Genomic DNA, 72,089 nt, shown 5'->3' on the forward strand with positions numbered 1-72,089 from the left:
CGCCCTCACCGAACTATCCTGATATGCCAGCTGGACCTTGGACTGGGCCTCCCTGAGCAGCAAGATCGACCTCATCACCCTCCCAGGATTTTGTTTTTCACTAGGAACTCCACTTAGATCCTACAGTTGTCACTCCATCACTTTGGAGAGATTTCCTCTCACTCCTAGTTTTGTCTCTGGGACAGGAAGTAATTGCAAATCTGCCAAATGGACAGCAGAAAAAAAAATAAAATCCCCACTCTATCTAAATAGTTTTGATTGCCATAATATACTGTCCATTTAAAGGCCAACTCCATCTAAAACCGATATTTTTGTTGGATAGATTCCCAATCACTTCCTTTCCTAACAGATATCCCTGTAAAGTGAAGTGTATTGTAACTGGACAGTCTGCCGTCATGCTGTAAAGTGCTGCGCAGACTATTCGTGATATATACTACTTACCTTTTCAAAGCACCTAGGAGAGGGTGACACCATCCTCCTGGACAGGACTCGGAGAATGCGGAGGAGCCCAAATTTCAGGAATAGACGATCGTGGATCATACCACTGCAGTGTCTTCTCCAATGGGCTGCTCAGTATTCCCCGGGATCATGGCAGCAGGAGGATGACAGCGCCTGCACAATGGAAGCCAGGGAGTATGGAACTATACCCCCCCTACAGGTTCTTGTATGTAGTGCTCATGGGAGGAGGGGAGCCGTACTGAATGAGCGAACCTTACCTGGACTGCAAAGCCCATTTCATACAAACCGCTCCTCTCTGCAGGTTTAAAGCTGAAGTTTGGCATTTTTTTTTTACAGATACTTTGTCCCAGCTCAGGCCGATCGAAGCACGTATATGCCATAAATGTAGAAACTGGTAACCACTTTAGTAGGTACGTCGAGCGTGAACGCTGCAAGCTTCCGAGCCCTGTGGTGAGTGGCTACCCTCCTGCTTACTGAACACGGGGGGTCACTCTCTCCACATGGCACCACTTGGAGAACACTTTTCCTTTTCTCAATGAATGCAAAGTGTTCTCTGACTGGAGGAGGTGGGGATTGTGACATCACTGCCCCATCTTCACCTTGTCCAAACAGAAAACACTTTGTACTCATTGAGACATTGCAAAAGCTTCCCTGAATGGCACCCAATGGCCAAGAGAGCGACCCCGTGTCCACAAAGCAGCAGGGCAGCCATGGAGCTCAGGACCCAGAAGCGAGAGGAGAGCACTAGAATAGCATCGTCTATTAGATCGATTTCCATATTCCACAGGGACCCCCCCCCACCCATGGCACATACATACTTCCATCAGTCCAGGCTGGACCAGTATTGTGATGTAAAAACGACTAAACTTCAGCATTCATAATTGTGGAATCCATCACAAAGCATTTCTCTGACTGGTTCGCTTTTTGCTATTTACATGTACTTTTGAATGTGTTTTGCCATGTTAAGTCCAAAAAATACGGTTGATCCTGTCAGAAATCCAGTGCTGCCCTGTGCAGTATTGTTCGATGGATCAGTATTGTTCGATGGATCAGTATTGTTCGATGGATCAGTATTGTTCGATGGATCTGTCCTGCCCAGGTGACCTCTGAACTACACGAGGCAACAAAAGAGGTGAAGGGCTCTGTAATCACTTCCCTCCTCTGAATTCATCTGCACCAGAATCTGCGCTCTTTTCCTACACCAACGATCGGCGGGCCGCGTCTTTCCTGCCTCTCGGTGTATATGAGCGGCAGGGAAGGAACGCCCGCCTATGCGCACCTCGGGATGGGAAGTGACACCTCCAATCCATCGCCTTAGTACAGTATTGTCAGCTCAGGGCAAAAATACATTACTGACAGCATCAAGAGGCGAAAATAAAGGCAGAAAAAAAACAAATGCAGCCGTCACACCCCCCCCCCCCCCTAAGGACTTGAAAGCTGAGAGATGAAAATGTTGATAACCTTTAACCCTTTGCTGGAACCCAAGTGGCTGACTTGTTCTCATTCTCCGGATCATCACTTTCGGAGGAAATCTCTGGCAAAGCTGTAATAATTGTACAAATTGCACACTTGGAGGAGTTTTAGATGAAAACAGACCAAAATACCACTTTATTCATGTAGAAAATAAAATTTGCAATTTATTTCATAAGAAAGATGTTTAGATTTGATACATTTTCCTTCAGCATGTTGGATGCAGCTTATAAGGGATTTATTTTTGTACTACAGCTCAAGTGCACCTGTCATAGCGTCTGTTGAACCAGGCAGCCTATCCGTTCATTGGAAGTAATTCCTCGCATCACAGCGACCTCACCGCTTCTCACACAACTGACGAGCTGAATTCTCTCGTATGACTTCATCATTAGACGCCAAAACCTTTCTAGATCTGCTTAGTGTAGGGGACGGGTGTCAAACTGGCGACCCTCCAGCTATTGCCAAACTACAAGTCCCATGAGGCATTCCAAGATTGACAGTTCCAAGCATGACTCCCAAAGGCAGAGGCATGATGGGACTTGTAGTTTTGCAACAGCTGGAGGGGCACCAGTTTACCACCCCTGGTGTGGGGGAAGGGTAAGGTCAGGGGAAGATAACCTCAGCACTCCAGGTGTGGTGAAACTACAAATCCCATCATGCCTCTGGAAGTCATGCCTATGGCTGCCAGTGTCTTATTAGGCCTGCTGGGACTTGTAGCTCCACCATGAATGATGTGCCAAGGCAGGTTAGAGCCTCTATTAGGTTTGATGGCTTTGTCATCAGAAAGACTTATTTCAGGCACTTATATATCGCCATCAATTTACACAGCGCTTTACATATATATTGTACATTCCCATCAGTCCCCGCCCCCGAGGAGCGTACAATCTAAGGTCCCTAACTTACATTCATACATACACATACTGGGGCCAATTTAGACAGGAGCCAATTCACCTCCCAGCATGTCTTTGGAATGTGGGAGGAAACTGGAGTACCCGGAGGAAACCCACGCAAGCACAGGGAGAACATGCAAACTGCAGGAAGGTGATGCCGTGGTTGGGATTCGAACCAACAACCAGAGTACTGCCAGGCAGAAGTGCTAACCATTTAGCCACTTCTCCCACTTCCTGTCCTGGAGACAACCTCTATGGAAGCCCATAAGTGACACCAGGCCACGAAGTATTGGAAAATCTCTGCAATAGGCTTTAAAAAAAATACACTGAACAGCGAGCAGAGGGCCCATTGACACTTGTGTGTTCTGCCAATGGATTGCCGTACATTGTGAATGACACCCCACATTGTACAATGCACACCCCAGAGTGCAGACCATGCACAATGGTCCTCTGCATGGCCAAGGGCCCCGTCCCACTACCACCGCACTGGAATGCTGCGTCTTAAAGGGTCATGGATGTCTTCTTCCGTTGCGGTGCATTGATTATTAAATGTTCATAAAAGGGGGGTCACCGTAACACAACAACCACCAAAATGCACGATAAAGCACCACAAATCGATCCCAAGTGTGAAGAGCCATCAGAAGTTCCAATCCTTTCCATCCACGGAACACTGAAAGCCTAAAAGGTTAAGAGGAGTTGGACTTTAATACAGAATTCTGTTCACAGCTGAAGCAGCGCGCTGGTTGTTCTACGATCGGCTCGTACGGTCAATGCGCCAAATCTGACCAAAATTCTGTTATGTTCCTTCACAGAAAATAAGAGCTTGGGCACCGAATAGCTGAAAGGGGGTGCGTGGGGGTCTCCCCCCCCCCCACCAGGGAAGGAAGTCTACCCCCCCCCTTCCGCCCGGGAAGCAGGTCTCCCCCCCTCCACCCGGGAATCAGGTCTCTCCCTCCCCCCCCCCCCCTCTCCACCCGGGAATCAGATCCCTCTCCCCCCCCCCCCTCCACCCGGGAATCAGATCCCCCTCCCCCCCCCCCCCTCTCCACCCGGGAATCAGATCCCTCTCCCCCCCCCCCCCTCCACCCGGGAATCAGATCTCTCTCTCTCCCCCCCCCCCTCCACCCGGGAATCAGATCTCTCTCTCTCCCCCCCCCCCTCCACCCGGGAATCAGATCTCTCTCTCTCCCCCCCCCCCCTCCACCCGGGAATCAGATCTCTCTCTCTCCCCCCCCCCCCCCTCCACCCGGGAATCAGATCTCTCTCTCCTCCCCCCCCCCTCCACCCGGGAATCAGATCTCTCTCTCCTCCCCCCCCCCTCCACCCGGGAATCAGATCTCTCTCTCCCCCCCCCCCCCTCCACCCGGGAATCAGATCTCTCTCTCCCCCCCCCCCCTCCACCCGGGAAGCAGATCTCTCTCCCCCCCCCCTCCACCCGGTAATCAGATCTCTCTCCCCCCCCCCCCTCTCCACCCGGGAATCAGGTCCCTCCCCCCCCCCTCTCCACCCGGGAATCAGATCTCTCCCCCCCCCCCCCTCTCCACCCGGGAATCAGATCTCTCTCCCCCCCCCCCCCCTCCTCCACCCGGTAATCAGATCTCTCTCCCCCCTTCCCCTCTCCACCCGGTAATCAGATCTCTCTCCCCCCCCCCCCCCCTCTCCACCCGGGAATCAGGTCTCCCCCCCTTCCACCGGGGAATCAGGTCTCTCCCCCCCCTTCCACTGGGGAATCAGGTCTCCCCCCCCTTCCACCGGGGAATCAGGTCTCCCCCCCCCCTTCCACCGGGGAATCAGGTCTCCCCCCCCCCCCCCCACAGGTGCACCTAGCCCCTAGCTTCCTTCACACATTGGTGGTTGGCGGGTCGGGCATTGCAGCTGGAAAAACCATAGAAAATAAAAAGGCCAGCGACTTTCTATACAGCATCTGATTCAGCTTCCCCAAAAAAACACTGCAATGGATTAAAAATATATATATTGTCAACCCACCAACATGGCAAAAATGTTCTCTTGGTAACTGCCTTGAAATGAAGACTTTAAGTTCGTGTCTCAGCAATTGGCCGGCAGTCTCCTAGGTAACACAGATCAGTTGTCAGGGATCACATTCATGGACTAAAAGCTGCAATAGGATTCTACTTAAAATCCTCACCAAAGAACTGGACACCGGTAACAACATTCATTTACAAGCATTTCCAGGCTAGCATACAATACAGGCGACGGCGCTCGGTGTCACGCTAACGTACGAATACAGGCGACGGCGCTCAGTGTCACCCTAACGTACGAATACGGGCGACGGCGCTCAGTGTCACCCCAACGTACGAATACGGGCGACGGCGCTCAGTGTCACCCCAACGTACGAATACGGGCGACGGCGCTCAGTGTCACCCTAACGTACGAATACGGGCGACGGCGCTCAGTGTCACCCTAACGTACGAATACGGGCGACGGCGCTCAGTGTCACGCTAACGTACGAATACGGGCGACGGCGCTCAGTGTCACGCTAACGTACGAATACGGGCGACGGCGCTCAGTGTCACCCTAACGTACGAATACGGGCGACGGCGCTCAGTGTCACCCTAACGTACGAATACGGGCGACGGCGCTCAGTGTCACCCTAACGTACGAATACGGGCGACGGCGCTCAGTGTCACCCTAACGTACGAATACGGGCGACGGCGCTCAGTGTCACCCTAACGTACGAATACGGGCGACGGCGCTCAGTGTCACCCTAACGTACGAATACGGGCGACGGCGCTCAGTGTCACCCTAACGTACGAATACAGGCGACGGCGCTCAGTGTCACGCTAACGTACGAATACAGGCGACGGCGCTCAGTGTCACCCTAACGTACGAATACAGGCGACGGCGCTCAGTGTCACCCTAACGTACGAATACGGGCGACGGCGCTCAGTGTCACGCTAACGTACGAATACAGGCGACGGCGCTCAGTGTCACCCTAACGTACGAATACAGGCGACGGCGCTCAGTGTCACGCTAACGTACGAATACAGGCGACGGCGCTCAGTGTCACCCTAACGTACGAATACGGGCGACGGCGCTCAGTGTCACCCTAACGTACGAATACGGGCGACGGCGCTCAGTGTCACGCTAACGTACAAATACAGGCGACTGCCCCCTCGGTTTCCCAGTATATTCGTCCTGACCCTCTGCCCCCTTGGAGTACAATCGATCTCCTCCCTGACACATACTGTTAGGCCGGGTTCACACTCTTCCAGTGCGTTGCATAAACATGTTTTTTCACAAATTAATGTGCTTTGCTTTAAATGTCCAAGAAGACGGACATTTTATTTACATTGACAATTTCCGCAGCGCTTTACATACTGTACATTCACATCAGTCCCTGTCCCAAGGAGCTTACAATCCCACATACATACTAGGGGCAATTTAGACAGGAGGCATGTAACCTATCTTTGGAGTGAAATATTACAAGCACAGAACATGCATACTCCATGCAGATAGGCACATGGCTGGGAGTCGAACCAAGGACCATCATACTGTAAGGCAGATGTAATAGAGATGCATTGCCATGTACTGGAGTGCCATTCAAAATGACTGCATTACCCACAATGCATCACTGCAAGTAAGTGAAGCCAGCCTAAGGGCCCATTCACGCCATGTGTGGGGCTGTACTGGTCTCCAATAGGCCAGGTCACATAATAAGCTGCATTAATGTACGCCGAGAAATGCTGCAGAACGTGTCAATGTAAGAAAACCCGCTCCAGATGTAAGCCAAAAAAGAAAAAAGTACATTAAAATGTGACAATGTGTACTAAGCAGGTGGTGTAAATCCACAAAAAGTACAACTTCAGTTTTATTAAACCCGGTCTGATCCCTGCAGAAAATGAAATACAAAGTCACATGATGGCTTTTCTGTGTAAACAAGCTGGCCACCACTAGAGGGGGCCGTTCTCATTGAGTGACATAAGCAGCTCATCATCTAAGAGCCCAGCAGGCAAACAGCAGTGAGAAAGGTAAGTCGTCATTCCGGTCGCTTATTTATTTTTTTTAAACAAGCTTCAACATGAAGAGAAATGTATATATATATATATTTGGTCACAAGGCATTTATACTTTCAGATTACAGCTTCTCCATCTGTAAATTCCTAATGCAGCTCCGGCTTGTGTATTCGGTGGTAAAGCTGAAAGGATGACAGTTGGTAGGTGGGCACGACAGTAAGTGCATAGTTGTATTAGGGACCTGGCTCTGCAATAGGATTTGTGGGTGCTTACACTGCTATGGAGAAAAATTAAAAAGGATTCCACGGTTTTATAATTGCTGTTCCTCTGTCAGATGCCTACTGGATGCCCAGAGTCCTCCCTGAGGTGCCTTCACATTCCTTTCACCAGGCTGGAGAGCTTCCAAACCTTTTTTATTCAATGCCAAATGTGACTACTAGTTTATTTCTGGCCATATACAGCTTGAATGTCGGCCAATCCCACCTGAATCAGACAAAATTCAAACCAGAGATGGACAAATCCACTAGACGCAACAAACGTCTACATGAGAATCAAAGGAGTCGGGCTGAAAATCAGATGCAGACACTGTTGGGGGTATCTGACAGAATACAATCGCTGATGGGAGACTCCTCTATCCATGCCAAGGCCCTGGAATTGGATTTCTTCTATATCCTATGGAACAAATGCCTAGATATAGAATATTGTGCTGTGCTCTGGGGGGCCGCGTGAGAATCAGCAGAGCTGGAAGCTGCCACTTTCCCCCGTTCAGGATCTTGCAATGCACTCAAAGAGCTAAACAATATATACACGCACCTCGTAGTTTGCTTCAAAGTGCAAGAAATACTTTTGTATCTTTTAGCTACAGGTAAGCTTACCTGCAGGTAAGCTTAATATCTCCTAATTTGCACCATTTAGGATATATTTGCTCTATTTGACAGGCGCCGCATGTGCTCTGAAGGAATGGCATACCTGTGGCCTGAGACTACAGCACGCATGTGTGGGAGTGACGTCATCACGGCTTGGCCAGTCAGACGGCTGGAGCTCACAAACCTGGAAGGAAGACTAAGTGAAGATGGAAGCCTCTGCAGCGATGCCAGCGCTCCGCTGGGGCACTGTTACAAAGGTAAGTCATTCAGAATGTGCCGGTATGTGATGCATACTACCATATTATCACTTTACCTTGCAGGGATTTTTTTTCCCCCTCAAGGTGCGGTTTACTACCGCTGTACTGCCTTAGTTCAGCTTCAAAACTTAACGCCATTGTAAAGGATTAACCTTTGGGTTTATTTGTTAAGAACATGTCATACTTACCTGCTGTGTAATGGTTTTGCACAGAGCAGCCCCGATACTTTGCAGTCCCCCACCAGTACATCTACCTCTCCCCCCCACCAAGTGCCCCCATAGCAAGCCACTGATTATGGAGGCTCTCATGCATACTTACTCCCAAGCCAGTGAGTGTTAAACCACCAGACAGTCTCTTATATGTCTCATGGACTTGGTGAGATCTCAGCTTTGTGGCCCCAGGTCTGCACACCTACTGTGGCCATGATGTCCGCCCCCCCCCCCCGGATGTAATATTTTATATAATAGAGAATGTAACAGCAGGAAGAGGGGGAACACACAAAGGTGGACCGGAACTCTCAGGTGGACAGTCATGAATATAATAAGAATGGAGATCTTTCTGCTGGAACATCCAAGACATAGAAGAAGTCAGGGAATTCCATGGTGCTGTGTTTGTGCACAAGTACTGTACGGCAGAATTATGGAGCTTGTAGTCCTGAACATCTCAGGCCTGCTCAGGATGTCTTCTCCAACCAGAAGTTCATGGAAGTGCAGAAGAGACGGAGCTAAGAGGGCGAACAGTAAAAGCCGGGGCACAACAAAGAAAAATAATAAAAAAAATAAAAAGACTCACTAGCTGGATGTTGCCTGATGTGCAGCGCCATTATTCTACCGAAGGGTATTCACCAACAAACTTTCCAACCTTCGCAAGCCGTCAGCCAAGACCAATCTAGTGCAATTCTACTAAAAGATATCAGACAGATTACTGCATCTGAAAGTCAGGACAGCATTGGAATGTAACAATCAAACCCCATAATGGCTGCCAAGGGGGACTGGAATACAAGGGTTTCCTGACGGAACATCAAGAGAGGTGGCAGCCATATTGTGGGAAAAACACCTCATACCTATAGGATGCTAATAATTTGCATAGCTTGCAGTTCAGCCAATATGGCTGCTTGTCCCTGTCTAGGTAACAGAAACATGTTCAATTCACTGTCACAGCTATGGTTTGCAGCTACTGTATAGGAATAAATGCAAAGAGGCAGATACATAATATATGTGCAAATAACACGGCTGTATACCTTACTGAACACTGCTAGAAAAATACATGGAATATAAACCTGCTTAGAAATGGGATATATCTTCCCTTCAAATAAAAGGGTTTTCACCAGAAACCAGAACCTAAATCCCTGCAAACAATCTTCTTTGGTTAAAGCGACCTGGAGTCATGTGATGGTCCCAGTCTTAGCAATGCCGCAGTATTGTATTCGGATACTGTGCTGATATGTCTTTGTAACTCCATATATTTATATATACTTTTATATTCTATAAATATGCTTTGTGTGTACTACACATTTTTAAGGCAGCAATAACATAAAAGGCACTTTGGTCATAAGAAAACAATATGGCTTCATATTCCCAGAGGAAAAAGTGGAGTCACTGTAGTGAAAAGGACACGTGACCTTGTGTCTATCTCCGAGGCAAAATGGCCGCTCCTACGCCAACACTTACCTTGCATATGTATATCTATTTTATAAAATTAGCTTTTCACAAACCACAGTGATAAAAGCAAAATGTCAAATGTTTTTAAAGATTCAACCGTCAGTAAAGAATTGATCCCGACTGGAATTGCCTTGTGGTCAGGCCACGCTGCTGCATCCGCCTGCATGGTCCTATCAGAAGCTGTAGGACTCCTCAGATAAAAGTTGGGGTGTGAGTGGGCCTCCTGCCCTGTTCCTGATTGTCACTGGAAGGCACTGATTCCAAAGAAGAGCCTCATGCATGGAAAGCGAGCGTTTGGTGAGCGTAGGGTCAGGCCAGCAGACCCATCCGTGTGACTTTAGCAGAAAGGAATGTGTGCAACAGGAAAACAACAGGCTTCGGACTTGTGTGCAGATCCAGAGCCTGCAAAAAAGGGACACAGAGAAGGAAACACATGGAGATCCTGTAGCTCAGTAACAGATAACACCCCCGAGACATTGCCAAAATATCATTTATGTAAACCGCAGCCCTACGACCATCTCAGTCATACAATGTTCCAGCCTGAATGAATGGCTCAATATCCGTCCAACTCTGGGCAAAAAACAAATAAAAACAACTATCCTGGTGGTGCTCCCCACACATGGTCAAGATGGAGTGTTCATTTTTGCCTAGGAGGCATAAGGTGTAATATTCAACATACTCATCAACCCCCAACAGGGGCAATCGGTTCTCTCAAGGGGCCACATGAGACGAGGATTGTTGTGGAGGCTGAACGTGAAGCGGTAGTAAAGCCACTTTGTTCATTTTGACCTTCAGGCAGCTTATAAGAAAGATTATTTGTAGGTAAAATATCTCCTAAATGTGCTCTGAAGGAACGCCATCCCTGTGCCGTGTCCCAAGACTCCCGTACCCATGTGTAGGAGTGATGTCATCGCGGCTCAGCCAGTCAGATGGCCGGACCTTGGAGGGGATTTTTTTTTTGGGAGGATGCGGTTTACTACCGCTTTAATTCCTCTCAATATTAATAGCAAAGAGACATCTGGTGCTGAGAATAATAGCTACAACTGCTCCTGAAATAGGTCTCTTTCAGGTGGGATGTCAGGGGGCGGTAAGATCTGGAGTGAAGAACAGGTACATGGCTCCCGGGGTTTACAGTGCACAGGCTCTAACACAGGAAGAACCTGGCTGGGTAGCATGGCAGGAGAGCATCGGGACATCTTCAAGGTAACATTCTCTTTCCAGAACTGAGCCTCCCTGCTACACCAGTCAGCTCCCCGCTACACCAGTCCGCTCCCCGCTACACCAGTCCGCTCCCCGCTACACCAGTCCGCTCCCCGCTACACCAGTCCGCTCCCCGCTACACCAGTCCGCTCCCCGCTACACCAGTCCGCTCCCCGCTACACCAGTCCGCTCCCCGCTACACCAGTCAGCTCCCCGCTACACCAGTCAGCTCCCCGCTACACCAGTCCGCTCCCCGCTACACCAGTCAGCTCCCCGCTACACCAGTCAGCTCCCCGCTACACCAGTCAGCTCCCCGCTACACCAGTCAGCTCCCCGCTACACCAGTCAGCTCCCCGCTACACCAGTCAGCTCCCCGCTACACCAGTCAGCTCCCTGCTATACCAATCAGCTCCCTAGGTTCTCTCCTTCCAGTTCTTGCAGCCAGCCTGCCTCTCGGAGCTCCTTATAGCTTCCTCATGCAGATAGTGGAGGTATTGAGGGCTGGATATGGCTCAGAGGCTGCAATTTGCCCCAGTCTGATCAACAGGGTCCCTCCAGCAGCATGACCAGTCCTGCAAAGCCTCTTCTGTAAGGTGCTCAGGCCACAGGCGCACTCTTGCCTAATCCATATAGAATGCAGGGTAAAAAGTCCTGCATTGTACATGATGATGCAAAGGCAGAGAACAGGACTGCGCCGATGCAGGGCGTAAAGTAAGCAAAGCAGCTCTAGATGCAACAAGCTTTTTACCCCATGAGGATTTTATTTCTCTCTGTGTCCCCATATGATAGATTCCCCCTATTTGTCAAGGTGACAAGCTAGGAAGACAAAAAGTGAGGAAGAATATTTTCACTGGGAGAGAAGCAGAGAAGATCTATTCTATTGGAGACATTTCTAACTGTTCCGTCACTGCTGTGCAAAGAAAAATCCTTTTGGCTCTTAAAACCCAACTTTAGGCAAATTAAAAAAAAAAAAAAAGGTCAATAAAATGAAGAATAGTCAGAACTTATTTCAGGTTTTGTTTCTGTATCATTGTGGAAATATTCCCCAACAGTATCCTTGTATGGGGAATGGACGTCTGCGGGGGAGGAAGGCACAAGACAGCAGAGATGGGTTGAGGGTGTTCTGACCTTCTCCACTTTACCAAAGACGTTTCTGTTCTGTCTGCTTTTTGAAGACATTTTCCATCAACTTCTGTCCTGACAAGATTTCTACATTTAAACATGAGATGAAATGGGAGCAACAGAGGTAAAAGGACTTGTTCACAGGGGACTACTACAACCTACACCTGCGCCAGGCCGTATTTAGGTGCACGGGAGTGTACGGGTGTTCCATGCATACGTATGCACACAGACCCATTCATGTCAATTGGGACCCAGACGCTGCTCTGCGCAGGGTCGTGGCCCCGAACACAGACCGGTGTGCATTCGGGACTGTACACCCGCACTTGTTAGAAGCAGGCACTGTGTCCCAACTAACATGAATGGGACTGTCTGCACAAGGATGCATGGTACCTTTGTATCTGTGTGGCTAAATACGGCCCTTCCCGGGTGTACATTGTACTGATGTGAACGAGGCCAAAAAGGGTCATCATAAAACATTGTAGACCTTCCACAATAATAAACCCCCAAAAATTAAATTTGTTATGTTGCCAATATATTATATTACCAATTCTTTGATGCGGTGGCTGCATTCATTTTTGTTTTTTAGGCTATTTTTTTTTCACCTAATGAGAGTCTATTTTCAACTTCCCTTTTAAAGACCAAGTGGTCCACCAAAAGTGGCAGGTAGAGGGTAAGACAAACCATTTACCACTTACAAGGGTGCTTACAATTATCAGCTTTTATTAAATTTACATAAAACCCTTATTCCAAAAGGAGAAAAAAAAACTGTTTGAAATGTGATCGCTGGAGCTCAGCTTTAATTAACAAATCAAGTCCTTCTAAATCTAATAGTCCACCTATGTGACGGCAGTGACTTTGGGTGGGGGGCCCATGGAACACAGCCCCATTTGGAGAGGTGGGGAGACCCCTGTCTCAGCTACCCATGTTCCTATTATGTGTAAGTCACCCTGTGCCTGTTAGGGGTACAGGGTGAAATGTTCTAATATTGGTGGGGGGGGTTGTTCATTGTTCTCTGCCATGCGGTTGCATCCCATTGTTCTATTGTGTGTCTTGCTTGGGAGCAAACTATTATGGGATATAATGTTTCTGGCAGCCCTTCCCCCTGATGGGACGGCCTGTTGATGTGTTTCCTGTTACTGGGTGTATTTCCCCGCCCTGTGTATATATCTTGTATCTATGTTAAAATAAAGCAGTCTATTTCCTGTCTTTCATACAAGTCTGGTGCTGTCTCGTCCTGTTTGGTCAGCGGTGGTGTCCGTAGATCTGTGTTCGGACAGGGAAGCTGGAGTCTAATGGAAATACCCGAGTGCAGTCTGGGTCCGGTTCTATTACAACCTAACACTCCCCTCTCCCCAGACTGACAATGCTGATTTACAAAAGGTGCCCCCTGTGCTGCTTCCTCCTGACTGGAGACACACCTCACCATAATACAGGAGGTGTGTTATTGGTTGGATTAGGTCAAAACAAAAAGGGGAGAGAAAAAAAAAAAGCCTAAAAAAAAAAGAAAAAACTAATGTAGCCACTGCATCTGATAAGTAATCTGCAATATACATAATTTTAATACTGCTTCAAAAAAAACACAAAAAAAAAAACAAAAAAAAAAAAAAACAAACAAACATGGCAACTTTGGCAGAAAACTGTATAAAAGACACAGCCTCTGGTGAGCTGACCTAGTGACCTAGGCAAGGGATGTCAAGGAGCACTTTCCCGGGATACTGGAAAGTCCAAAGATCCCAAATCTCATGGGAAGATGCTGCTGCTGCACAGTGCTGGAGATTCAGGGTCCTCTGTATTCCAGGAATCCTGGGAGAAGGCCCAGTGATGTCACCATTGCCTACAGGGTGCAGCTGGGAGCCGGCTGTAAGGCGAATAACAATTTTCTTCTAATTTTGTGTTTTTCACTGAACAGTTTTACGTGAAGGAAACAAACATTTCCCTGCAAGTCCTGCGTTACCGTATATAGAAAACGGCTCTCACCAGCTCTCCTTCTGGGCCACCAAAGTCCAGGTAAAGATGTTTGCTTCCATCATCGGCCGACATTCTGAGCTTTTCAAAAGGATATCTGTGAATGACGGGCCCCGACGGGCCTCCTCGGCACAATGTGAATCCCGAATCAAAGTGGATGGAGAGTGAGACGGCTTCCCCGCGCAGAGTGCAGCCTGTGAATGGATTCGACATGCATCACACACACGGGAAATATGGACAGCGAGTCCAATCTGGGCTAATAGTTGTGAAGTACAGAACCGTCTGGTACCTGCACTGGTCTCGGTCACTCTGCAGCACCTTGGATCCCAGTCTAAGGCTGTGCTTGGGGCCTCCATTTCTACACAAAGTGACAGCATCTGTGAAAAGACTCCACTTCTGACCTGATAATCCCCTCCCTTGTTACTTCCTCCCCTGATCTGCTGCCACCAAAATCCCCAGTGCTGGAGCCTAGAGGGAACCTCACCCACTCCATCATGGGAAGGGTGCTCAGGCCTAACAATAGGCTGCAAGGCCAGACACCAACATGGGGCATGGTCATATGTTCCCCATACCTGCAAGCACTGAGTGTTTTGTTCCAGCCAGGGTAGAGGAACAAGTAGAGGGGTATTGCTAGAGGGCCATATCTCCAAACTAGAGATAAAGCATTTATGACATTAATAGGTTGATTTGTATTATTTACAGATATTTACTCAGAGTAAAGGTCATCCACATGCGGTCAGCTAACCATTATGTGCCCCGTTACCCTACAGAAGGTTGTCATCTGTAAAAGGCGAGGACACGCTAACCAGGTTGAAGTGTGGCTGTCATGTGATGTTATTTGTGGTAACAATAGTGTGTTTTTGACACATTTAGTTTACAAACAATGGGAATTTATTCTTTTTACCTAGTTGGGGTCCCTTTCTGCCTCCTTTTGTGGTTGTTCCCTTCATGCCTCCCCACAGCCTGGGAAGATCTCACCATTCCTTCCTCTGCATGTGATCGATACCTCTCTCTGTCTCTCATATCTACAGTACTTGGCACAAATATCGGGAATGAGTATCGTTACCTGTGTCAGTATATTCACTGGTGAGTGACTCCATAACATCACAGAGTCACTCTGAATGATAAAAGGGGTTTTCCAGACCTGTCCTCCTCTGAGGGGTTGCACGGGTGTCAAACCGGCGGCCCTCCAGCTGTTGCCAAACTACAAGTCCCATGAGGCATTGCAAGACTGACAGATACAAGCATGACTCCCAAAGACAGAGGCATGATGGGACTTGTAGTTTTTCAACAGCTGGAGGGGCACCAGTTTGACACCCCTGGGTTAGAGATTAAAGAGCTGAGAGTTTGATACAAAGTCAGCTGTCTTTATACTCTGATGCTTTTATTAACATACATGTGAGATTGTTGTACAATTTATTTTTGATTCTTTAATTTTTACTTTTGATTTAGGGTAATTGATCACATGGCAGACCACGGGAGCCAGGAGAAACAAAAGCCAAATCTGACACATTCCACGCAAAACCCTAAAAATAGACTGGGCAAAATTATTGGCACCTACTTAAAACTGTAACAAATATTGCATTCCAAGTTTGTGATGTTGCTGCAATTTGTAATAAACTCACCTGTAACAAATAATAGATCTTAATGTTCCTGTGTCCACTGTGCGCAACATTGTCAAGAAGTTTACAGCCCATGGCTCTGAAGCTAATCTCCCTGGACGTGGACGAAAGAGAAAAATTGATCAAAGACTGCAACAAAGGATTGTTGGAATGGTGGCTAAAGAACCTTGATCAACTTCCAGACAAATTCAAGCTGACCTTCAGGCACAGGGTACAACTGTGTCACCTTGCACTATACGTCGCCATCTGAAAACGGACGTTACGGTAGGGGACTCAGGATGACCCCACTGCAGACACAGAAAAAAAAAAAGAAAGCCAGATTGGAATTTGCCAAAACTCACCTAAGGAAGCCAAAATCTTTCTGGGAGAATGTTTTTTGGACAGACGGAACAAAATGGCAGCTTTTTGGTAAAGCCTATCATTCTACCATTTTCAGAAAAAGCAATGAGGTCTTTAAAGAAAATACAGTCCCTCCAGTCACACATGGTGGGGGGGGTCACTAATGTTTTGGGGGTGCTTTGCCGCTTTAGGCACTGGATGTCTTGACCGTGTGCATGGCATTATGAAATCTGAAGATCACCAAAGAATTCTGGGGAGCAATGTAGGCCCGGTGTCAGAAAGTTGGGTCTCCAGTGTCAGAGGTCATAGGTCTAGCCAGCAATGAGTCCAGATCTCAATCTCATAAAACTCCTGTGGAGAGATCTCCAAACAGCAGTTTGGAAAAGGAACCCTTCCAATCTGAGAGACGTGGAGCAGTTGGCGAAAGAAGAGCGCTCCAAAACTCCAGGACAGAGGTGGAAGAAACTCATTGATGGTTACAGGAAGCCATTCATTTCACTTATTTGTTCCAAGGGGTCTGCTACCAAATATTACATTAAGGGTGCCAATAATTTTGTCCAGTACATTTTTAAGTTTTGCGTGGAATGCGTCAGATTTGTCTTTTTGTTTCTCCATTTTTTTTTTTTTAAATACCAACACAAACAAAAAGAAACATGAGAATGCCGAAACATTTGTAATTGCAGCAATTTTCCGGGCGAAGTGGTTAGTGATCTGACAGAAATGCAGGGGGAGCAAGATTTTTGTTCATGACTGTATAGCATGTTAAAATGATGATGTAATAAAGTATTGAGCTTTTATTATATAGTCTTTGAAGTTGTAAATACTGGCTGGTCATCCTATAATACCCTACTGACAGAGCAATTCACATACAACTTGGCTTTGAAGGAACAAAGTGACAACTTATTGCCTTTACTCCTTTCATTCAACTGTCAAATGTCAGACCTCTACTACCCTCCAAGTTTGGCCATTTGACATTGGAGTAACGGGAAGCAGCCCACGGTGTCAAGAAATGCAAAGCTTTATTATCAATTTGGGGTCCAGGCACAGCCTAGGACACAGGCCATAGCTCCCTTTTACAGTAGTACAATGGTGGGTGCAAAATACTGTCCCACCGTGACATACAGAACAAGTGCCTTCCGTTAAATGCTAGATAATGCATCCACCATACAGCTGGGTCCCCGTGGCTTCTACTCCTAGACCTCAGAGGGTGCACTTGTAGCCGGCTTCTCCCCGCTCCCCCACACAATGCAATACGAATCAAAAACAATAAAACGTCACTTACTGATGGTGACCTCTCTTGTGAGTTCCGCTGCTGCATGGCAACCTTGCACCAGCGCTCGTGTCCATGCCGAGAGGTCCCTCTGATTCTCCACACGGAAGACACGTATGTCTATGCCCTGAGGACATCCTGTGCGGGTGGCAAAGGTCAGGTGTGGCCCCAGAGAAGGTGACGTGTGCCCAGGACCAGAGTGCACCAACCTAGAAGGAGATTGTGAAATGGTGGTTACACCTCCTAAGCAAAAATCTTGCTACACAAAGAACGCTCCAGATGTAAATCAAACAGAAGATGACCATTTGTGACCGGAGCAGAAGATACAAGTCAGAGACGTCAAGCAGCAATCACCTCCTCCTTACACTATACTGATGACCTATACAGGGATTTAAAAGTAAAATAAAGGGTACTGAAGTTTGTTGCCATTTCACGACTGCACACAAATTTAAGGTTTGACTTGTTGAATATCTATAAACATGGTGGAACCTCATCTTTTATATTTAACCCCCCCCCCCCCCAAAAAAAAATAGGGTCTTTTTTTGTGCCCTAAAATTAATTAGTGTATTTTTTTACGCAAATTTTGCATTTCCTAGACCTTTGCAGTAATATCACGTGACAAAGAATTGGAACTACTATACTATTTTATTCTCTAGGGTCTTTGCCTTCAGAAAATAAATCCTGTTTGGGGGTTTTGTGTAATCTTCAAGCCTAAAATGATTCTTAAACTTGTGCAAATAACGCAAAAAGGCTCTGGCAGCAAAAGGAATAAAGGATAAGCTGGACACGCCCCTTTCCTGAGGAGCAGCCAATCGATGCTCATTGCACTGCAGTCTCACCTCAGATTTCAATACTGTTTTGGTTAAAATTGATTTTTTTTTCCTATCTGGACAAGTAGATTGGGGCACCGATTAAGTCCATGGACAAGTAGTTTTTTCAAAAATTTCCACACCCCTGGACTGTTCTGTGCATTTATGATGGACCTTATAACTCATGATGATTTTGTGTATTATATATGAGTCCTCTGGGGTGTTATGATTTATAGTCTCTTGTATAGATGATTTGCAGCTTGTGAAGGTATTTTTGAAAGTTATATTACTTATTTATTGATTTTGCACATTGCATATAAATGGGGTATATGAGTTATATGGGGTATTAATATACATTTCTTGCAAATTGAACTCATGCCCTATATCCTATACGAGGATATTATTCGATGTCATTCGTTTCTGATTTTGCACTTTTTTTTAGCACTTTTACACTAGCAGGGACATAGGATTGGGAGCTGGTTTTGTTCTAAGTGCAGGTAGTGCTGTTCTATATTTATTATCTTGCGTTTTCTGCATCAAACGGCTATTTATTGCTACACAAGTCTATGAGACGTCAAATGCAGCCATCAATGAACTCTGAATTATGCCAATCGACACAAAGCCAAAACCTGTCAAAGCTGAACATGAATTATGCAATCTGATTGTACAATCTCCTTCAGATCTACCATCAACTACGTAGTCAAAGTTATTACATGGCTATGGGGATAAGGGGATTGGACATTTAGATGCATTTCCACAATTGCACTCAGATGGCATAAACACTGCAATCTAAAGTTCTGTACATTTTTCTTTATTATTGTCAAGCCTAAATAAGTTTTTTATCAATATGAAATTCTGCATATTAAAATCTAGCTTTTTCAGCCAGCTTATTGTTTGCATTTTCTATGCTCTTCGTTTGCTTCTTTTATTGTTTATGGAGCTCAATAGCTCAGACTTGCACACAGAAGCAGAGTAAGAGGAGCTGCTCCTCCACTAACTCTGCCCAAAGTTTCAATGAAAGGGTGTCTAAAAAGGAGCTGCTTTTCTGTGCCATCTCTTTAGCTAACCCATTGTGTTCTGGAAATTCTTTGTCAAGCAGATTTTCTTTTATAGAAATGGAGAGACTGTATAAAACAGTGAAGATATAAACCAGTTTAAAAAAAAGTTGTAAATGTTAAAATCAATTCCAAAGGCAAACATACACAGACGATGACATAATGCACAAAGGGAAGAGTGTAGGACAGTGAAAATATGGAGCAATGTTTCCTCTTCCCCTGAACAGGAAGCCAAAGAGATTATGAATGAAGACAAGAGTGGCCATGCATGAGGAACGGGAGGCCTTGTGACGGGGAGGATCCGAGAGCCTTGGACCTCATTTGTTACATGCTCTGAAATGAGAGAACTGCATGCTCCCTCACCAGCCCACCCTCAAATGAAATATTCCTTTTTAACATGATTTTAATGAAGCCTCTACATTTCATGAGTTTTATGATTAGTCCGCTGCCATGATTCTGACAGCATGCTAAAAAGACTGACCAAGAAGTTAAACCGAGCCTTGCCACTCACCAATGTGAATTCCATTACTGGGGGCCAAACCTGCAGGACTGCCAGATGATGCCATTGCTAAGCCACTTCTGTGTCTGAGCCTGAACAATGGCTAATGCCCATACTTGTTCCAGGCCAATGACAGGCTGACCACAGACGGTTCATCCATTTCGGTCAGCCAGAGGGCGAGGAGCATGGAGGATTCTGACAGAGGGTCCTCCACCATCAGAATACACTGATCAGCTGAATGGCTGCCAGATGCTTATTGACAAAAGTCTTCCAATAGTCTCATTGGGAACAGCCATAGGTGGACTGAAAATGTGATTCCTGCTGAAGCAGCCACAATTTTGATCCATCTATTGGCAGATTTAGCCTTTAAAATTTGCAGTTTCCATACAACATGAGATGGCACTGAAGTCACAGATTCAACATGACAGCCAGGAAAGTAGCATTTCCAGAAGCAGAGTCCAGCAATGACAGCTACTTTACTTCCTCAGTCTGGGTCTCATTTTGCAATTTGATGTTATTCAAACATTTTGAACAAAGCGATCTGCAACCCACGGGTTCATGTCTTAGATAATTGTGGTTGAATTTGACCTAAAACATTGCAATGCCACTCAAAAGGAGATTCCAACCATTATCTGTGTGAATTGCAACAATTTGATCACCTGAACGTGGGAATCGATTCAGCCTGTGTGTGGCAGACTGGGAATACAATGATGTTTGCCCTGTACTAAACCTGGCCGTAAGGTGCAGCAAGTCCTGGTCCTCCCAGGCCGAGTGTCCTCTGCTTATGTGTCTATATGGTCTGCCATTCACCATTCAGCCCACCCCCGTCATCCACAGAAGAACTTTGTAACCTGCTACAGAATTTCTGAAAATGCACCTCCAACTGGCTCCCGATCCCCTGGCGCCTCGGCCCACATAGGGGCCTTCTCTTATGTAGAGGTGACAAAGGTGGTTTACCTGGTGGATATAAGTGGCAGCTTCTGTTTCGGGTTTGCCCACTCCTCTCGTGTCCTTGGCATTGCAGTAAACAGCAGAAAATCCCTCTGTGAGACGACTGCCAGGGCCGGATTCCATGACGCCCTCCCATCGTCCTGAGATACCTGAGCACAGCAAGAGCCGGAAAGTCATTGCTAAGTGAGTGGCAGTTTCTGGGGTTTGGAGTTTGCATTCTTAGTCAAACCAGCGCTACATAAAACATCTGCAAGTAGATCTACATTAGAAGAAGTCTGAAAAGTAACGCTGGGCACAACCATCAGCTTGGGAGGGGAACATCCGATAGAGGGAACCCCCCCCCCCCACCAGAATACACCGGGCAGCGGTGGCAGCCATTGGCTGAGAGCGCTGATCGGACACTGGTTTTCCTGTATGCCCATTCGGCTGGCTTCTCTCAGACAGACGGGTGTACACATGGGCCGAATGTCGGACAGTTTCTACTGAATCAGCCGATATTCGGCCAGTGAGTACCGGGCTTTAGTTTCAGGAACGCTCATTTTGAAGTACTTTCAATCGAGGTTCTTCAAGTCACCGAATGTACGGATGAGACTTTTCGGATGAATGTTCACTCAAAGATCTACTAGTGCAGCGCTTGTCAACCCTGAAAATTCTGCACAATCTTGCAGCGCCTAACCCTAAACAGTTTTATATATCGCAGCAACATCTGCACATGTGGTACACCCAATGCTGGAGGGGATTTATTCTTCCACACCAATGCACTTGGCACACTGGTAATGACTAGTATGCCATTGTTTCTCTCTCTCTCACTGAGCTAGTGTGGCCCCAGTTCTGAGAGAGAGGGGCAGGGAAGGGGTAAGATAGGATGCTGTGCAGGTGCCTGATGTCCTTATCATTGGTTATGTCCTTGGCAGCTAGAAAGTTGTAAGTGCACAATGTAAATCTGTGGATTTGTGTGACCAAAAGTCTGTATACAATTGTTTAGGCATTTTGTCAAGGCACTGTGGTTGAAAAAGACTGCAATAGTGAATGTCCAGCTTAAGCTTGTGAAGACACTGGGAATTATAAATAATAGACTACAGTTTCCACTTTTTTTCCAGCTCAGTGTTGCTGATCTCCTGCAGCCTCTTTACAGCCCACTTCCTGTCTCCATACACTACAGTGATGGCTGCATGGCATTTCTCAGGGTGGATTTCCTGATGGTGACACGGAGCCATGCCTGTAAAATCTGCATTGATATGATCACTTATAGAATCCACCAAAGAGCATGTGATAGGGTGATGACAGAGGAGCAACTGGTAGATAGATGCAGAGTGTTGTCACCCTATAACAGGAAGTGCCTTTGAAGTGGAATTCTTGGCTAGCTATAACTTCTTAAAAATGTCCCCTCCCCCTTGTGCTACACTAATATATATATATATATACATACATACATACATACATACATACACACACACACACACACACAGTTGTGTTGAAAATACTAGCCGTCAGACATCACTAACCGGATCAATCCCTGTTTTTGGTGGAAATGATATTTCTACATGGCAGATAATTTCCTAGCAGGTGTAGTAGAGTCATAGAAACCCAACAGACCCAACAGTCATGACATGCATGCTGCTGATTCTGTGTCATTGAATCACTCATTGAAAGGGGCGTGTTCACAATAATAGCCGTGTGGAGTTCTATTAGTGACATCATTCATTCTTTGATAAACAGGTGGCAATTATTGCCCTTATTTAAGGAAGGAAGGCAGCAAATGTTGGACATGCTGGTTACAGTGCATTTCTCTCTGAAATTCTGAGGAAAATGGGTCGTTCCAGACATTGTTCAGAAGAACAGCGTACCTTGATTAAAAAGTTGATTGGAGGGGAAAACATATAAAGAAGTGCAGAAAATGATCGGCTGCTCAGCTAAAATGATGGCAACTGCTTTAAAATGGCAACCAAAACCTGAAAGACGTGTAAGAAAGCGAAAAACTACCATTGGAATGGATAGAAGAATAGCCAACATGGCGCGGACTCAGCCAACAATCAGCTCCAGGAAGATGAAAGAAGGTGTGACGTTCCCTGTAAGGACTCAGCCAACAATCAGCTCCAGGAAGATGAAAGAAGGTGTGACGTTCCCTGTGAGGACTCAGCCAACAATCAGCTCCAGGAAGATGAAAGAAGGTGTGACGTTCCCTGTGAGGACTGTTACAATTAGAAGACGCCGATGTGAAGCCAAGCTATCTGCAAGAAGTCCCCGCAAAGTCCCACGGTTTGGAAAAAGACGTGCTGAAGAGGTTACAATCTGCCAAAGAGCACATTGACTGGCCTAAAGAGAAATGACGCAACATTTTGTGGACTGATGGAAGTAAGATTGTTCTTTTTGGGTCTAGTGGGCGGAGACAGTTTGTCAGACGACCCCCAAACACTGAATTCAAGCCACAGTACACTGTGAAGACCGTGAAGCATGGTGGTGCAAGCATCATGATATGGAGATGTTTCTCATACTACGGTTTTGGGCCTATTTATCGCATACCAGGGATCATGGATCAGTTTGAATCCATCAGAATACTTGAAGAGGTCATGCTGCCTTATGCTGAAGAGGAAATGCCCTTGAAATGGGGGTTCCAACAAGACAACGACCCCAAACACACCAGTAAACGTGCAACATCTTGGTTCCAGACCAACAAGATGGACGTTATGGAGTGGCCCGCCCAATCCCCGGATCTTCATCCAATAGAAAACTTGTCAAAAATGCCGTTTCTGAGACCAAACCAAGAAATAGAGAAGAAGTGTGGAATGTGGTCCAATCATCCTGGGCTGGAATACCTGATCACAGGGGCCAGAAGTTGGGGGACTCCATGCAACACAGATGTACAGCAGTTCTCAGAAACAGTGCGACTACAACCAAATATTCATGAAGTCATTCAAAGGAAAGCAAAACCTTCAAACATTTCTCAGTTTATATAGTGAATGTTGGAGTTTGGAAAGAAGAATACAAACACGGCCATTTTTTTGAACCGTCTAATATTCACTTTTCTTCCATTTTTTTAGAGGAACAACACAAATTTGATGTATTTTTCTTCATGTTGTGATTTGGAATAGAATGTGTCGTGTTCCCAATGCATTTGTGTGGATGGAAATAAAAGGATTAGAAGAATTTGCAGCTTCAGTCACTTTTTTCAGCACACGGATATTATTTTCAACACAACTGCACATACACACATACACTTACCCTTTTCTCAGCCCCCTCTGGTCCCATGATCCCGTGTCAGTAAGCGACCAGCTGCAGGGGAGAGAAATGACAAGGACTAGGAATTCTGGGAGTGGTAAGGTCTCCCATAGCCCAGCCGTTGTCAGCGCTCCCTCCTCTCCTCTGCAGCCCAGCGCTTACTGACACAGGAGACCGGAGCTGCACAATCATATGACCCGAACCTGCGGGATCACATGACCACACTGGAGCAAACTGGGAAAAAAGGTAAATATAAAGATTTTGTTTTTTTAAATGGGGGGGGGGGTACATATTTCAGAATAGTTATGTTAGGAGGTGACAACATATTTAGGTTTCCATATGATTTCACTGACAGGGCTCACATCTCCCTGAAAGACTAATTCCAATGCTGAACACAGGTGGTCAGCATAACTGCCAGGCAATTCACATTTTCAGAAGGAGGTCAGGAACAGTCGCCTCCATCAGTCCCTCCTATTAGGGTTACTAATCTGATAGAATGAATGAATGAATGAACGCTGTGTGCTTGGATAAGGAGATCTACTGACCACCCGGTAACAATCAGATCTGTGGAAAATTGTCACATCTGGCCATCTGTTGGGCCAATTTCAGCAATAATAAAGGAAGGAAGTGAGGCTCACCTGTTCTGCCACCCAGCCTAAGTGCCTGAGGTCCTCGCTGGCAGCTCCCAGCATGCACTGCATCTCCGCCAGCACCTGCGGCAGCAGCGACGTGACGTTATTGTGCAGGGCCTGTGACCAGGACAACGCGGAGGCGGAGTCTCGACACCGGAGAACGATTGAGTGACACCCATCAGGAGAGCGCAGTTCCACCAGCCTGGAAGAGATCTGGCCGTAAGAAGGAGAGAGAGGAGAGGTACACATGACGTACCTCTTATGACACACAGAAACAGCTGCATCACGCACACATGGTCACTGACCGGCCCTCAGGGTCGAACATGCTCAGGTTTCTGGCCGCGTAGCACATTTTTAAGGGGATGACTTTGTAGTCCCTGGAGCCATGTTTGGGGGAGCCAGATGTATCGCTGTGTGATGGATCCGTCAGTTCAAAACCGTCCCAGGGAAGATCGCCAACTAGGGAAGCTTTCTGGATGTAGGGAGACACGTCCTGCAAGAAGCGCACTGCGGGAACAAAAACAAAACATGGTGTCACATGGAGAACCACAACACAACATGGTGTCACACAGAGAACGACCGCACAGAGCGGGAACAAAAACAAAACATGGTGTCACATGGAGAACGACCGCACAGAGCGGGAACAAAAACAAAACATGGTGTCACATGGAGAACCACACCACAACATGGTGTCACACGGAGAACGACTGCACAGAGCGGGAACAAAAACAAAACATGGTGTCACATGGAGAACCACACCACAACATGGTGTCACATGGAGAACGACCGCACAGAGCGGGAACAAAAACAAAACATGGTGTCACATGGAGAACCACACCTCAACATGGTGTCACACGGAGAATGACCGCACAGAGCGGGAACAAAAACAAAACATGGTGTCACATGGAGAACCACACCACAACATGGTGTCACATGGAGAACGACCGCACAGAGCGAGAACAAAAACAAAACATGGTGTCACATGGAGAACCACACCACAACATGGTGTCACACGGAGAACGACCGCACAGAGCGGGAACAAAAACAAAACATGGTGTCACATGGAGAACCACACCACAACATGGTGTCACACGGAGAACGACCGCACAGAGCGGGAACAAAAACAAAACATGGTGTCACACGGAGAACGACCGCACAGAGCGAGAACAAAAACAAAACATGGTGTCACATGGAGAACCACACCACAACATGGTGTCACACGGAGAACGACCGCACAGAGCGGGAACAAAAACAAAACATGGTGTCACACGGAGAACGACCGCACAGAGCGGGAACAAAAACAAAACATGGTGTCACATGGAGAACCACACCACAACATGGTGTCACACGGAGAACGACCGCACAGAGCGGGAACAAAAACAAAACATGGTGTCACACAGAGAACGACACCACAACATGGTGTCACACGGAGAATGACACCACAACATGGTGTCACACGGAGAACGACTGCACAGAGCGGGAACAAAAACAAAACATGGTGTCATATGGAGAACCACAACATGGTGTCACACGGAGAACGACCGCACAGAGCGGGAACAAAAACAAAACATGGTGTCACACGGAGAACCACACCACAACATGGTGTCACACGGAGAACGACCGCACAGAGCGGGAACAAAAACAAAACATGGTGTCACATGGAGAACCACACCACAACATGGTGTCACACAGAGAACGACTGCACAGAGCGGGAACAAAAACAAAACATGGTGTTACATGGAGAACCACACCACAACATGGTGTCACACGGAGAACGACCGCACAGAGCGGGAACAAAAACAAAACATGGTGTCACATGGAGAACCACACCACAACATGGTGTCACACAGAGAACGACTGCACAGAGCGGGAACAAAAACAAAACATGGTGTCACATGGAGAACCACACCACAACATGGTGTCACACGGAGAACGACCGCACAGAGCGGGAACAAAAACAAAACATGGTGTCACATGGAGAACCACAACACAACATGGTGTCACACAGAGAACGACGACAACACAGAGCGGGAACAAAAACAAAACATGGTGTCACATGGAGAACCACACCACAACATGGTGTCACACGGAGAACGACCGCACAGAGCGGGAACAAAAACAAAACATGGTGTCACATGGAGAACCACAACACAACATGGTGTCACACGGAGAACGACGACAACACAGAGCGGGAACAAAAACAAAACATGGTGTCACACGGAGAAGGACATTACAGATTTTTACACTTTGATGTGTTGATGAGTTTGTATGTGATATTTGCACTTTATATCTCGGGGACGGGTCTATAACTTGCACTGGACACTGGTGAGGTGTCTTTTTCTCGCTGCACTTCATGGTTTTGCGTTGTATCTGGAGAGGTTTACCGTCAGTCACTTGTAGGGGGTTCTTGTTATCGGCCTTTGCATGGACTTTGTTTGATTTTCACGAGTCCCATCAGCCACCACGGCAGACACTCTGAGACGGCACAAGTGCAGCGACAGCACTTGTAGCCCAGTTTTTACTTCCTCCAGACCCGAGACAGAAGGTCAATATCTCCATCCAGACCTGGCGCCGGATCCTGGGCACCGATGTGCGAGCCGCAACACACTGATCAGCTACAAACACAACATGTAATACATGCAATTCTCTACTGAATGCCAGTTTGTTTCATTTTTTGCAAAAGTCAGACGATACCACATCACCACGACCAACCCCCCCCCCCCCCCCTCGGTGAACGATGCTGGTGCCCTCGGTGGACAATGCCGATGCCTCCCCCCCCAGTGGACAATGCCGATGCCTCCCCCCCCAGTGGACAATGCCGATGCCTCCCCCCCCAGTGGACAATGCCGGTGCCTCCCCCCCCAGTGGACAATGCCGATGCCTCCCCCCCCAGTGGACAATGCCGGTGCCTCCCCCCCCTCAGTGGACGAAGCCGATGCCTTCCCCCCTTCCTCAGTGAACGATGCTGGTGCCCTCGGTGGACAATGACGGTGCCTTCCCCCCCCCCCCCCTCGGTGGACGATGCCGGTGCCTTCCCCCCCCCCCCCCTCGGTGGATGATGCCGGTGCCTTCCTCCCCCCTCGGTGGACGATGCCGGTGCCTTCCCCCCCCCCCTTCCTCGGTGGACGATGCCGGTGCCTTCCCCCCCCCTCGGTGGACGATGCCGGTGCCTTCCCCCCCCCCCTCGGTGGACGATGCCGGTGCCTTCCCCCCCCCCCCTCGGTGGACGATGCCGGTGCCTTCCCCCCCCCCCCTCGGTGGACGATGCCGGTGCCTTCCCCCCCCCCCCCTCGGTGGACGATGCCGGTGCCTTCCCCCCCCCCCCCTCGGTGGACGATGCCGGTGCCTTCCCCCCCCCCCCCCCTCGGTGGACGATGCCGGTGCCTTCCCCCCCCCCCCTCGGTGGACGATGCCGGTGCCTTCCCCCCCCCCCCTCGGTGGACGATGCCGGTGCCTTCCCCCCCCCCCCCCTCGGTGGACGATGCCGGTGCCTTTTTCCCCCCCCCCCTCGGTGGACGATGCCGGTTCCTTTTTCCCCCCTCGGTGGACAATGCTTTTTTTCCCCCCCTCGGACGATGATGGTGCCTTCCCCCCCCCCCTCAGTGGACGATGCCGGTGCCTTTTTCCTCCAGGCCACTAAGCCCTGAGCACCACACCCTGGAGGGCTCATGCTTTCATACCTGGAAGGACCAGGTCTCCGGCAGACTTTGGAGTCAAGAAGGGGAGTGTGCGTAATGGTCAGCGGGTTCCAATTCTTTGGTCGGCACCATTCTCTTACATACAGATTTACTGACATTTAGCTGAACCTTTCCACAGATGTGTACAAATAGGCAACGGGCCTTCCTAGAGCAGCCAAATCCTCATGAAGCACAGGAATGACAGCGCCGTGATTGGAGGAGCACAGGAATGACAGCGCCGTGATTGGAGGAGCACAGGAATGACAGCGCCGTGATTGGAGGAGCACAGGAATGACAGCGCCGTGATTGGAGGAGCACAGGAATGACAGCGCCGTGATTGGAGGAGCACAGGAATGACAGCGCCGTGATTGGAGGTCTTCCATTCCTGGCCTCCCCCCTCCTGCTGGAAGTCCGGGGGTTAATCTGCTATCTAACCAGAGATTATATTGCTTGCTGCAGAATAAGGAAAGATTACAGACAGAGTCCATATAAGGCAGAGAGGGAGAAGAACGGCATAACAAGTGGAGGGGCGCAGGAAAGGGGGACAGGCATGCGGCGAAAAGGGGCACCCAGGGGCCTCTGCAGGCTGCACACGATTATCAGGTTCAGCCATGAGAAAAGACCGCTGACGGAAGCAGACCGGAGAGCTGGGACCCCTGGGTGGGACCATGTGTGGCTTTACACATATTTACACTGTAATCCAATAATAGGTGATCACACATTAACGAGGGGCCACAACTAATCCCCTGAGCCACAGGCAGAGGACGACGTCTGCAAGGCCAGGGCTGGCTGGAAACTGAAGCAAATGGTAACAATCCAGAAATGCCCAAAACAAACAAAAGAAAAAAAAAAAAAACTACAGAAATGTTATGTTTTTATATTGACTTTTCTGTGTATAAAACCAGGAGAGCCATTTAAAAAAAGCCAAAAAATCCTCCCACACACACACTCCGTCCCCACACATCGGAAACAGTCACTTTAAGGGGGTTTCCAGGTACCATGTGACTGTACTGACACCTCCTGATTGGTGCCAGGTCCTGAATTGTGGTGGAGGGAGGGCTATCATCACATGGTGTGCCATGACCTAAAAAAAACAAAAACAAACAAAAAGGTACAAGGTTTCCTTAGAGTTGAATTCCAAAAAAAAATTTTTTTTTGATCATTGGATCAGAGTCTCCTGCAGACTATTCCTCCAGCACCACAAGTCTGTACCCAGGTAAAGACCTTCAATTACAGGGCTGGAGAAAGTCATCAATGGCACACATGCGCCGTGACGTCACCTTATTTGGACTCGGTTGATACAAGCCCCTCCATAAAGCATCTTGTAATTGGAGAACAGAAAAGAACATCAGTCTCCGTTTGATATTCCAGGTCTGCAGATTAAAAGTACCGAAGATAAAATACCCAACTTCCTGTGTCATCTGACACCGTATTGAAATCCCAACCAGTGTTGTCAGGCCTGCCGGACAGCAGGACCCCTCCCATCCCCTCCCTTCTGTCCCTCTCCATGTTCACACATTGAATTTCTATCCCAGCAAAATAGTGCTGCAGCTGTGACCCCCAAGAACCTGCCAACCTGTGTGCAAGGAAAGGGCTCTCGGAAGATGTAGTTCTGGGGGTGTACCCACCTCAGTAGGAACTAGACTCCCGTCAGCTGCCCCTGCAATAAGGAGGTCACAGAATAATAAAAGCGGTTTCTCCCTGCAGATGTTGGGATATGAGGGGACGATGGAGTTTGGGGGACACCTGGACAATGGCTGGATATACACTTCACAAGGTGCAATGATTGATGTAGTCAGCCCAAAGCACTTCACTATCTGATACCTGAACTATAAAGACTCAAAAACGTCAATTGCATTTCCACTGTGACATGTGACTGTGCTGGTGCTGCATTCACTTCTATGGCGGCCAGCACACGGCTCCGGGGGGGGGGGGGGGTGTACTCACGTGTGTCCGCGGATCTGCACTACTCTGGTGTGAATGTGCCCCAACTAACCAATCATGTACCAATGTGACAGCCATACTTTACAATAATGTCCCGCAACGTGTCGGCTCTGAAAATACAGGATACCGGCCCTTTAAATAGGTCTGTAGGTTTCTTTTTCAGTTGATGGAAAACGCATCAACTTCGCCACGTTTTCGTCTCCGTTACCTGGCACGAAGGTCCAGATGGCGCACTATGGCGTGCGTTGTGCATGCATGCCGCAATGTACGGTTACAACACATCACATCGTCCACAACACCACCATAACGTTCGCTCTGTGCTGCAGCACATTGGGACGCACCGCTCTGATACATAATGCACATGTATGGCGTGACCAAGGCATGCCGGAAGCGGTTCTCACAGTCCTTCTGTGGAGTCTCTAAGCAGCCCTCAGAGGGTTCACTTTTGTTTTTCGTTTATCCAGCAGGTTGAACTGACCCGATTCCCCCGCCCACAAATTAATGGGGGAATCCTCCCCCGTGCCTTCAACTACTCTGATCAGTGCTGCAAGCAACAGCCAGCGGTGCCAATCCAGCAGCAAAAACCAAACAGGGCAGCTGAATGGAAGTCAGAACCTTCTGTACAACCAGCCTGGCCATACATGGACCGAAATTCGTCCCGTCCCTTCTAAACTTCGATCCATGTATGGCGCCTTAATACAGATCAAAGAGGTTTAGAGCACCTGATATGAATGAGCCCTTCAGCATCATGAAGGTGGGACCTTCCTACGACAACCTACCTACCCAAATACCTTCCATTTCACAAGTGTGCAGTCTCTGCCGTCACACATTTCAGTGCCTGTACTGTGCTCTGCATGTTCCTCCAAACACGCATTACACAGCCACACGCCCTGCGCCTGGAGACCCGCCACTCCCGGCCCTCCAGATGTTTAAATGCTTCCAGCTGGGGGAGCCGAACACATTAACCCCGTCACTGCTGCAAGCACAGTCCCTAAAGCTGAACACGTTACATGTGAGAAGAGATCCGTGTGCGCAGAATCACCAGATCTACTGCACATGCCATTTACACCAGAACACGACGCATGTTCATACATCAGGCAAAGGGTGACAATACACCAATGTGATAGACTCCCTCCAGAGGTGGGTGTGGCAGCTCAGTGGATTGCTGGAGGAAAGTCCTGGATTCTTATTGGATACACAGAATATAACTGGATATATGGGCAGCACAGTGGCTATGTGGTTAGCACTTCCCCCTGGCAGTACGCGGGTCATTGATTCGAATCCCAACCACGGCACCACCTGCCTGGAGTTTGCATGTTCTCCCTGTGCCTGCGTGGGTTTCCTGCGGGTACTCCAAAGACATGCTGAGAGGTGAACTGGCTCCTGTCTACATTGGCCCTAGTATATGTATGTATGTATGTGAGTTAGGGACCTTAGATTGTATGCCCCTTGAGGGTTAGGGACCTTAGATTGTACGCCCCTTGAGGGTGAGGGACCTTAGATTGTACGCCCCTTGAGGGTTAGGGACCTTAGATTGTACGCCCCTTGAGGGTTAGGGACTGTAGATTGTACGCCCCTTGAGGGTTAGGGACTGTAGATTGTACGCCCCTTGAGGGTTAGGGACTGTAGATTGTACGCCCCTCGAGGGTTAGGGACTGTAGATTGTACGCCCCTCGAGGGTTAGGGACTGTAGATTGTACGCCCCTTGAGGGTTAGGGACTGTAGATTGTACGCCCCTTGAGGGTTAGGGACTGTAGATTGTACGCCCCTCGAGGGTTAGGGACCTTAGATTGTACGCCCCTCGAGGGTTAGGGACCTTAGATTGTACGCCCCTCGAGGGTTAGGGACCTTAGATTGTACGCCCCTCGAGGGTTAGGGACTGTAGATTGTACGCCCCTCGAGGGTTAGGGACCTTAGATTGTACGCCCCTCGAGGGTTAGGGACCGTAGATTGCACGCTCCTCGAGGGTTAGGGACCGTAGATTGCACGCTCCTCGAGGGTTAGGGACCGTAGATTGTACACCCCTCGAGGGTTAGGGACCGTAGATTGTACACCCCTCGAGGGTTAGGGACCGTAGATTGTACGCCCCTCGAGGGTTAGGGACCTTAGATTGAACGCCCCTTGAGGGTTAGGGACCGTAGATTGAACGCCCCTTGAGGGTTAGGGACCGTAGATTGAACGCCCCTTGAGGGTTAGGGACCGTAGATTGAACGCCCCTTGAGGGTTAGGGACCTTAGATTGTACGCCCCTTGAGGGTTAGGGACCTTAGATTGAACGCCCCTTGAGGGTTAGGGACCTTAGATTGAACGCCCCTTGAGGGTTAGGGACCGTAGATTGAACGCCCCTTGAGGGTTAGGGACCGTAGATTGAACGCCCCTTGAGGGTTAGGGACCGTAGATTGAATGCCCCTTGAGGGTTAGGGACCGTAGATTGAATGCCCCTCGAGGGTTAGGGACTGTAGATTGTACACTCCTCGGGGGCGGGGACTGATGGGAATGTACAATATATATGTAAAGCGCGGAGTACATTGACGGCGATATATAAGGACCTGAAATAAATAATATTTATAGGGAAAGTTGATCCAGGGAATATCCGATTGTCTCTCGGGGGATCAGGAAGGAATGGTTTCCCCTGCAGGAGGAGATTGGATCGTACTTTGCTGGGTTGTTTGCCTTCCTCTGGATCCACTGTGGATGGAGGATTAGAACTTATTTTTTTTAAATGCTTGGACTGGATGGACTTTTGTCTTTTTTTCAGCCAGACTAACTATGTAAGTGTGTCCGAGATAACACATTTAATACACAACAAAATAAAAATGTGCTCCAAAAAGATCCTTATAAAAGTATTAGCACAAAATATATATATGTAAAAAAAAAAAAAAAAAGATATTGCATATATGAAGTACTAGTATTGTGGATTCTAAACCCCCCAATAGCATTCCTGGCTCCTCCCCCGTCAAGTGCCCCCATAGCATAGCTCCTATCTTCTCAGGTCCCCTGTCAGTGCTTGTGGCCCCTCCCCCTTGATGGGTGCCCTTAGCACAAGCTGCTTGCATTGGGGGCACTCATGCATGCTCTCTCCTGAGCCAGCTGTGTGCGTCTGCGACACACAGAGCATTGTTCAATCCCGTCCCCCCTCATTGGCTGTGATTGATAGAAAATGTCTCCCACTGCTGTGTCTCGGCCAATGAGGAGAGAGAAACCCAGGAGAGGTGAGGCTCCCGTGTTTCGCTGGATTGGGATCGGGTAAGTATTAGGCTCTGGTCAGATCTGGGCATTTTGTATTGTGAGCAGAATCGCTGCAATTCTGCCCGTGACCCCAAATCACTGTGACATTTGCACCGTTTATGTTCAATGGCACCTAAAATGTGGTTCTGTTGTGAATGTCACATGATGCAATTACGGCAAACCGCATCACGCGAAGCTGGTCTCCCAAAAAAAGCGCAGGAGCTTCTTCTGGGCAATAATCATGGCAGAACCGCACTGCGTTTTAGGTGCTATTGAAAATGAATGATGAGCGCGAGGCACAAATGGGGGAGGATGAGACAGAATTGGAGTTGATTTGGAGGGGGAAGGGGGAGACAAATGGAGGAGGATTTGGAGGGGGAAGGGGGAGACAAATGGAGGAGGATTTGGGTTCCATCCGGAACGGTACAGAAGTATTCGGTTTACTTTAGGAGGCTTGTACCTCACAGATGGCCTTTAAAGTATTGGACAGACTTTGGAAGATGAAATACTTTGGTGACCCCATTGGGGAGATTTCATCTAACTTCCTGTTCCTATGACACCAATATAACATATGGCAACTGCCACCAGGACTGGAAGGCACAGGCCGCAATCAGCAGCTCTGCCCCTTACCCACTCTACCCAATGTTCTCATCTGTGCCCCACAAAGGATTTCCCCTCACTTCCTGTCCTGACCACGGGGCAAATAAATGAGGGCTTAGACCACAAGCTGACAATGGCTCTCCCCCTTCTCTGCTCAGAACTGCAACGTTTTGGTTGGAGTTCAGCTTTACACCCATTATCAATGGCAGTCCCCACATTCTCTCAGCAAAGGTTCCATCTAAATTGCCTTCTGGGTTTATTTAATTCTATTTTGTGTCATTTGTTTTTATGTCCTTTTGTGTAACGCCGCGATGAGCATTTCACCCAGAGAAAGCGTCACAAAAAGGAGGAGAAAATGTCTTCAGCATTGTACTCGCTGTTCTATGCCGTCTGTAACCAAGGCGACTGCGGGTTCAAGGCTGGTGCACAATATATATTATATATACACACACGGGACTATGGTGCGAAAACGTATCTGTCCGCCGGCCATTCCACACCCATGACCTTTAATGGCCCCCCAGTCTTAGTCCGTAGGGATCAATATTGAGTTGGCCCCGCCCTTTCCACACACATGACCTTTAATGGCCCCCCAGTCTTAGTCCGTAGGGTTCAATATTGAGTTGGCCCCGCCCTTTCCACACACATGACCTTTAATGGCCCCCCAGTCTTAGTTCGTAGGGTTCAATATTGAGTTGGCCCCGCCCTTTCCACACACATGACCTTTAATGGCCCCCCAGTCTTAGTCCGTAGGGTTCAATATTGAGTTGGCCCCGCCCTTTCCACACACATGACCTTTAATGGCCCCCCAGTCTTAGTCCGTAGGGTTCAATATTGAGTTGGCCCCGCCCTTTGCCTCTTCTGGGAAGGCCGTCCACAAGGTTTAGGAGGGTGTCTATGGGAAGGTTGGACCATTCTTCCAGAAGCACATTTGTCAGGTCAGGCACTGATGTCGGGGGAGGGGCACTGATGTCGGGGGAGGAGGCACTGATGTCGGGGGAGGAGGCCTGGCTCGCAGTCTCCGCCCTAATTCATCCCAAAGGTGTTCTATGGGGTTGAGGTCAGGACTCTGTGCAGGACAGTCAAGTTCCTCCACCCCAAACTGGCTCTTCCATGTCTTTATGGACCTTGCTTTGTGCACTGGTGAGCAGTCATGTTGGAACAGGAAGGGGCCATCCCCAAACTCCTCCCACAAACTTGGGAGCATGAAATTGTCCAAAATGTCTCTTTAAGAGTTCCCTTCACTGGAACTAGGGGGCCAAGTCCAACCCCTGAAAAACAACCCCCCACCATAATCCCCCCTCCACCAAACTTTACACGTGGCACAATGCAGTCAGGCAAGTACTGTTCTCCTGGCCACAACCAAACCCAGACATGTCCATCGGATTGCCAGACAGAGAAGCGCGATTGGTCACACCAGAGAACACGTCTCCCCTGCTCTAGAGTCCAGTGGCGGCGTGCTTTACACCACGGCATCCAACGTTTTGCATTGCACTTGGTGATGGAAGGCTTGGATGCAGCTGCTCGGCCATGGAAACCCATTCCATGAAGCTCTCTACGCACTGTTGTTGGGCTCATCTGAAGGCCACACCAAGTTTGGAGGTCTTTAGCTATTGACTCTGCAGACAGTTGGTGACTTCTGCGCACTGTGCGCTTCAGCATGCGCTGACCCCGCCCTGTCATGTGACGTGGCCTACCACTTGGTGGCTGAGTGGCTGTTGTTCCCAGTTGCTTCCACTTTGTTATAATCCCACTAACAGTTGAGCGTGGAATATTTAGTAGCCAGGAAATGTCCCGGATGGACTTATTGCCCAGGTGGCCACCTATCACGGGACCACGCTTGGAGTCACTGAGCTCCTGAGAGCGACCCATTCTTTCACCAATGTTTGTTTGTCTTTCACAAATGCTGTGAGGATTTCTGACTAATGATTGGATGTGGTCACAATGTCCAAGTTCGTCCAACAATTTTCCACCCGGCTCCTTCCAAATGTTGATGTAAGTGTAACGAAGAGCAAAACTTGTTTTAGTTTTGGATTGAATGGAGATGGATTAGAACATCGTCAGGTTTTTATTGCTGTCTATTTCACCCTCTCAATTTTTTCTGTTTATTGTTATCACCAAGAGTGAAAGAAAATCATAAATTTTAGGTCATCACTAGAGGGAACATCTTCTAATGGGAACACTAGGTCTGGTGACAACCAATGATTTGCTCCCTTTGGAAGGATTTCTTCTCACTTCCTGTTTTTGCTATGGGACAGGAATTGAAGGGAAAGCTCCACAATGGGACGCAGATGGAAAAATAAAATATATGGCAGGTGTTCTAACCCTCCTTTACTCCATCCAAAATGAAAAAAAAATAAAGTGTAGTTCTACTTTAGGCAATTTATGTCAAGCCGGGTGCTGCCAACAGGTGCAGCCATGGCCTCAGTTTGGGCCAATTCTGTAGGAATTTGTCAAATTTCGAGCCATGGAAGGCAGCCTTTACAGTGCGCTGACCCCTCCTCGCCAAGTGCTGGGATTACAGGAGACCATTTCCAAGATGGACTTCGGCACCTCTGACGGTTGAACCTCTCTATACATTAGTTGTAGGACGCTGCCGATACGACCAATCGCTGTATGCAGATCGAGAGGTCTGACCTTCTAATCTGCATCTCTGTCCCGGGTCAGCAACTCAGAAAATATGGAACCCGCAGACAACCAGCATTCTCAGATGGCGGCTGGCAAAGGCAGTCTATCTCAGTACAGATGATTTCTTTTGACATCTGAAGGCCCCATCACTGCAAGCCCAGGCAAAAAACTGAGCAACCAGTGGGTGGGAGCGCCCCACCGCGGCCACCACCCCAGGAGGCGCCCCGCCGCGGCCACCACCCCAGGAGGCGCCCCGCCGCGGCCACCACCCCAGGAGGCGCCCCGCCGCGGCCACCACCCCAGGAGGCGCCCCGCCGCGGCCACCACCGCCCCTCCGCGGCCACCACCCCAGAGGCGCCCCTCCGCGGCCACCACCGCCCCTCCGCGGCCACCACCCCAGAGGCGCCCCTCCGCGGCCACCACCCCAGAGGCGCCCCTCCGCGGCCACCACCCCAGAGGCGCCCCTCCGCGGCCACCACCCCAGAGGCGCCCCTCCGCGGCCACCACCCCAGAGGCGCCCCTCCGCGGCCACCAGTTGAGTTGGAGAACAGCTAAACAGAGAGCAGTTGTATTGGATGAAAATTTTGCCCAAATATGGCCAATTTTTGCTCTAATTACGCCGTGTATTCGCTCCTCTGCTTTTCCCGATACAACGGGATTACCCTGCAGATAAAGGCACACGGACTTTCCCAGGGAGGTGTCAGATATTAATGTCACATTAAAACCGATTAGTATTCTGACAAAGCATCTCAGCAAATCCATCTAATGAACGGTCCCTGGACTGAGGGGAAGGCCTGGCTGAGAAAGTGTTAAAGTAAAGCAGCCGAAAATCGGAGTAATTAAGACTGACGTATAATGAATACAATGGCTGAGTAGAGGATTCCTCCAGTGACATCCAAATACCACAATCATTAACAAACAGCTGAAGTTATGTGCAAATCTGAATATTCCCTTTACAGGCTGAGCTTGGTTTCACAAACTCGCATGTTCCAAGCTCCTTTATTGGTCCTGTATGGTGATGGGCCCCTTCACTGACCAATAGGGGAACTCAGGACGTGGGAGGGGGCAGGAGCAAATGTATTTTAACAGTCAAGATCTGAACCTAACTTCAGCTGCGTGGATCTCGGGAGCCAAGGATTGCTTCAACATGTGACAAATGAACTTTATAGCGGGGTCCTGTTTTTTGGTCACATCTACTGAACCGGAAAGCGATTTTGCACTCCAGCTTCTCAGTCCCAGAATTCTCTCACAACAGAAATCCATGCAGTTGGACCTTCGTGACTTTCAAAGGGCAGAAAAACAAAAGATATCATTTATACTGGTTCCAAAATAGCTGGAAAATCACTTTTCCCGCAATATTGTGCCAATAAAAATTCTAGGCAAGCGATTATTTCATGAATTGGGAAATTCCAACGAGGAAATCATTTTCTAATCACCTTTTGATTCTGCAGGTCACAGAAATCCACTGAAAACTATTTTAGGTTTTTCAGTCAGTTGTATTCTATGTGGGAATTGTCTGGATTTGTGCTGAAGGCCGAGTTCCCGATGTACCAATATATCATCCATGTACTTCTGTTGTAGAAAAGCCTTTCCATGTATTTCAGGACGACCTTTCCTCAGCCTCCAGCGTGCTCCATAGAGGTTCATGACTTGTGGAATGTAGATTTCCTCACTTGTGTGGATTTCAGGGACGCACTGCAGCCCATTTTCTGTGCTTTCCTATGAATCTGGTTCACCAGAAGACACCGCCTTGGGAATGGAGCTCATTATTTATCACGTTGTGACGGGGAAGTTCCACCGTAAGAAATGGCGGCATCGCTGAACGACTACAATAGGGGCAGCTTTCAGGAAAGGGAGGATGTCCCCCATAGGACCCCTCATCGGTTACTGGGCCCAGAGTGGGGAAACCTTCCCACAAAGCCTGGCACCGAGTCAGGGATTACAGAAACACAGATGTGCTCACATGTAATAACTCCAGAACCACCAACCCCCACAAATGACAACAAAATCGATCAATCGTTGGTGTGATCACCACCAGGGGAACTATCTGAAATCAGGAGGTGGCCAGTGCTGACCTGGAAACGCCAATCGCCTGGCTGTCTCCGGCTTCTATACTTCACGACACAAAACAAACAGCAGATGAGTGAAGTCAGGACTTGTGACACCATATATGAAACAATCCAATTGGCTAAAAAATGAAAGATAATAAACACAACCAAGCAAACCCGAGTCCACAATTTACTGAACTTTTCACCTTCCTCAGGTGGGGGGGGGAATGGGTAGGTGGTGTGGTGGTAGGTAGGTAGGAAGGGGGTAGGTGTCTCGGCTCCTCACCTTCCAGGGTCACCTCCTTCCCCACCTGCACCATCTGGTCATGATTGGCACTCTGGAGGTGGGATAGAGGTAGGTAGGAGGGGAAGGGAGGTAGTTGGTTTGGGTGATAGAGATAGGTAAGTGGGGGTAGTGTAGGTAGGGAGGGAGTAGGTAGGTGGGTAAGAGGTAGGTAGGTGGGTATAGGTAGATATCTAGGCTCCACACCTTCCAGGGTAGCCTCATTCCCCACCTTCAGCACCTGCACTGCCAGATCATGGGTGGCGCTCAGGAAGGAGGGGAAAGGTAGGTAGGGGGAGGTGTAGATAGGTGGATAGGTGGGGTAGAGATAGGAAAGGGGTAGGTATGTTGGGGGTGGTAGAGATAATTAGATGGGAGTGGAGGTGGTGTAGGTAGGTGGTTGGGGTAGCAGTAGATAGGAATGAGGTAGGTATAATATATTGCGCAAAGTATTGGGCTGCCGGCCTTTCCATGACCTTTAATGGCCCCCCAGTCTTAGTCCGTAGTGTTCAATATTGAGTTGGCCCCGCCCTTTCCACACACATGACCTGTAATGGCCCCCCAGTCTTAGTCCGTAGGGTTCAATATTGAGTCGGCCCCACCCTTTCCCCCCACGCATGACCTTTAATGGCCCCCCAGTCTTAGTCCGTAGGGTTCAATATTGAGTTGGCCCCGCCCTTTCCACACACATGACCTTTAATGGCCCCCCAGTCTTAGTCCGTAGGGTTCAATATTGAGTTGGCCCCGCCCTTTCCACACACATGACCTTTAATGGCCCCCCAGTCTTAGTCCGTAGGGTTCAATATTGAGTTGGCCCCGCCCTTTCCACACACATGACCTTTAATGGCCCCCCCAGTCTTAGTCCGTAGGGTTCAATATTGACTTGGGTAGGTAGGGTGGATGGGGGTGAGGGAAGTAGGTAGGTATGTGGGTGGGGTAGCGGTAGGTGCATGGGGGGTAGGTGGAGTATCGGTAGGTATGTGACAGGGGTAGCGGTAGGATGGGGGGGTAGGTAGGTGGAGTAGCCGTATGTAGGTGGGTGGGGGGGTAGGGAGTTGGATGGGGGGTAGGTGGGTGGAGAAGCGTGGGGGGAGGGAGGTAGGTGGATGGGAGGGAAGTAGGTGGGTATGTGGGAGGAGTAGAGGTAGATAGGTGGGTGGAGTAGTGGGAGGGGTAGGTAGGTGGATGGGAGAGAAGTAGGTGGGTATGTGGGAGGGGTCACGGTAGGTGGGTGTAGTAGAGGTAGGTGGGTGGAGTAGTGGGAGGGGTAGGTGGATGGGAGCGAGAGGGAAGTAGGTGGGTATGTAGGAGGGGTAGCAGTAGGTAGGTGGAGTAGTGGGAGGGGTAGGTGGATGGGAGGGAAGTAGGTGGGTATGTGGGAGGGGTAGCGGTAGGTGGGCGGAGTAGTGGGAGGGGTAGGTAGGTGGATGGGAGGGAAGTAGGTGGGTATGTGGGAGGGGTCACGGTAGGTGGGTGTAGTAGAGGTAGGTGGGTGGAGTAGTGGGAGGGATAGGTGGATGGGAGCGAGAGGGAAGTAGGTGTAGTGGGAGGGGTCGCGGTAGGTATGTGGGTGGAGTAGTGGGAGGGGTCGCGGTAGGTGGAGTAGTGGGAGGGGTAGGGGAGTAGTGGGAGGGGTCGCGATAGGTAGGTGGAGTAGTGGGAGGGGTAGGGGAGCAGTTGGGAGGGGTCGCTGTAGGTATGTGGGTGGAGTAGTGGGAGGGGTCGCGGTAGGTGTCTCGGCTCCTCACCTTCCAGGGTCACCTCCTTCCCCGCCTTCTTCAGCGCCTGCACCGCCTGGTCATGGGTGGCGCTCCGCAGGTCGGTCCCGTTGACGGACAGGATGGCGTCTCCCACCCGCAGAGCCCGGCTGTGGTCGGCGGCCAGTCCCGGGAAGATCTTGGAGATGAGGACCGGCATCCTGTTCTCCTGGCCGCCCTTTATGCTGATTCCCAGCCCGCCCGACTCCTTCACCACCCGGACCCTCCTCACCGGTTCCGGGCTGTCGGCGGGGAAGCGGGATCCCGGGCTGCCCAGTCCCGACTCGGAGCCGCAGTCGGATGTCCCGGAGCGGCCGGGGGGTCCCCTGCGGGGGGTGTCAGGCTCTGGGCCATTGCTGAGCCCGTTTAGCGGCGCCGGCTCCTCCTCCGAGGTCAGGCTGAGACTCTCCCCGGACAGCTCGGCCTGGACCCGCACCCAGTGATCCTGCAGGAGGAGCTCCAGGAGCCCCGAGCGGGAGGCTCGAGTCCACACCGCCATGGTGTCACTGAGAGCCGGACAGGGGACACTTCCTGCCAGGAGCTCCGCCCCGCCCCGATCCTCCCCCAACCTGCCACTCTCAGCCTCGCCCCGCCCTTTCTTTCCATTACCTACTTCACAGCCCCGCCTTTTCTTTCTCTATCCCGCCTCTTACATCCTCTCCCCTCAGCCCAGCATCTCTCTGCCCCTCCCATGCCCCTCCCCGGAGCTCACACACACGTGGCACAGTGACACCTGCCGGCCGAGTGACAGGAGGCGTGCGATCCGTGACACCTGAGCGGAATTGTGTGCGGAGGGTGTAGAGGTGACACCATGGAGTCCTGGAAATGGCGGGATATTCCATCCAGCAGGCGGAGTCACTTCCTGGTTCGGAGGATTTATTTGCACCAAATCTGAGGTTGTTGTGGTTCCGGCTGCGCGGGGGAGGGGTCACGGCCTGCACTTTATGAGGGGTCATGGATGGTGATCGGATCCCCGCAGATTCTCCCACATACACAAAAATGACGGGTCTGGAATTGTTACCATCGCGGTATATAAATGACAGAATATCCACCAAAAATCCAGAACCAACGCGATACAAATGTTACAAATGGAGTCGCAGTTCCGGGAGGAAAACACAAATTCATACCTGATGGAGGAACCTGAGTGTTGGAGGAGACCAAAATCCCTCCTGAGATGTCCCAACCTGGGACCCGACTGCAAGGAACGTCTCACCAACGAGGACCGTGCGCCTCCGACGTGGACCGTGCGCCTCCGACGTGGACCGTGCACCTCCAGCGAGGAATCCGCGCCTCCAACGAGGACCGTGCGCCACCAACGAGGACCGTGCACCTCCAGCGAGGAATCCGCGCCTCCAACGAGGACCGTGCGCCACCAACGAGGACCGTGCGCCTCCGACGTGGAATCTGCGCCTCCAACGAGGACCGTGCCTCCAACGAGGAATCTGCGCCTCCAACGAGGAATCTGCGCCTCCAACGAGGAATCTGCGCCTCCAACGAGGAATCTGCGCCTCCAACGAGGACCGCGCGCCTCCAACGAGGACCGCGCGCCTCCAACGAGGACCGCGCGCCTCCAACGAGGACCGTGCGCCTCCAACGAGGAATCTGCGCCTCCAACGAGGAATCTGCGCCTCCAACGAGGACCGTGCGCCTCCAACGAGGACCGTGCGCCTCCAACGAGGAATCTGCGCCTCCAACGAGGACCGTGCGCCTCCAACGAGGAATCTGCGCCTCCAACGAGGAATCTGCGCCTCCAACGAGGAATCTGCGCCTCCAACGAGGACCGCGCGCCTCCAACGAGGACCGCGCGCCTCCAACGAGGACCGCGCGCCTCCAACGAGGAATCTGCGCCTCCAACGAGGAATCTGCGCCTCCAACGAGGACCGTGCGCCTCCAACGAGGAATCTGCGCCTCCAACGAGGACCGTGCGCCTCCGACGTGGAATCTGCGCCTCCAACGAGGACCGTGCGCCTCCGACGTGGACCGTGCCTCCAACGAGGAATCTGCGCCTCCAACGAGGAATCTGCGCCTCCAACGAGGAATCTGCGCCTCCAACGAGGAATCTGCGCCTCCAACGAGGACCGCGCGCCTCCAACGAGGACCGCGCGCCTCCAACGAGGACCGCGCGCCTCCAACGAGGACCGCGCGCCTCCAACGAGGAATCTGCGCCTCCAACGAGGACCGTGCGCCTCCAACGAGGACCGTGCGCCTCCAACGAGGAATCTGCGCCTCCAACGAGGACCGTGCGCCTCCAACGAGGAATCTGCGCCTCCAACGAGGAATCTGCGCCTCCAACGAGGAATCTGCGCCTCCAACGAGGACCGTGCGCCTCCAACGAGGACCGTGCGCCTCCAACGAGGAATCTGCGCCTCCAACGAGGAATCTGCGCCTCCAACGAGGAATCTGCGCCTCCAACGAGGAATCTGCGCCTCCAACGAGGAATCTGCGCCTCCAACGAGGAATCTGCGCCTCCAACGAGGAATCTGCGCCTCCAACGAGGAATCTGCGCCTCCAACGAGGAATCTGCGCCTCCAACGAGGAATCTGCGCCTCCAACGAGGAATCAGCGCCTCCAACGAGGACCGCGCGCCTCCAACGAGGACCGCGCGCCTCCAACGAGGACCGCGCGCCTCCAACGAGGACCGCGCGCCTCCAACGAGGAATCTGCGCCTCCAACGAGGACCGTGCGCCTCCAACGAGGACCGTGCGCCTCCAACGAGGAATCTGCGCCTCCAACGAGGACCGTGCGCCTCCAACGAGGAATCTGCGCCTCCAACGAGGAATCTGCGCCTCCAACGAGGACCGCGCGCCTCCAACGAGGACCGCGCGCCTCCAACGAGGAATCTGCGCCTCCAACGAGGACCGTGCGCCTCCAACGAGGAATCTGCGCCTCCAACGAGGACCGTGCGCCTCCAACGAGGACCGTGCGCCTCCAACGAGGACCGTGCGCCTCCAACGAGGAATCTGCGCCTCCGACGTGGACCGTGCGCCTCCGACGTGGACCGTGCGCCTCCAACGAGGAATCTGCGCCTCCAACGAGGACCGTGCGCCTCCAACGAGGACCGTGCGCCTCCAACGAGGACCGTGCGCCTCCAACGAGGAATCTGCGCCTCCAACGAGGAATCTGCGCCTCCGACGAGGACCGTGCGCCTCCGACGTGGACCGTGCGCCTCCAACGAGGAATCTGCGCCTCCAACGAGGACCGTGCGCCTCCAACGAGGAATCTGCGCCTCCAACGAGGAATCTGCGCCTCCAACGAGGACCGTGCGCCTCCGACGTGGACCGTGCGCCTCCAACGAGGACCGTGCGCCTCCAACGAGGAATCTGCGCCTCCAACGAGGAATCTGCGCCTCCAACGAGGACCGTGCGCCTCCGACGTGGACCCTGCGCCTCCAACGAGGAATCTGCGCCTCCAACGAGGACCGTGCGCCTCCAACGAGGACCGTGCGCCTCCAACGAGGAATCTGCGCCTCCAACGAGGAATCTGCGCCTCCAACGAGGACCGTGCGCCTCCGACGTGGACCGTGCGCCTCCAACGAGGACCGTGCGCCTCCAACGAGGAATCTGCGCCTCCAACGAGGACCATGCGCCTCCAACGAGGAATCTGCGCCTCCAACGAGGAATCTGCGCCTCCAACGAGGATGCGCCTCCAACGAGGACCGCGCGCCTCCAACGAGGACCGCGCGCCTCCAACGAGGACCGCGCGCCTCCAACGAGGAATCTGCGCCTCCAACGAGGACCGTGCGCCTCCAACGAGGAATCTGCGCCTCCAACGAGGACCGTGCGCCTCCAACGAGGACCGTGCGCCTCCAACGAGGAATCTGCGCCTCCGACGTGGACCGTGCGCCTCCGACGTGGACCGTGCGCCTCCAACGAGGAATCTGCGCCTCCAACGAGGACCGTGCGCCTCCAACGAGGAATCTGCGCCTCCAACGAGGAATCTGCGCCTCCAACGAGGAATCTGCGCCTCCAACGAGGACCGTGCGCCTCCGACGTGGACCGTGCGCCTCCAACGTGGAATCTGCGCCTCCAACGAGGACCGTGCGCCTCCGACGTGGACCGTGCGCCTCCAACGAGGACCGTGCGCCTCCAACGAGGAATCTGCGCCTCCAACGAGGACCATGCGCCTCCAACGAGGAATCTGCGCCTCCAACGAGGAATCTGCGCCTCCAACGAGGATGCGCCTCCAACGAGGACCGCGCGCCTCCAACGAGGACCGCGCGCCTCCAACGAGGACCGCGCGCCTCCAACGAGGAATCTGCGCCTCCAACGAGGACCGTGCGCCTCCAACGAGGAATCTGCGCCTCCAACGAGGACCGTGCGCCTCCAACGAGGACCGTGCGCCTCCAACGAGGAATCTGCGCCTCCGACGTGGACCGTGCGCCTCCGACGTGGACCGTGCGCCTCCAACGAGGAATCTGCGCCTCCAACGAGGACCGTGCGCCTCCAACGAGGAATCTGCGCCTCCAACGAGGAATCTGCGCCTCCAACGAGGACCGTGCGCCTCCGACGTGGACCGTGCGCCTCCAACGTGGAATCTGCGCCTCCAACAAGGAATCTGCGCCTCCAACGAGCACCGCGCGCCTCCAAGAGGACCGCGCCCCTCCAAGAGGACCACGCGCCTCCAACGAGGACCGCGCGCCTCCAACGAGGACCGTGCGCCTCCAACGTGCACCGTGCGCCTCCAACGAGGACCGTGCGCCTCCAACGAGGAATCTGCGCCACCAACGTGGACCGTGCGCCTCCAAATAGGACCGCGCGCCTCCAACGTGCACCGCGCGCCTCCAACGAGGACCGCGCGCCTCCAACGAGGACCGCAGCGCCTCCAACGAGGACCGCGCGCCTCCAACGAGGACCGCGCGCCTCCAACGAGGACCGCGCGCCTCCAACGTGGACCGCGCGCCTCCAACGAGGACCGCGCGCCTCCAACGAGGACCGCGCGCCTCCAACGAGGACCGCGCGCCTCCAACGAGGAATCTGCGCCACCAACGAGGACCGTGCGCCTCCAACGTGGACCGTGCGCCTCCAACGAGGACCGTGCGCCTCCAACGAGGAATCTGCACCACCAACGTGGACCGTGCGCCTCCAACGTGGACCGTGCGCCTCCAACGTGGACCGTGCGCCTCCAACGTGGACCGTGCGCCTCCAACGAGGACCGTGCGCCTCCAACGAGGAATCTGCGCCTCCAACGAGGACCGTGCGCCTCCAACAAGGAATCTGCGCCTCCAACGAGCACCGCGCGCCTCCAACGAGGACCGCGCGCCTCCAAGAGGACCGCGCGCCTCCAACGAGGACCGCGCGCCTCCAACGAGGACCGCGCGCCTCCAACGAGGACCGCGCGCCTCCAACGTGCACCGCGCGCCTCCAACGAGGACCGCGCGCCTCCAATGAGGAATCTGCGCCTCCAACGTGGACCGTGCGCCACCAACGAGGACCGTGCGCCTCCAACGTGGACCGTGCGCCTCCAACGAGGAATCTGCGCCACCAACGTGGACCGTGCGCCTCCAACGTGGACCGTGCGCCTCCAACGTGGACCGTGCGCCTCCAACGAGGAATCTGCGCCACCAACGAGGACCGTGCGCATTCCAACGAGGAATCTGCGCCACCAACGTGGACCGTGCGCCTCCAACGAGGACCGTGCGCTTCCAACGTGGACCGTGCGCCTCCAACGTGGACCGTGCGCCTCCAACGAGGACCGTGCGCCTCCAACGTGGACCGCGCGCCTCCAACGTGGACCGCGCGCCTCCAACGAGGACCGCGCGCCTCCAACGTGGACCGCGCGCCTCCAACGAGGACCGCGCGCCTCCAACGAGGACCGCGCGCCTCCAACGTGGACCGCGCGCCTCCAACGTGGACCGCGCGCCTCCAACGAGGACCGCGCGCCTCCAACGAGGACCGCGCGCCTCCAACGAGGACCGCGCGCCTCCAACGTGCACCGCGCGCCTCCAACGAGGACCGCGCGCCTCCAAGGAGGAATCTGCGCCACCAACGAGGACCGTGCGCCTCCAACGTGGACCGTGCGCCTCCAACGTGGACCGTGCGCCTCCGAGGACCGTGCGCCTCCAACGAGGAATCTGCGCCACCAACGTGGACCGTGCGCCTCCAACGTGGACAGTGCGCCTCCAACGAGGACCGTGCGCCTCCAACGTGGACCGTGCGCCTCCAACGAGGTTCCTCCACCAACTACTAAGCCATGTTTTCTTCGGGGATCAAATTTTTATTTTCCTCCCAGAACTGCGACTCCATTTGTAACATTTGTATCGCGTTGGTTCTGGATTTTTGGTGGATATTCTGTCATTTATATACCGCGATGGTAACAATTCCAGACCCGTCATTTCTGTGTATGTGGGAGAATCTCGTGGATCCGATCGTTCTTTTCTCCACTGGAAGTCCTTCCTATTGTTGTGCTGCACTTTGAATTATTTTTTCCTTTTTTTCGTGGTGTAAGATCACATGACAGCTGCGGGGGAGGGGCTTTTCTTTTGTTTTTTGTCTCTGGTTGTTTGGCCAGCGCAGGGTTGTTCTGATTTGCTGTCCTTTATATGTTAATGTGTGTGAAGCTGAGAACTTGACAACAGAGATCTCCCTGTGAAGTCCGATAGACACGGCAGGGTCAATAAATTTCGCCACTTTTCCGGCGTTCGTAGCAATTGCTAAGACATTGTGACAACGTTGCCATTTGCTGCACTTTTCTTCCTATCTGCGCGCCAAATTCAGCTCCTTCCCGAGTCGCGCGCCAAATTCAGCTCCTTCCCGAGTCGCGCGCCAAATTCAGCTCCTTCCCGAGTATTTCAGTGGTATAGTTCACACCAGTGCAGTCCCTCCCAGTGCAAAAAAACAAATGAGAACATGTTGCATTTTTCTGCATTGAACTGTACTGGAAAGCAGAAAAATGCATCAAAAACACACAAACGCTTTAAGCCCGCAGCTGCATCACTACCCCCATCACACAATGTGGCGTCTGGTGGGCACAGAATCACATGACAAGGGACATTACATTGTTTAGATGATACTCTGCAATTTCTGCTCCATAGACGTCTATGTTAAACACTCACAGAAGTCACATTGGTAATAGATAAGAAGCATCGTATGCAACTTTGATAAGTTCCATTTTTTGTAACCCTCTCACCCCCTCCTAGGTCATCCTTACTGCCTAAAAACTCTCCTCCCGAGCACATGCCATTCACACCTGAGCATAGCAGAAATATGCGTCCCGATTTGTTTTTTTTTGTTGTGTTTTTTTTTTTAAGAATGGACAGAGAGAGAAACACTGGCTGCAGCTGCTCTCTGTAGCTGTTACCCTGCAGTGCTGAACTGGTTAAGAGCTATATCAGCAAGAGGACGGAGCTGCTGAGTTCAATAGACCGAGTCAGGCAGCACTGCACTGTGGGAACTGTAGTCCAGAGGAGAGACTAACTGTAATTAAGAGCTTTTGAACTGCATTCTCTAGAGAGAGATGCCAAGAGGAGGGGAAAGAGCTGCACTTTCTCAGGTTGTACAGGACACAGCTTCCTCTTGACATGAGGTAGCCCAGAGAGTGCACATCGCTGTCCAGTGTGGACCGTCACTGCTGCATATCGGTGGCCTCAGCGGGGTCTGGAGTGGGGAGTCCAGGTGTCCTGACAGTCACCTGAGTGCAGAGTAGAGAGTGGACTAATCAATGTGTGACTGGATGGTGAGCTGCAATAGCAATAGGACTGGTGAGCTGCTTCTGTGGGGATTTACTATCTGCTGCTAGAGAGACTGAGCCCTTTAGGAACTGATCATACGGCCATCTAGTAGCCTTATGGTGCCTGCAGGCTGGACTGGTCTAAGGTGCACCAACAGTACAATTGAACCCCAACACCAGCTGGCTGTAGAGTTAGGACTAAAGACTGTCCCATTACAGCTGCTGCACTGAGACCTCCACCTACTGCTCATGCTAAGAGGTACCTCTCGGGACCGTCGGGACCTACCTTCTGTGTGTGTTTAAACCACCATTTGTCCTAATCGGTACCAATACATTGAGTTTATTTACCACTGAATGGTCTTGCGTCTATTTCCTGGGGCTAATTCACATTCCAGCTAAAGGTATCCATGTTGGTGTTTTTTATAAGTGTTTGCAGTGACTTTTATTCCACAAGATGTGTCAGAGTGCTGCGGGTGTTCTTTGTCAGAGTGCTGCGGGTGTTCTTTGTCAGAGTGCTGCGGGTGTTCTTTGTCAGAGTGCTGCGGGTGTTCTTTGTCAGAGTGCTGCGGGTGTTCTTTGTCAGAGTGCTGCGGGTGTTCTTTGTCAGAGTGCTGCGGGTGTTCTTTGTCAGAGTGCTGCGGGTGTTCTTGGAGTTGAGGTGCGGAACAGAGAACCCAAACTACCAAGCAGCTCCCTCAGGGGTAGCGCTACACTTGTTTTGCTCTTTCAATGGAACCCATCATTGGTTACAGAATATGCAGTAATTCCTCCAAAGAATTACATTTTACTTCAATACGTTGACCTGTTCCTTAACCTTGACGCTAAACAGCTCTTACTGTCACTCTCAGTACTCCTAATGTGACGTTACTTCAGAAACCAAATGGAAGCATTCCCCTAACTACTGCTTGTGAAAACAAATCTTTGCTGATCTTCTTGAATACTCATTAGAAGCCACATCAAGTGCAGGTCACATGACCAGTGCCAAGGTGTCGGTCATGGTCTTGACATAGAAGGAGAATGTGGGTTTAGACAGAGCCATACACTGACTGACTCTACCTAAGTGCCACCGTTTGTAGAGCATTGGAACGCACCACAAACCCTAATTCGGGCCTTTAGGGTCTTGTGGGCTGGCAGTAAAATGTACAATTACAAACTGATATAGATAGCATGAGATCCAGGTTGCCAGCTGAAGGGGAAAGGAGGAGATGGTGAAATAATGATCCTTACCTCATCCAATCAGGGAACTCAAAGAATTCATTACAAAAATTCAAGGCATTCTATGAATGTTGGCAGTACCAAGCAAGCAACCCCTGTGGTCAGTGTGCAGTGGGACAGGTGGTCACGCAAGGTGGGCAGGACTCAGAAGATTGCAGCTGTTACTGTAGTAGCTCCAACTACTGCAGAGTTTTCCAGCTTCCCCAGCAGCCCATCAGGTATGAGTAATACATTCTTACTTCATGCCAGGCTGGATCAATGCAATTGTTTGCAGTACAAATCATTCCTGGAGTTCAGCTTTAAGCAGTACCTAGAAAATTAGACTTTTTGTTTGAAATTGCTGCTGAAAAATATCCATGGGCTTCCTGGTATGTGAGTGTTCTTAGGCACTCCTGTGTTTCTCAGCCTTTTTACCCCAGAAGAACTCTTGAACTCACTTGCCCCTACATTGGTGGCCTGTGAATAAGATGCCCCCTTTACAGGCAGCTAAAACGATTTTTGTTGTTATGCAGCTGACTTTGCCAATAGGTGTTACACCCAGAACTATGCAGGCACCATAAAACGGGAAGTCGCTCATCCACAGCTCAGGGAAACCCCGGGAACCTCTGCAGGAACAGTAGTGTTCCATGGAGGAGAATGGCTGGTCTACAGCCTCCTAGAAGTATATCTACAGCGTGAGATCTTGGGCACTGACTGCTGCTTTCAGGACCTTCACACTGCGTTTTGGTGATTTAGCTACTATGCTCACTATTCTGTTTGCTAGAGACTGTCATGAGGAAGCAAAGCCCTGCCTCCACCAAGATGGCTCCTTCCACAGAGAAAGCATGGTAAGTTAGTAATAAAGATCAGCTGCAGGGAGACCATTCAGGAAATATGGCATATTATTGTATAAATCTGAAAATGAGTGTGCTGTGCTGCAGTGCATTCTGGAGAGAATGGGTTAGGTACGTCTGGGGGATGGGCAAGCGTTGGGAGCCAATAGGTAATTAAATGGGTACAAGTTTCCCCATGTGCAATGACATTGGGCGAACGTAGGTGTAGGATATGCATATGGGTCCTATAAGGTCACCTCGCCTAGTAATCAGTTTGGGGTTAATCTGAGTTGCTTTCATTGCTGCCTAGAGAACATGCGTTCCTCAAAATGCACTATTTAAACTCTGATGCTTTATGGCAAATCCTGAAAATGTTTCCTGAACAAAGCTATATTTTTCAGTTCCAGTCACCTGTTCTTGTTGATATTAAATATCCTTCACTTTCTTGGTCACAGTGATGTTGTATGTTTGAGGGCTTTACCTCCTTCATATATACCATGTGAATACATGACCTCCACTATGTGAAATACGTCCTGCTAATGCTATGAAGGGATATGAATAGTTACATACTGATTTGTTGTATATATCTTGTACATGTGAAATCCATAAACTGCATCTTTAAAAAAAAAAAAAAGATCCTTTTACTGTTTGTGTGACTTAATTTATCAAACTTCTGTAAATCTTCAATGGCCTTTTTGGCATATGTGACTAGAGCATCCATTGAGAATGAATGGCACTGCAATGCACAAAGGCCGTACAGCAAAGTGTACCTGCCGTCTAGTGCGCTGCTGTTCATGCATTCAGGTGTGCTGCCATCCTATTCAAAATCATTGGCTGTGTTAGCAAAGTAGGCCTCTGTGCAAGAAAATGCATGCGTTCACACAACTGTCTGTTCCAGAGCGACCCGTCCCCTGGGCCCATAGAAGTCTGAGTCCTAATGTGGAAAGAACCGGCCTAGCCGAAGAAAATATGAAGACTGGATGCTTAACGGGCTCCCAATACTAGACAGGTATGGAGCTCTGTGTATGTCTGGGGGGTGGGGGGATTATATCAGGTCACGGGGGGGGGGGGGCTTTGGGTTTGGGGGTCCTGGCAAAAAGGCTAAGGAAGCTTTCAGAGATGAACTAAAAACAAAAGTTTGTTTTGGATAGTGTGGAAGGGATAACACCTCTGTAAGCATTATATTGGTGTCTGTATCCTCCGAAGAGAGATGCACCTTTTCTCCTTCTCTTGGTAACCATTGTCATTGGGACTGAAAGAGATCAGCGACTTGTAGTGGAACTGCGGCGGGCATTCTGACACGGGGGGGGGGGGGGGGGGACAGACTAACTGCCGCTGACTTCCTAATGACACTAATACAGTGACCAGTGCTAAAAAAAAAAAAAGTACTGACACTGTACTAATGACACTGGGCAGGAAGGGGTTAACATCTGTGGGGATGAAAGCTCTAACTGTGTGTTTTACTAGGGAAACATGCTGCTGTGTATTTATCTGCTATGCAGAGCAATACAAAGCAACATGTCGGTGCTGACAGGGGAGAGATCTGTGGTGTTTACACACAGACCTCTCCCCAGTCACTGTTCCTCGGTGATCGCCGGGTGCCAGTGGGGAATCTCCTGCTGGGACCCGGTGATTGACATTTGTAGCTGCCAATGGCAACACGCACACACTGTACCCAGAAATGCATAATCGTGTATATATACACGTGATTTTGCGCAGCCCTGCAGCAGTAGTTCTGCTATAGGGCAGCAGAGAACCTGCTAAATCTAAGAAGCCCGAATATTACAAAAGTTACCATTTTTCTATGGGTGGCTAACCTGGTACAGCGGCCACCAGTTCTCATTCTGTGAATGAATGCTTGATGTGGGTCAGCCAGGAAACTAGCATTGTCAGAAAAAGTTCATAAATTATAGCTCCCAACATAGGTTACAGATTGTATGGTGACAATGAATTGTGTATGGTGACAATGAATTAGGCGTTTCCTTTCATCCTCCCAGCACAACAGAATTGATCAACTCTTTTGCTGTTTGTAGGCGTGGAAACGTTCATTGTTCTTGTATGATCCTTGGAGATGAGATCTCACCCGAATCATGACCTCACTGGAGACATTCATTGTAAAATGCTATTTGCACCAGCGATGACCTCATCATTTCCCACAATGCTTCACAAGTAATTTGAAGACTGCCAACATCTTTCCCGACTGTCCTTCTTAATGACCCGTGTTCTGGGAATGTAGTGGATGCCACATCCTAATTAGCCGTGCTGATGGAATGAGGAACATTGCTCCTGGGACATAGCAGGGAAAGAGGCGGATTGTTAGCAGGACCAATGTACAAAAGTGCCTGAAAAGCATCTGCATCACCCATAGCAACAAACATTCTACTTTTTTACCTTTTTTTAGGGCTTTGTGCTTGTGTAGATTTGACATGAATTTCACATCAGTTGAGTCTCTCCTGAGATTATTCAGAATTCAACAGGTGCATTTTAGCTGCAGTCGATCTCTTTCTGATCTGCTTTGTATTCCTAAAGGGTTGATTGGGAATGCAAAGCCTGTTTGATGTGAACAAAAGCTTGTTGACTCAAGGCTAGGAACATTCTGTTACCTTTCTGCATGTCCCTAAATATTCTGTTACCTCTGTGCCTGTCCCTGACCCTCCTGCAACCCCCTTGCCTGTCCCTGACCGTCCTGCAACCTCTGTTCCTGTCCCTGACCGTCCTGCAACCTCTGTTCCTGTCCCTGACCCTCCTGCAACCCCCTTGCCTGTCCCTGACCGTCCTGCAACCTCTGTTCCTGTCCCTGACCGTCCTGCAACCTCTGTTCCTGTCCCTGGCCGTCCTGCAACCTCTGTTCCTGTCCCTGACCGTCCTGCAATCCCCTTGCCTGTCCCTGACCGTCCTGCAATCCCCTTGCCTGTCCCTGACCGTCCTGCAACCTCTGTTCCTGTCCCTGACCGTCCTGCAACCTCTGTTCCTGTCCCTGACCGTCCTGCAATCCCCTTGCCTGTCCCTGACCGTCCTGCAACCTCTGTTCCTGTCCCTGACTGTCCTGCAACCTCTGTTCCTGTCCCTGACCGTCCTGCAACCTCTGTTCCTGTCCCTGACCGTCCTGCAACCTCTGTTCCTGTCCCTGACCGTCCTGCAATCCCCTTGCCTGTCCCTGACCATCCTGCAACCTCTGTTCCTGTCCCTGACCGTCCTGCAATCCCCTTGCCTGTCCCTGACCGTCCTGCAACCTCTGTTCCTGTCCCTGACCGTCCTGCAACCCCCTTGCCTGTCCCTGACCGTCCTGCAACCTCTGTTCCTGTCCCTGTAATGTATGTGATGATTGGACAATCTCGCTGTTCTTTCACGGCACTGATTGCACTTGAGAAGTGATTTATATTATTATGTATTTTATGGCGTGGATACAACACTACACAGTGATCTCCGAGTGACAATATTCTCTGCATTTGCTTTATGTGGTGTTTGCTTCCACCACATTGAATGGTTACACCCCCCAGGATCGCGGGTAGGAGGTGCAGCAGCATAGCATTTTGTTTATTTCAGTTTTAGGGTTTAAGTAAACCCAATATTATGGCAGCTGGCTGCTGATTTTTGCATTGACTGAATTGCATGGGGGGTATAGGATTTGATGGGTTGTTTTGCCATGTTTCCGTTAAAGACGCTGTCAGTGGGTGGGATGATTGAGTCACTTTGTCCTGAACTGTAATGGTATATAAATACAATGAAAAAGGTGATTCTATACAGTTCCTGTATGTACAGTGTGGTCTGTATACCATATACTCTACAAAGACCAATATTCCACATTGCTGCCTATATACAACACATATCTGGGGGGAAATGTCAGCTGCTTATCTGGGATATGAGCCTTCCTTCCTTCCAGGAGAAGCTCCTGCAGAGAGCTGTGATCTTCAGTCATGTTTGGCACATGTACAACCTGCTCTGTACACGGGAAGGGTGCGCTCACATATGTGGGACAGGCTGGGAATTATTCCTCTGCACAAACACAAAGGAAACTTCATCTAAACAGAACGTTTTCTATATTGTGAGCCCTAAAGACCCATTCACACCAGAAAGCAGCATTCCGCAGACCATGCCTTCATTCACGCTGCATTGGGCAGCCCAGTTTATTATTTGTAACATATCAACTCAAAGAAAATAGCTCATCCTGCAATACATTGCAATGCACATGGTGCGTAGGAAGGGTTGTCGCTGTATCCTGGACATGCATTGGGGTGCAATTCAAAATGAAGTGTGAACAGTGTGCTTGTAGGCAGGTGTGGTTCCTTTTCTCCAGTGCAGGTGGTGCTCCTCTTCCCCATAGAGAACAATGGATTTTCCGATTTGGCTCTGCCTGAAAAATGGACAGACAGACCCGCTCAGTCCACCCGTGTGTTGTACCCATGTGAAAGGGTACAACATTTAGGGGGTATTTAAAAATGTCAAATGTTATTCATTAATTAAAAATTGTGCGGATAGTCAAAATTCCACATTATGGCTACTGGATGGAGCAGATGGTTATACCAAATATGTATTTATGCTCTGTGCTCATCAGCTTCATCTAGTGGCCATAATGAGGTACTTTTCTGATTCACTCGAAAATAACATTTGACCAGGAGCGAAAATAGCCTAGTAACATGAAATGTTGCCCCACCTTTTACAGAACTAATGTACATGCAGTTTCACAGGAAAACTATATTTAATTTTTTTAAAATACACCCACAGTATTCTAAAGCACTGTATATCATAAATATATATTTCTTTGTTACCCTTTAAACTTAATTCCATGAAACAACTATATACAGGTGGCATAGGGTCATTGTTCTGCCTGCCAAAGGCAAATCTGTCTTAGCCAAACTACATACCTCTGCCACACACTACAGCCAGGAAAATCATTCTGCTACTTCTCTTGTTCAGTATAACTGCATCCTGGACTTTCTTGCTCATTGGACGGGTGATTATGTTGATTCAGTAACTCTTTTGGCTGTACTTCTCATTTGGACCCATTTTCAGCTGACAGCGGGCTGAAGCCTGCTGTCAGCTGATGTCACTCAGCCGGTCCAGGCTGGCTAAAGATTTCGACTTAAAAGTCAGGATCCACCACAGAGTCTGGAGTGGCACCTGGCTCAGCCTCTCAGCAAAGTGCTGCTCCCTCCCTCTTCAGAGCCCAGCGATCCAGTGAGGGCTGAGCAGAGAGCAGTGACTGACAGTCACCGCTCTGCTCAGAGCAGCTTACAGAATTCAGCGATCCGCAGTCTCACAATTGGAGCCGGCAGGGAACAGAGCCAGTGGGTGGTGCTGCATCCACCTAGGTAAGTATGATTTCAAAAAATAAATACCAAACTTCTCTATTAATGCCGACATACCTTTGAAACAAAAGTTTTTTTTTTTTTGTGTGAATCCATGTGTGTCTCAATCTTGGCCATATCAGTTGGCATGAAGGTGGGACAAAAAGGACAATGAAATGATACTTAGAAACAGGTATTGCATTCTTTCAACAGAAACATGGACTTCCGTGATCAATAAACATTTAAACGTTAAACAACTGCTTTTAGAAAGACAACAAATCCAATGTACAAAGTGAACGAAAGGACAACACTTTACAGCTGCAGTAAAGTCTCTTGAAAAAAAACCCCACAAGGTAATATAATGTGCTAGTATGCATGGCACCGTATCACACGGCACCGCATCGCATCACACCATATTACATGGTATCTCATCACACTGCACCGCATCGCACCGTATCACATCACAACGCACTGTATCACACCATATTACACCGTATCACATCACAACACACTGTATCACATCACAACGCACTGTATCACACCATATTACACCGTATCACATCACAACGCACTGTATCACATCACACCGTTTCACACGGTACCACATCGCATCACACTGCAACGCATCGCACCGTATCACACGGCACCGCATCACATGACACCATACCGTATCACACGGCACCGCATCACAACGCACTGTATCACACCATATTACACCGTATCACATCACAACGCACTGTATCACATCACACCGTTTCACATGGTACCACATCGCATCACACTGCAACGCATCGCACCGTATCACACGGCACCGCATCACACGGCACTGTATCACACGGCACCGCATCACATCACACGGCACCGCATCACATCAAACGGCACCGCATCACATCACACGGCACCGTATCACACCACACCGTATCACACGGCACCGCATCACATGGCACTGTATCACATGGCACCGCATCACATCACACGGCACCGTATCACATGACACCGCACCGTATCACACGGCACCGCATCACATCACACGGCACCGCATCACATCACACGGCACTGTATCACATGGCACCGCATCACATCACACGGCACTGTATCACATGGCACCGCATCACATCACATGGCACCGTATCACATCACACAGCACCGCATCACATGGCATCGCATCACATGACACCGCACCGCATCACATCACACGGCACAGCACCGTATCACATGGCACCGTATCACACGGCACCGCATCTCATCACACCGCACCATATAAAATCGCACCGCATGACATCACACGGCACCGCATCTCATCTCATCACACCGTATCAAATCGCACTGTATCACACGGCACTGCATCGCACGGCATCACACCATGAAAGATTTGCCTGAAAAAGAAACTCCCTCCAGCGGCGCGCTGTCATCTCTCACAGGGCTTCCATCTTCTCCTGCTCTTCCCCCCAGGTTTGCGGGCTCTGGTCGTCTGACTGGCCAAGTCGCGATGATGTCACTCATGGGCACGGCACACAGCTCTGAAGGAATGGCACGGGTGATGTCCTGGCTGCTGCTGCTGGAGTATCTCCTGAACGGAGGACATTTAGGAGATATTGATTTCATCTACAGCTGAGCTTTATTATAAGAACGCCCTTCACTAACACATCCCCAGAAATGACCCGCCTGCTCTGTGTCCGAAAACAGACTACGGTGTCTGCAAAAATGATGGGAGGTCAGTGCCACTAAGTCAGCCGTGCCCCCCCCCCCCGTGTCAGAATGCCCACCGCAGTCCCGCTATAAGTCGCTGATCGCCGCCATTAGTAGTAGGAAAAAAGAAATCCCAGTATCTATCCCGCCATAACTTTCACGTAAACCAATTAATTTACACGCAGCGGTTTAGTGAAGACACGGAGCAGAATACATTTTGACCTAAATTTGCCGAAATTTGATTTTTTTATTTTTTGTTTAACTGGACGTTTAATAGCAAAAAGTCCAAAATATTGTTTTTTTTTCTCAAAATTTTCATTTTTTTTTATTTTGTATAGTGCAAAAAATAAAAAAAACGCACAGGCGATCAAATACTACCGAAAGAAAGTTCAATTTGTGGGGGGAAAAAAGGCCATAAATTTCATGTGGGTGCGCGGTTGCATGACCGTGCAATTGTCAGTTAAAGCAGCGCCATATCGCAAAAAATGGTCTGGTCTGGAAGGGGGGTATCCTCTGGGGGGTAAGTGGAGTGGAGGTCACGAGTCCTGTCCATAATAGAGCTCCAGACTACAGCCGAACCCCCTGTAAAGCATACACAGGAAACGTGACAGGAAACATGTGACCTCCACTTTCCTGACTTGTGTATACTGGCTCTTTGCTACATTAAAGTTCATTAAACAAAAGCGAGTGGAGGTGACGTTTCCTGTTGAGCGGAGATGACGTTTCCTGTTGAGTGGAGATGACGTTTCCTGTTGAGTGGAGATGACGTTCCCTGTTCAGTGGAGATGACGTTTCCTGTTCAGTGGAGGTGACGTTACCTGTTCAGTGGAGATGACGTTTCCTGTTGAGTGGAGCTCCACTCTGTAACCTGACTAAAAAAAGGGGGGAGTGGAGGTCACGTGTTTCCTGTCGACAACGGAACTTCATTCTGCAGCCAGACCCCTCTCATCCTTGGAAGCTCGGATAGGAAGTTTCTTCTATGAGGGCGGAACTTCTGTTGATCGTACGCAATAACTACTTGCCGTCACCAAAACGAGGGCGGAAGTGGTAATTCCTACTGCCCACACAGTGCCGGTTGATGACGTCCTTGTAGCGCGCCGGATGTACCCCGTGTGCTGAGCTGGAGATGAGCTGCAGGGATGGCGGTGAGATAAACGAGCGCTGACAATGAGGAGATAACACAGAGGGAATCCACAGCGCCATCTTTACTATGGGCAGTCTGAGCTGAGCCCCAACTTTACTGACTTATGCTCTTTGCTAACCACTGCACACCTGACTGATCCCTGTCCATACTAACTAAATTACTGACTACTGCACATTCCTACTACACGCCATTTCCTCATGACATCACTGTATACGTCACAGAAATCTCCATACTGACCACACCTCCTTACTAATCACTGACCACACCTCCCTACTAATCATTGCGCACCTCACTGACCACACCTCCTTACTAATCACTGACCACACCTCCCTACTAATCATTGCGCACCTCACTGACCACACCTCCTTACTAATCACTGACCACACCTCCCTACTAATCACTGCGCACCTCACTGACCACACCTCCTTACTAATCACTGCGCTCCTCACTGACCACACCTCCTTACTAATCACTGCGCACCTCACTGACCACACCTCCTTACTAATCACTGCGCACCTCACTGACCACACCTCCTTACTAATCACTGCGCACCTCACTGACCACACCTCCTTACTAATCACTGCGCACCTCACTGACCACTCCTCCTTACTAATCACTGCGCACCTCACTGACCACTCCTCCTTACTAATCACTGCGCACCTCACTGACCACTCCTCCTTACTAATCACTGCGCACCTCACTGACCACACCTCCCTACTAATCATTGCGCACCTCACTGACCACACCTCCTTACTAATCACTGCGCACCTCACTGACCACACCTCCTTACTAATCACTGCGCTCCTCACTGACCACACCTCCTTACTAATCACTGCGCACCTCACTGACCACACCTCCTTACTAATCACTGCGCACCTCACTGACCACACCTCCTTACTAATCACTGCGCTCCTCACTGACCACACCTCCTTACTAATCACTGCGCACCTCACTGACCACACCTCCTTACTAATCACTGCGCACCTCACTGACCACACCTCCTTACTAATCACTGCGCACCTCACTGACCACACCTCCTTACTAATCACTGCGCACCTCACTGACCACTCCTCCTTACTAATCACTGCGCACCTCACTGACCACTCCTCCTTACTAATCACTGCGCACCTCACTGACCACTCCTCCTTACTAATCACTGCGCACCTCACTGACCACACCTCCCTACTAATCATTGCGCACCTCACTGACCACACCTCCTTACTAATCACTGCGCACCTCACTGACCACACCTCCTTACTAATCACTGCGCTCCTCACTGACCACACCTCCTTACTAATCACTGCGCACCTCACTGACCACACCTCCTTACTAATCACTGCGCACCTCACTGACCACACCTCCTTACTAATCACTGCGCACCTCACTGACCACACCTCCTTACTAATCACTGCGCACCTCACTGACCACTCCTCCTTACTAATCACTGCGCACCTCACTGACCACTCCTCCTTACTAATCACTGCGCACCTCACTGACCACACCTCCCTACTAATCATTGCGCACCTCACTGACCACACCTCCTTACTAATCACTGCGCACCTCACTGACCACACCTCCTTACTAATCACTGCGCACCTCACTGACCACACCTCCTTACTAATCACTGCGCACCTCACTGACCACTCCTCCTTACTAATCATTGCGCACCTCACTGACCACTCCTCCTTACTAATCACCGCGCTCCTCACTGACCACACCTCCTTACTAATCACCGCACTCCTCACTGACCACACCTTACTAATCACCGCGCTCCTCACTGACCACACCTCCTTACTAATCACCGCGCTCCTCACTGACCACACCTCCTTACTAATCACTGCGCTCCTCACTGACCACACCTCCTTACTAATCACTGCGCTCCTCACTGACCACACCTCCTTACTAATCACTGCGCACCTCACTGACCACTCAGGGATGGGGAGGGGTCAGGCAGATTGGGGGTGGGGTCAGAATGAATGAGGGTGGGGTGATTTGGATTGGGGGTGGAGAGAGGATCAGGAGGATTAAGGGTGGGGAGAGGGTCAGGCGGATTGAGGGTGGGGTGAGTTGAATTGGGGGTTGGGAGGGCTTATGTAGATTGAGGATGGGGTGATGTAGATTGGGGGTGGGTAGAGGGTCAGGCAGATTGAGGGTGGGGTGGAGTAATGTCGATTGGGGGTGAGTAGGGGGTCAGGCGGATTGAGGGTGGGGTGGAGTAATGTTGATTGGGGGTGAGTAGGGGGTCAGGCGGATTGAGGGTGGGGAGGGGGTCAGGTGAGGTGAATTGGGGGTGGGGAGGGGTGATGGGGTCAGGAGGATTGAGGAATAGGTGGGGTGATGTAGATTGGGCGTGTGGAGGGGGTCATGTGGATTGAAGGTGGTTAGGGGGCCAGGTGGATTGAGGGTGGGGAGGGGGTCAGGTAGATTGAGGGTGGGGTGAGGTGAATTGGGGGTGGGGAGGGCTGATGTTGATTGGGGATGGGGTCAGGAGGATTGAGGATGGGGTGGGGTGATGTAGATTGGGGGTGGGGAGAGGGTCAGGCGGATTGAGGGTGGGGTGGAGTTATATCGATTGGGGGTGAGTAGAGGGTCAGGTGGATTGAGGGTGGGGAGGGGTGACGGGGATGGGCTCAGGAGGATTGAGGAATGGGTGGGGTGATGTAGATTGGGGGTGGTTAGGGGGTCATGTGGATTGAGGGTGGTTAGGGGGTCAGGCGGATTGAGGGTGGGGTCAGGCGGATTGAGGGTGGGGTCAGGAGGATTGAGGGTGGGGTCAGGAGGATTGAGGGTGGGGTGGGATGATATAGATTAAGGGTGGGGGGGGGTCAGACGGATTGAGGGTGGGGTGAGCTGATGTTGATTGGGGGTGGGGGGAGGGGTCAGGCAGATTGAGGGTGGGGTGGAGTAATGTAGATTGGGGGTGAGTAGAGGGTCAGGTGGATTGAGGGTGGGGAGGGGTGATGGGGATGGGCTCAGGAGGATTGAGGGTGGGGTGATGTAGATTGGGGGTGGGTAGGGGGTCAGGCGGATTGAGGGTGGGGAGGGGTTCAGGCGGATTGGGGGTGGGGAGGGGTCATGCGGATTGGGGGTGGTCAGGTTGAATTTAGTGGAGATGGATTGGTGGATCATTCTATTGTTTCCCTGATCCATCACATGGCAGATTCTAGAACCTGAAATATGTCGCTATCTTGTCATTTCTTTTTACAGCCTAAAGGAAAAGTCGGTACAAAGGGGAAGAAACAGATTTATGAGGAGAACAAAGAGACGCTGAGCTTTTATCTGCGAATCATTCTGGGGGCCACTGTGAGTGTTCTGGGGCCCCACACCTTCCAATCTACTTTCAACTTTTCTGTTGGGTTCCTGATAAGATGGAGCCAGAAACCTTTCTTTGTTTGACGTGCGCTGTGCCCGTGACGTGTGTGCGCTGTGCCCATGACGTGTGTGCGCTGTGCCCATGACGTGTGTGCGCTGTGCCCATGACGTGTGTGCGCTGTGCCCGTGATGTGTGTGCACTTTGCCCTATGACGTGTGTGTGTGAGTGCGCTGTGCCCCGGGACGTGTGTGAGTGCGCTGTGCCCCGGGACGTGTGTGAGTGTGCTGTGCCCCGGGACGTGTGATGTGTGCGCTGTGCCCCAGGACGTGTGTGCTGTGCCCCGGGACGTGTGATGTGTGCGCTGTGCCCCGGGACGTGTGATGTGTGCGCTGTGCCCCAAGACGTGTGTGTGCTGTGCCCCGGGACGTGTGATGTGTGTGCTGTGCCCCATGATATGTGACGTGTGTGCTGTACCTTGAGACGTGCGCTCCATGATAAATCCTCATTTGTAATTATGATGCGTATGTAGTAAATGGTGGGGGGGGGGTATTTTTACTCTAACGGTGAATAGTGATTGTAACGTCTGTTGCTGCCAATTAATGGATTGTAAGATGATTTATTACCACTTATGTCTCCAAATTAGGTTTTGTATGGAGCCGTCAGTCTGGGAATCTTCTACAGTTCGTCCTCCTTCTGGAGCTGGGTGAGCGATCTCTGATTATCAATCTGTGAGGAAATCGCATAAGACCACATGTGATCTCACTTTGATATTTCAGGTCTGGGGAGGGTCACATAGGATTGGATGTGATCTCCCCCTATAGTTCAGGTCTGGGAGGGTCACATAGGATTGGATGTGATCTCCCCCTATAGTTCAGGTCTGGGGAGGGTCATAGAAGATCAGACGTGATCTCTCTTCAGTATTCCATGTCTGGGGAGGGTCATAGAAGATGGGATGTGATCTCTCTCTATAGTCCATGTCTGGGGGGGGTCATAGAAGATGGGATGTGATCTCCCCCTATAGTTCATGTCTGGGGAGGGTCATAGAAGATGGGATGTGATCTCTCTCCAGTATTCCATGTCTGGGGAGGGTCATAGAAGATGGGATGTGATCTCTCTCCAGTATTCCATGTCTGGGGGGGGTCATAGAAGATGGGATGTGATCTCTCTCCAGTATTCCATGTCTGGGGGGGGGTCATAGAAGATGGGATGTGATCTCTCTCCAGTATTCCATGTCTGGGGGGGGTCATAGAAGATGGGATGTGATCTCTCTCCAGTATTCCATGTCTGGGGGGGGTCATAGAAGATGGGATGTGATCTCTCTCCAGTATTCCATGTCTGGGGGGGGTCATAGAAGATCAGACGTGATCTCTCTCCAGTATTCCATGTCTGGGGAGGGTCATAGAAGATGGAATGTGATCTCTCTCCAGTATTCCATGTCTGGGGGGGGTCATAGAAGATGGGATGTGATCTTCCCGTGATATTTCAGGTGCAGACACACAGGGTAACCTCCTCCCTCTCCTCATGCAGGCCTTTCTGGTTTTCAGTGGAGCTGTGTACACTGCAGCATATCGCTCCATGCGAGGAATGGCCCAAGCATCCTTCTCAGAAGATGGAACTTTGCTGGATGGGGGAATTGACCTGAACATGGAGCAAGGAATGGCTGAGTAATTAACTTTCATCTTCTTGAAATAATTGGTATAATCAATTAGATATTCATTCTTGAAATAATAGCTTGGACCCCAGTTGGGGCTTCTGTGGCCCTGAGCTAGTTACTGGGTGGCCCCTGGGATCTCTGCAGACACTGTTCTATGTTTTCTTTTTCTTTTTTGTGCTTTCTGAAGCAATTGAAAGAAAAATCTTTTAGGGGTTAAAGGATAAGTTCACCTTCCTTAACATGTTACACTCGTATTCAGGGTGTAACATGTTACTGATGCAGCAGCCCCTACACCCCGAGTCCTCATTATGACAGCGGGCAGGGGATCTTCTCGCACCCGTTCTCACGAAAAAAAAAAAAAATGTGACCGTTTTGGAGCTCCACCTACCCGGCCACATAATTTATTCACAGAGCTCTGTGAATGGGATAACTACAACTACCGTCCGCCATTGCGGCTGATGGCTTGTGGTTCTTAATGAACTACCATGGAGTTGATGAGCGCTCTAGGTAGTTCATTGATCCTTCCTGTCCCTCAGTAACTGTCTGTCCTACATAATATGGACAGACAGATACACTGACAATCTGCAGAAGGGTCAGACAAAATAGGCAACAATTTAGCTATGGCTTGCTGTCAATATGCTGCTATTTCAGGGCAAAACCATATCAAGTGCAAAACATCCACCCCAGATTTGTGACCACATATACAATTTGTGGTTAACATACCCCCCATTACATGCAAATGACATAGAGTAACATATGTTTGGTCGATAGTATATAATTGTATCAAATTATTTTTACTTGCTGGTGATACAATTCTAATGCGTCATGGATGGTCAAATAGCCTGCCATTCGTATTATTCCTTCAGTGGGGCGCCACATAGATTAGCCTGCAATAAAGTGTAAATATTAACCCTTTTGAGCTAAGATGTTGTTTTTCTCTTTTATCGTTTACAATGGCTCTTGTTAATAGAAAAAACAACTTTTGGTATTTGCTATTTTATATACGATTGTGTTCTGGTGCCCCAGAGGTCTGACCATTTGGTCTGTGTTTCAAATATACATATTTAACACAAGTCATTTTAGGGGGGCTGTAGGGAGCACCCTAATCTTACCCCTCTATGGTCTCATGTAGTGGTCCATGACTCTCTCCTGCAGCATGTCCCCAGTCTCCAGCAACTCCTTGTAGATGGTTGAAGTCTCTGCTCATCTTCTGCAGTCTACACTTTTCTGTAGAATTACATTTACTGACAATGATGTGTAGCCTTCTGGTGTCAGAGGCTATTATCTGTGCCGCCCTGAGCATAGATGTCTTTCTAATGTCGGATCGTATTTTGGTATGTGTTGTGCTGTGTGTGAGGACTTCTAGAGCTGCATCGTATCCAGCAGTGTGTGCTCAGCAGAAATGTCTTTCTAGTCCCTGTGTATATTGTACTCTGGGGGATCGCTGACAATAGGTCCCGTAGGGATGAAGTGCACTGGATTCCACCTCTTTCTTGCTGTGTGGCCTCGTTATTAGACCTTCACCCTCCTCCTCTGACATTGTTGTGGCATTGCACTAGGTGCACACAGACATATCTCTCGCCATAATAGATCTATTTGCACATGGTGGTAGTCCATAACATTCCAGCCTTGCACACTTATAATGGATGCAGAGGAAAATGTGTGCAGGTCAGTTCTCTGGAGCATAGTCCACAGAATCTGCTCCTTACATATTTCCTCATGACATTAGCAATACCTCCTAACAAATACATTTACTGTTTGTATCTGCTTTTCATAGCAAATACAAACTGCCGATTTTACTTTTGCTGATGTTTCTGCTGTCTACTCGCCTGCTTCTGTACTTTGCTCTGCATAGTAGAAATGATTTATCCATCTTCACAATTACCCTTCCTTTCAGTGTGCTATGCTCTGTCTCTGCAGAGTATCCTTTTACTTTCCTCACCACTGCAGAGGATCTGATCGCATTGCTCAGCACTGCAGAGGATCTGATCGCATTGCTCAGCACTGCAGAGGATCTGATCGCATTGCTCAGCACTGCAGAGGATCTGATCGCATTGCTCAGCACTGCAGAGGATCTGATCGCATTGCTCAGCACTGCAGAGGATCTGATCGCATTGCTCACCACTGCAGAGGATCTGATCGCATTGCTCACCACTGCAGAGGATCTGATCGCATTGCTCACCACTGCAGAGGATCTGATCGCATTGCTCACCACTGCAGAGGATCTGATCGCATTGCTCAGCACTGCAGAGGATCTGATCGCATTGCTCAGCACTGCAGAGGATCTGATCGCATTGCTCAGCACTGCAGAGGATCTGATCGCATTGCTCAGCACTGCAGAGGATCTGATCGCATTGCTCAGCACTGCAGAGGATCTGATCGCATTGCTCAGCACTGCAGAGGATCTGATCGCATTGCTCAGCAATGCAGAGGATCTGATCGCATTGCTCACCACTGCAGAGGATCTGATCGCATTGCTCAGCACTGCAGAGGATCTGATCGCATTGCTCACCACTGCAGAGGATCTGATCGCATTGCTCAGCACTGCAGAGGATCTGATCGCATTGCTCAGCACTGCAGAGGATCTGATCGCATTGCTCAGCACTGCAGAGGATCTGATCGCATTGCTCAGCACTGCAGAGGATCTGATCGCATTGCTCAGCACTGCAGAGGATCTGATCGCATTGCTCAGCACTGCAGAGGATCTGATCGCATTGCTCAGCACTGCAGAGGATCTGATCGCATTGCTCAGCACTGCAGAGGATCTGATCGCATTGCTCAGCACTGCAGAGGATCTGATCGCATTGCTCAGCACTGCAGAGGATCTGATCGCATTGCTCAGCACTGCAGAGGATCTGATCGCATTGCTCAGCACTGCAGAGGATCTGATCGCATTGCTCAGCACTGCAGAGGATCTGATCGCATTGCTCAGCACTGCAGAGGATCTGATCGCATTGCTCAGCACTGCAGAGGATCTGATCGCATTGCTCAGCACTGCAGAGGATCTGATCGCATTGCTCAGCACTGCAGAGGATCTGATCGCATTGCTCAGCACTGCAGAGGATCTGATCGCATTGCTCAGCACTGCAGAGGATCTGATCGCATTGCTCAGCACTGCAGAGGATCTGATCGCATTGCTCAGCACTGCAGAGGATCTGATCGCATTGCTCAGCACTGCAGAGGATCTGATCGCATTGCTCAGCACTGCAGAGGATCTGATGGCATTGCTCAGCACTGCAGAGGATCTGATCCCATTCCGCACCACTGCAGAGTATTAGTACTCCTCCTCAGTTTACTTATGATAGTCTCCATATTTTGTATTGTATCATTCTCCTCACCTCAGCCACTTTACCTGTTTGTTTTTGGCAGATGAATGCTCTGTAGATAATGTAGATCCAGTAAGTAGCTACAGACTGAAGGGTACAAGACGCTGGCTATAGTAGATTCTCATTGTGCGGTCAGTTCTCCTGTACTGACAAATGTTCGCCCGCTCCTGTACTGATTGATAGTTACCCTTTTCTTTTCAGACACCTGAAGGATGTGGTGCTTCTGACGGCCATTGTGCAGGTTCTGAGCTGCTTCTCTCTCTATGTCTGGTACTTTTGGCTGCTGGTGAGTATTTTTTGTTGGCTTCTTGTCTTTACTCCCTAGGTGCCAGCAGTAGATGTTTCTAGAGATCAGTATGAGGATTTGTTCAGACAATATTGCTCTGGTGTGTGCTGATTTCAGCTCTCCCAGCTTTGCCATGTCTAAAAATCAATTCAGACTTGTGTCTAGAAAAGGAAATGTTTTGTTCTTTTTACAGTGTGCCTTTTACTGCAGGGGACTAGAGAAGAGTATATAGACTGTAAGGGAATATAAAGCTGACATTCACAAAATATTCGCTGCAGGTGAATGCTATAGGTTGCATATGTTTTAACCACTTCAGTACCAGAACCTTTTATCCCCTTCCTGCCCAGGCCATTTTTACATTTTCAGCGCTGTCAAACTTTGAATAACAATTATTCAGTTATGCAACACTGTACCCAAATTAACGTTACATAATTCTTGAGACCATGAGTTAGAGCTTTTTTTTTGGTGGTATTCAATCTCCACATGTTTTCTATGTTTCTGTTTATAAAATTTTGAAAATAGATAATATTTTTTTCTTCATAAATTTAGGTCACAATGTATTCTAATATATTCTATTTTGTAACAATAACCCACATCGGTGTATATTATTTAATCTGTGTGAACGTTATAGAGATTACAAACTATGTGATATAGATATGAAAATTGATCAATCCTGACGTACTGACAGACAATCTCATTTCTTGAGGCAGTAAAAGGCCATGACAACACCCCAGCCCCTCTCCATGACCCATTTTTACAAATTAGACAGGTAATTAAAGGCATGGCGAGGTTTTTTTTTAGGGTCTGACAGTGTTTAGACACTGTGCTGCTCGGGGAGAGGTGATCAGGATTTTTTTTTCACTCTTTGCTTATTACAGTGATCATTGTTATAAGAAATCGTTTTTATGAATGACATTTATTCATGTGCCATTGTGTACAATTGTGATAGCTGGGATTGGCCACAGCTATCACATGGTACAGGGGTGTTGTGACCTGTCTGTACCATTTGATCACTGTGACCAATCACAGAGATCACAATAGTACATAATAAATGGCTATTAATGAAAGCCATTGTGTACTATTGACGTGATTGCTGTGATTGGTCACAGTGATCACATGGTACCAGGGGTGGCCCGGTAAAAGATCTGTTTTCCACCCAACCCAATAAAACTAAGTGGTCATGATCAGCATTTATGTACACCCCCATATGGCTCTGTCCCTTTGCTGTGGTCAGAGTGTCAAGCACCTTTGCTCTGATGTGTAGTGTTTTCTTTACTGTAAATCACAGGACCAGAGTGTCCTATATATTCATTCTGAAGAGGGTTATGCTGCCACCTTTGATGGTTGGACACTGGCAACAAAAGAACAAGACAGGAAGTCCCTTTCCAGCCATAACTCCTCCACTTTAGGCAAGGTACAACAATGGCTTTTATCTAGGATTAGGAGATAAGCTGTTTCTGGGACTGTTTTCCTATGGCTTGTCACTGCTCAGAGGAATCACACCCAGATCCTGCACCATACACCACAAGGATGACCCTTTAAAGTTGCTGGTTGGCATTGGACCCTGTTGAAGTGCAATGATATATTACTTGGTGGCCCGGTAGGGTGCTATACCGGTCCAGGTCAGAAGTTGAATGCCTGAAGGCTCTTATAGCTCGCTGTGGTGGGTGAAGATTGGATACCCATGAGGATCTAGTGGCTGGATAGGTGAGTGCCCTGAAGTAGCTCCTGCAGGTGACCCCCTTATCCTTGGTGACTCCCCCTTTCCCATATCTCTCTACCCTCCTTCCCACCCTGGGTGGGACAAGGAAAGGGGTGTTTTCCCAAGTCATCTTCCAGGACAGCTTCACATGACAAGCTCCTCCCACCAGGAAACACCCAATCCACTTTTCCTCCCATAAGTAGACTCTCTCCACAAGGGACCCTCAGTGTTTCCTCCAGCCAGGAACGACTCCCGTTTTGTTTTTTTGTGTTATAGCCGTCTGGCGGGGTACAGAGGCCTCCTGAATGGGGCTACCCCTTTCTCTTCAGCAAGGCAGGGGCCTTGCGGGGTGGCCTCACTCAGGGTTTCCTTTGGATTGGGGGAGATAGCACCCTCTCCTTTGGTCCTGCGGGGCTTACCAGGGGGGCTAGATTCCGCTCCTCCAACATATCGGGTAAGGGACCACTATCCTGTGGGGCAAACCCTACCTTTCCTCCGCTGCACGCCATCTCCGATGGGAGGAGCCAGGTGGGAGGAAGACACGGGTCGATGACATCACTCTCGAGCTCCGGGACTCGCGAATGTCACTATCGGCAACCGAGAAACAGGAAGCAGACTGCTGCCATCTTGGTTATGGGTGGCGATCCGCAAGTTTGCCCCACACCACGGCCGTGAGGGGAGGTAGGCGAAACCGGACCCCAGGGCAGAGCCCCACCCACCCTACAAACAGAGCCGCACCAAGGGCGGGATGCGATCAGAATGGAGGCGGATCTGTTTGAGCTGGGGAGACCAGCAACAAGGTAGGAGCCTGTCAGCTGGCATGACTCCCCTCTCTATACCCCTCATGCTTCCTCCTATCTGCTGTCTCAGGGAGGAGGACCCGAGAGGGGGTACGAGGCTCTCTTTCCTCCTCTCCCTTACTCCTCCCTTCTCTCTCCTACCTCTTCCCTCTCTCTCGAGCACCTTGGGAATCTCGGGTCTGCCAGTGAGTGCACTGTTGGGGGGGGGGAGCGGGTGTCCCCCTAGGGCCCTCGGCTTACAGGAGGCCTATACCTTGTGTCTCCCTGTCCTTAGATGGGCCCACTGGAGGAGGATAGGAAGGAAAAGGACGCTTTTTGTAGGACAAAGAGAAAGTGCGCTACCTGCAAAAAGAAACTCGCTAGCGCTTGGAAAAAGCAGCTGTGCCAGGAGTGCATCGATAAGCTGATCAAAAAAGAGTCGGGGTCCCTCTTTAAATATTTCCTACAAAACATGACACAGGAGATGTCCCAAACCTTTCAAAACTTTAGGGAACAGATGCAGGAACCAACCCCGGAGGAGCCTCAACGCGGCACCTCAAGCATTTTCTTGCCGGCTAAGAAGAGAAAACAGGAACCGGGCATTGTCCGAGAAGAGTAACTTTCCAGCATTTCTGACTCGGAGGAAGGTGAGATGGAAGACCAGGATCACAGGGCGCAGAGGTTCCTCTTTCAAATAGAAGGTGCAGAAGGCCTCTTGAAAGTAATCTACGACACTCTAGACTTAGAAGAGGAACAGCCGGATCTCTCTCTGCATGACCAGCTATATGCAGGGCTTCAAAAGAGAATCAGCCCCACGTTCCCAGTCCATTCCACCCTATGGTCTACCATAAAAAGGGAATGGAAGGAGGAAGATGTGTCTATGTCGGAGTCTTGCCCAAAACTGGATGCTCCCCTCAAAGATTTCGAAATCCACAGATTTATCTTTCAAAGACGGAGGTTCCCTAAAGGACCCAATGGACCACAAGGTCAACACATTTCTCAGAAGAGCGTGTGAAGCGTTCGCAGTAAACTTTAAACCAGCAATAGCAACAACCTGCATTTCCAGAATCCTAGACATATGGTTGGGCCAGCTCTGCTCACACCTTGAACAAGGCACGCCGTCTGAGGAAATTCTTAAATCGCTACCGGTTTTGGAAAAAGCAGTGGCGTTTATTGCAGATGCATCGGCAGAAACCATTAAATATACAACAAGATCAACTGTGCTCATAAACGCAGCCCGAAGAGCTATTTGGTTGAAATCCTGGCAGGGGGGACATCGCTTCCAAATCCAGAATCTGCGGCCTTCCCTTTGAGGGAAAGCTCCTTTTCAGGCCAGAACTGACTTCAGTCCTCGAGAAGTCTGCCGACAAAAAAGGAAAGGATATCCAGTCCCCAGCAGGCAAGTGGAACGGAAGTTTTTTCGTCCCAACAGGCAGCATGCAACGAGAGAGGTCAGATTTCAGGGGCAGATGCAAGGCTGGGTCTCAAAAAGAGGAAAGGAGAAGGGAGGCTTTCTCTTTATCCTTAACCAGGACAAAACCAAAACTCAGTCCAAGTGATTGGCGGAGCCAGGTGGGAGGAAGACTGGGACACTTCCACACGCAATTGCTACAGACTACCCAGAATGCATTCATCCTAGACACAATTCGAAACGGCTACAGGATAGAATTTTCACAACTCCCCCCTCAAAGGTTCTTCGCGACTCCACTGCCAAGGGAGGAGGGAAAGGCAGACGCAGTCGTGAACCTCCTGGAGGAAATACTCCAGCAGAACGTGGTCAGTCAGTTGGAGGAAGAAGAGATGTGAAGGGGATTTTACTCCCATTTTTTTCTAAGAAGGCAGACGTCTGGGAAATGCAGAATGATACTCAACCTAAAGAAAGTGATCGAATTCGTAAAACCCAAAAAATTCCACATGGAGACAATCTACATGATGAAATACATCCTCCCTCCCAGAGTATTCCTGGAATCAATAGACCTAAAGTACACATACCTTCACATCCCAATAAGGGAGGAATCAAGAAAGTTCCTAAGGTTCGCGCTAAAGGGCAAGAACAGAACGTTCTTGTTCCAATTCAATGCACTTCCTTTCGTTCTGTCTTCAGCACTAGCGGAACCTCTGCAAGCCTTGAGACTAGAAGGGATAAACGTTATCCCCTACTTGGACGACCTACTCTTGGTTGTGGACACGGAAAGAGCTCTGAAATGCCGCATGGAGCATACAATATCCTTCTTGGAAAACCTAGGATGGCTAATAAATACAGAGAAATCACAGTTATTCCCTTCCAACAGAATCACATATTTTGGATACATTCTGGATTCCACAAGCACCTGCTTATACATGACTCCAGAAAAAGTGCTCAGACTACAGCAAGACACAAGGAGCCTCCGGGTGATAGCAATTTGCACAATCAGAAACACCATGAAGCTCCTCGGCCACATGACAGCAGCCATACCGGGGGTACAATGGGCGCAACTACACTCCAAAACCATACAGAATCATGTCCTCTTCCACTGGGATGGCAGCCAAGCGTCTCTGGATTCCATCATTCGCCTCACGCGCAAAGTGAGAGAGTCATTGGAGTGGTGGGGAAACATCCACATGCTGGAGGCTGGGAGAAGATGGAAACAATCCAACCCAACAAAAATCAGCACAGATGCAAGCATGCGGGGCTGGGGCGCACACATAGAGGGTTGCCTGACCCAGGGCAAGTGGGACCTGGAAACCACTAAAAGGTCACCAAACGACAGCTGATTACTGGCAGTTTTCAGAGCGCTTATGGCCTTTCAGGAGAA

The 72,089-nt window shown here is 50.0% G+C and overlaps 2 protein-coding genes and 2 long non-coding RNA genes across 6 annotated transcripts in view; 2 read left to right on the plus strand and 2 right to left on the minus strand.

The window, feature by feature from the left end:
* Window positions 1-6,819: 6,819 nt before the first annotated feature.
* Window positions 6,820-40,966, minus strand: LOC149429958 (beta-2-syntrophin-like). 2 transcript variants are annotated; one of them, XM_089666312.1, is made up of 7 exons: window positions 40,413-40,966; window positions 24,566-24,767; window positions 24,267-24,462; window positions 20,416-20,558; window positions 17,108-17,304; window positions 13,877-14,058; window positions 6,820-9,979 (listed from the first exon to the last, which is right to left on the minus strand). In XM_089666312.1, exons 1-7 carry the CDS (start codon window positions 40,918-40,920, stop codon window positions 9,887-9,889), a joined length of 1,521 nt encoding a protein of 506 aa, XP_089522438.1. In that variant the 5' UTR covers window positions 40,921-40,966; the 3' UTR covers window positions 6,820-9,886. The 2 variants fall into 2 exon arrangements, with proteins under 2 accessions (XP_089522438.1, XP_089522439.1); XM_089666313.1 differs by lacking the exons at window positions 6,820-9,979; window positions 13,877-14,058 and adding an exon at window positions 15,665-15,773.
* A 157-nt stretch (window positions 40,967-41,123) lies between these two features.
* Window positions 41,124-55,750, plus strand: LOC149429959 (uncharacterized). Of its 2 annotated transcripts, none has more exons than XR_016310059.1 (3): window positions 41,124-41,317; window positions 51,012-51,122; window positions 55,615-55,750. It is a non-coding gene; the product is annotated as an uncharacterized LOC149429959 (long non-coding RNA). The 2 variants fall into 2 exon arrangements; XR_016310058.1 differs by lacking the exon at window positions 55,615-55,750 and adding an exon at window positions 52,147-53,862.
* Window positions 54,211-55,874, minus strand: LOC149429960 (uncharacterized). The gene is made up of 2 exons (XR_016310060.1): window positions 55,480-55,874; window positions 54,211-54,467 (listed from the first exon to the last, which is right to left on the minus strand). It is a non-coding gene; the product is annotated as an uncharacterized LOC149429960 (long non-coding RNA).
* Window positions 55,875-57,999: 2,125 nt separating this feature from the next.
* The window catches only part of LOC149429961 (transmembrane protein 208), a 17,118-nt gene continuing 3,028 nt past the window's right edge, over window positions 58,000-72,089 (plus strand). The window contains exons 1-5 of the mRNA XM_089666311.1: window positions 58,000-58,235; window positions 61,442-61,537; window positions 62,191-62,250; window positions 63,075-63,211; window positions 66,729-66,813. Of these exons, the coding sequence (XP_089522437.1) occupies window positions 58,230-58,235; window positions 61,442-61,537; window positions 62,191-62,250; window positions 63,075-63,211; window positions 66,729-66,813 (384 nt within the window). The 5' untranslated portion in view covers window positions 58,000-58,229. The remainder of the gene's footprint in view (window positions 58,236-61,441; window positions 61,538-62,190; window positions 62,251-63,074; window positions 63,212-66,728; window positions 66,814-72,089) is intronic.

Source organism: Staurois parvus, unplaced genomic scaffold (assembly GCF_062004578.1).
Source record: "Staurois parvus isolate SC_StPar_1 unplaced genomic scaffold, SC_StPar_1.0 ptg002683l, whole genome shotgun sequence".
Lineage (NCBI taxonomy): Eukaryota > Metazoa > Chordata > Amphibia > Anura > Ranidae > Staurois > Staurois parvus.

Coding starts and splice junctions, on each gene's coding strand:
- LOC149429958 (XM_089666312.1), bottom strand. CDS start 40,920: ATGGCGGTGTGGACTCGAGCCTCCCGCTCGGGGCTCCTGGAGCTCCTC. Junction 17,305..20,415: donor CTGCCACTTATATCCACCAG/GTAAACCACCTT, acceptor ATCTCCTTCTAG/GTTGGTGCACTCTGGTCCTG. Junction 9,980..13,876: donor GTGGCCCAGAAGGAGAGCTG/GTGAGAGCCGTT, acceptor CCTTTTTTGCAG/GCTCTGGATCTGCACACAAG.